The sequence below is a fragment of the Amblyomma mixtum genome, chromosome 4 (assembly GCF_055824585.1).
Source record: "Amblyomma mixtum isolate Tamu chromosome 4, ASM5582458v1, whole genome shotgun sequence".
NCBI classification, from domain to species: Eukaryota; Metazoa; Arthropoda; class Arachnida; order Ixodida; family Ixodidae; genus Amblyomma; species Amblyomma mixtum.
Genome location: NC_143015.1, coordinates 101,765,992 through 101,837,616, shown reverse-complemented (window position 1 = coordinate 101,837,616; position 71,625 = coordinate 101,765,992). Strand labels below are relative to the sequence as shown.

Below are 71,625 nucleotides of genomic sequence, written 5' to 3'. Positions count from 1 at the left end.
ACTCTGTAACCTTCATATGAAATTCCACAGCATCACCAAAAATTGTATTTTGTTTCATTCCTGCTATTTCTAATTCCCTTAATTTATTTAAAAATTTCCATAATATATTTTTCTAGTTTCAGCCATTCTACCATTCTATTCAGTTTTTTATCGCACATATATTTCCTTCGCATTCACCACCATACCTTGGCTGATCCCCCGCGTGGGTATGTGCCATGTTTGCTGAGGAGAAGAAGAAGAGTAGACTGGGTATATGCCATTTTATTTGAGGCCAACCAACCAACCAGCCAATTGTGGCACTGCAGCTGGCCGGCCTTGTTTCTGGGACACGGCTGTTAGCAAGTTCCTTGCTGTAAGCTCACGTGGCCACGGTCTGTCCCGTAAAGTGCAATACAGCTGACCTGGGTTCCAGGCGAACGCTGAGACCGGACGTCAGCTGCATTTTCCGAGGGTCTCCGGGAAAAGGATAAGACGCACGTTTATAGGTATTTTTTCTCCCGTGATTGGACCCGCGCAAGCGACTTTTACTGCCAATATGACGGTGCGATTGCACCCGTATGCACCCGTGCGCCATTCTGCGATGTGAACAACAACAACAACGCAACGCCTAGGCCACGAAGGGTAGTCGGTTCAGCCGTGTTAGAAGATTGGTTTATTGGTTTATTGGGGTTCAACGCCCCTCGGCGACACAGGCTATGAGCGACGCCGTAGTGAAGGGCTCCGGAAATTTCGACCACCTGAGGTTCTTTAACGTGCCCTGACATCGCACAGCTCACGGGCCTCTAGAATTTCGCCTTCATCGATATTCAGCCGCCGCGGCCGGGGTCGAACCCGCGTCTTTCCGTCAGCAGCCAAACGCCGTAACCTCTGAGCCACCGCGGCGGGGCGAAGAGGACCTGATAAATGCGTTGTGGTGTGTTTACTTACTGACGTGTGTTTGGCACCTGTACTGGTCTTATAGTATTAAAAACAAATATGAACATGCTAAATATTCGTCAGAAATTGTGCGGAATGAAAAGGCGGTGTCATGGTGCTTCTTAGTACGGAAACAAGTTCTGTGAATGAGTGTGTAGTGATGTAGTATGTCGTGCCGTGTAACTTAGATAGTGACTAGTTATTGGTAATGGATAATTATGTTTGGCGATTGATAATCGGTAGTGCCATCGATAATTTTCATTGTAATCGATGACCGTGATCGGCTTTGTGCTAGTGGTTTGCGAAACGGTGGCCGGCGATTGTAGATGGATAATTGTAGAAGATATTTATGATTGTTATATGAAAATTAAACGGCTTTATATTTGGTAATACTTTTGATTTCGGAAAGTCTGTAAATGTTGATTGGCAACCGACAATTGTAAATTCGGAAAGTGTCGACCTCGCGCTGGCCACCGGGGATGGTAGGCAGACAAAGGCGGCATACATGAAAAGTTTTCATCGCGCGTGAGCCCCACTAAGGGCCCCAGAGCGAGCGCTGGACGTAGAGTAGCCGGACCCGCGGGAAAGAGGAGGATAAACTTTGTTTGCGCCGACAAAAGTAGCGGCTGGTGTGGGACTATAGCCCCATCAAGTGGCCACGAGCCCGTGGCGTTCGCCGACTTCTAGGGCTCTTGTCACAATCCGGATCCGAGTGTCCAGGCCGGAACTGAGCAATGCGGCCTCCCACTGGTCTGGATTCGAGAGCTGCAAACCTCGAAGAGGGGAGTCCCGAGGGTAAGCCCAGAGTATGTGGAATAGAATGGTATGATGGCCACATAGCTGACAGGAAGGGGGACACTTGTGATGGAGTCGGTGGCGCCATCTCGAGCGTTAGGTTCTTCCGAGTCTGTGCCTTCCCTTGGAGGTGGGGGTGAACTACGAAGAAGGCCGTCCAAGGCACAAGCGGAGAAGGCGGGCACCAAGGCTCGGTATGCTTTAAACCATGCGACTTCATCTGCGTGAGAACGCCAAAAAAATGCGAATAATGCGTAAGAGAAGCGGCGAAAGCGTGTGAAGGATGCCCCGACGCTAGCTAGGGAAGCCCAGAGTGAAAAAAAAAATAGCTGCTGCTCAACTACTGCTGAACCTCGTTGGAGAGCGAAAGCTATGGCGTATCGAGCAACTATACGCGGCATGGCGTCTGTACAATGTTGAGTGCATTCCGGACACTGGATAGGCAGCGCGCCCACCCTACCACCCTGGCAGGTGGCAGTTACTGGTTGATGGCAAGTGTTTGCTCTCCTAATGGATGCTGCGGACTATTGCTGCAGTGGCGCGTCTCTGCCACAACGTTGCCACCACTAACGCATGCAGCCCACATCTCTCTCTTCTCTCTCACCACCCCACGTTCCTGAGAGCGCGATTGAGACCTTCACTGACCCAAGTAGGCAGTTATGCGCTTTTGCTTTGCTTTCGAAGCTGCCGAGAACCTCAAGGTCATTTGAAGATGAAATTTGGGCCACCGGAAACCTGGCTTTACCTAGCGTTGGAAAGGTTTCGCTTCAAAAGGCGCCGGTGTGCTGCGTGATGTGATTGCAGGTTAAAAATCGCAGTTGGTCGAAATCATTCCGGAGCCCTCTACTACGGTTCTTCTTTTTCTCTTTCTTCTTTTACTCCCACCTTCTTCGTTTCGCTCACAGTGAGGTTGAGCGGGTTGAGTTGGTGGTGGGGGTAAAAACGTTTATTTACTCTGAAAAGAGGGAGTTACATGGAGGTTGCGCTGGAGTCAGGCTTAGTCCCCTTCCCCTCACAAACACTAGGTGGAGTCCCTAGTACGGGACAACGTTACTAGAGTAGGTTCTAGTAACGTTGGTACGGGACCCCAGTGGTTTCCGCTGCCGCCATAGCTCGTTCGACCTTCCCCTTTTGGGCTTTCAGGTTGAGGTGTCCGCCTAGAAGTTACAGTGCGGTAAGTTGGTAAATTGGTTTTGAGGAAAAGAAATGGCGCAGTATCTTTCTCACATAACTCGGTGGACACCTGAACCGCGCCGTAAGGGAAGGGAGGGCGGTAGGAGTGAAAGCAGAAAGAGAGAAAGAGGTGCCGCAGTGGAGGTCTCCGGAATAATTTCGACCACTTGGAGATCTTTAACGTGCGCTGACATCGCACAGCACACGGGTGCCTATTGCGTGGAGTCTTTCATTTCGGGACAACGAATGATTTTTTTTCGCTCAGTTACGCCGAGGCCGGCGCCGAGGCACGCGCCCCCGACCGCAGCACAGGAGCCTGTTCTAAAAGAATGACAAAAAGATGAAGAGGCGATATGACATACAGGGTCAATCACACTTAGCGGGAACAACGCTCCGCATGGCCGCGTACTTGAGGCGTGCCATTGTATCTAATCCGATCATGAATAAATGCAGAGTGGCGCACGTGTACAGGGACCTTGACATGGCGCTTCGTGTCATCTGCTCCTTTGCCCTTTCCACGGGATTGCCACCGGCTTTGTCGCAATATTCCCCGCGTCTGCGCAGCCACATAAAACCATGTTCCCCCTAAGTCTGAGCGACCCTGTACTAGCAAGGCGCATGGAGCTTAGTTATTTCTTTTGTGATGGAGTGGCGCAGGATGACGGGACAGGACAGAATACAAGTGCGCGCATGCGACACAGTTTATTGCGAAGAAACACGTCTTCTTACCCCATCTCTACAACCACATGCGTCCCACCCGTATAACTCATGCGCTCGTAAATGTCGCAGGAAGTTTTGTAATCATGGAGATCAATCAGTGAAATAAACTGAGTTGTAAGTCAGCGTCTGTCTGCTGTCTTGTCCCGTCGTTCTGCGCTGTTCCATCACAACTGAATAACCAACTTGCCCGAGCTGCTCTCCTGACAAATTTTATTTGTTTCTTGTGGTATCATTTTATTATACCTTAGGTCTTGAGGAAGCGAAAAAGATATTCGCATGACACCGGAGTGATCACGTACAGAGAGGGTGGTCGCCACGTCTAATTACGCAGGGGAGCGGGAGCGTGGCCGTCCACAGGTTGCAGTAGCCATAGGGGGACGTCTACGCAAGCGCGGCAGACTTCATCCGGCCAGATCTACCGCCTGTTCCGTATTTATCTGTGCGTGTTAGAAAAAATTCTCCTGCGCAAACTACTGAACTATATGGGATCAAACGCCGACTACAAGGTAGCTTATGATGGTCTTCGTCTTTCGATAAATAATTTAACATCTAAACCTGCCAGCATATTCAGGAATCGGCGAAAAACTGCACTCGGTTGCGGCAGCACTTTTCGTCCAGGCGAGCAAAGAAGCCATTTTGACAGGGTGCGCCATCTGGCGAGCGGTGAGGCAACCGATGTCACGGCTTGGGGCGGGAATGGTTTCGAAGGTGGTGTCGCCACTTGTGGTGCGTGTTGTGCCTGTTGGTGCCTCACATCGGTTGCCTCACCGCTCGCCAGATGGCTCCGCCAGTAAAACTGGCTTTGTTCGCCTGGACGAAACGTGCTGCCGCAGCCGAATGCAGTTTTTCGCCGATTCCTGAAAATGCAGGGAAGTTTACATGTTAAATTCATATCGAAAGACGGAGACCATCATAAGCTACCTTGTAGTCGGCGTTTGAGCCCATATAGTCAGGTAGTTTGCGCAGGAGAATTTTTTATAACACGGACAGATAAATACGGAACACGCTGTATAACGGCGGTAAGGGAAGCACACGCAGGTGATGAACGCGCCGGCTGAGCTGAGTGACGACGACGAATAGACGACGAAATAAGAAGCGGCTATATAGCCGCGATGTGAAAGGAGGCAGTGGTTAAGGCACCTGGGCCACCTCTGACGTATGCAGCCAGCCAACTAAACGAGGAGCGTGTTATGCGCTGAGAGAATTAAATCCGGCAGGCCGCTTTAAAATCGCGACGCAGGATTGCACCACAGTACATGCAGCGAGTTCTACCACTATGAGCGAGGCAGATGCAGCCGCTAAACGCGCTGGTAAGCGCGCAGCGATGTGCTGTGGCAGGCATCTCATTACCCCAAGGAGGCACTGCGCCCGAAGCGTGCCAACCCCAACAGCAGTGACCACCTTTTGTTTTGAAAAAAAAAAAAATTGCCTAGTTGGCGATTGTATGAATGGAGTTCCCGCGTAGAAGGAAAAGTTTAAACTTTTTAATGTAATGTGAAAGGGGGCAAAATGCGAAGTTTAATTTTTTCAATATTTCACTGCATTGTTCTCTCTTGTGACTTTATAGATTAACTCATACAAGAATTTCCCGCTTTTGACTTATTTAACAAAGACCGCAGAAATGTGTCGTTTTAAGAATATTTTTGCGTAAACGTCATTAACATTTCTGCTACGCTATTTTTCTCCCCTTTCACCAGTTCCTCTAGTTTATCATAAAAGTAATTTCAAATTATTGAAGAGCGTATTTTTCAAAATCTTCCAGAGCCCACAGAAGTGACTTTTTTCTGAGATTTAAACTTAAGAATCATGCCTCTCTAGCTAAAAATACGTGAAATTGTTGATCCATTTTAAGGGCCTGTCTGGTAGGGGGGTCCCAAAAACGCATTTCCCAAATTATTGAGATGTCATTCCAAACACATCTCGCAGGTGAAATGGCAAGCAGCGAAAATAACACGGCGAACACATCGTCATCTGATTCCGCCCCACCACCGGAACGAGGTGCACCTTCTTTAGGAAATATACAGGGCCCGACAGATTTTTACACGGAAGAACCTACGCATTACATCGTGCCCTTCACGGCTACCACGAATCGAGCATGCTACATTAGTCGCCACCTGTCCACGTGGAACAAGGTGCTTTTGGAGGCCCAGGTGGAACTACAGGAAATATCGCGACAACCGGCAGAGTTAACCTTAAAGAGCAGACACTTCCCATGCGTCAAGGAACACGAGCAGGGGACGGGGGACACGGTGGCCTCGCTTCTGCATTTCTTAATCAAGGAGTATCATTGCATAACAAACCTGGACATTAAGATCGGCAGGCTGAACTCCTACTACGACATCCTGTGCGACGCGCTCAGTGGCAACGAGCACATCAAGAGTCTTCGATTTTCCTTCAAGAGCGGCCTTGCATCGTATAACCTTTTCTCTGTAATCTCGTCTATGAAAAACCTAGAAAATATTGAGTGCACGCCCAAAGACGGACACGAAGAGCAGCTTCTGGAAGCACTGTCTTCACTTCTGCACACAACAAAGACGCTCCGGTATTTCTGTATTCCCAATATCCGTTTTTCACACACGGATTCAACAGGGCTGTTGAAGTCGATTACTGAATGTCCTTCTTTAACAAACCTCTCTATACACTGGACGGTCTTACTTTAGGCTTCTCGTGAATGCTGCAACAAATTTAGTCATTATGTCAGGAACAGCCGCACGCTGACGTCACTAAAGGTTTCAGGGGGCTGTCGTTATGCTGATTCTTCCAAAGTCATCCTGCGAGGGTTATACGGAAACACAAGCATCCATGAATTTGAAATGGAAGAAATGGAAGCCGATAGAGAAGTATGCGAACTCGTTGCGAGCATTTTAGCCCAGAACAGTACCCTCCGTTCCTTTCCTCCTTGCAGAAGTTTCTTCACCCCCTCACCGGAAGTTGATTGCACTGACTGGATTCGAGCTCTAAGAGAGAACGAAACATTAGAACGATTGTCTCTGAGATTCAACATTTGGAGCCTTGAGCAGTGGAGGCAGGTCTTCAGCATCCTTTCAAAAAAGCGCTGCCTAATAAACGTCACCATTAAATGGCTTGGAGTAGGGAGTGCCCTTCACGACCTCTGCAAGGCCCTGCGGGAGACTGGAGCCGAAGAGAAGGTCACCTTCATACCACCTTTCCATCCATTCATAGGTGGAGACAACTTAAGCCTGGTCCAGTGCAGAAGCTTCCGGGACATTCTGTATTGCCGCTCTTATCCGGAAACCGGTGTTTCCCAGCTTCAGATGTTGGTGCGCCAGCTCTCCGTGTTGAATCACGTGACATCGCTCGTGCTTATGATCTCAGACGAGTGCAATATGGATGTGTCCTCTGCCATCGCCGACTACATTTTGAATACGACAACGCTGAGGAAACTGCGAATCAAATTTCTCGACAGTCTTAGCTGGAAGGCCACATTCGAGGCACTGTCACGAAACCGAAGCATCACAGAACTGGACATTGAGGCGCAGGTCATGCAGACCGAAGAGTGTGAATGTCTGGGCGAAGTTATCAGCTGCAGCGAGAACATCAGGAGGGTGTCCCTTTGGGTGTCAGATGTGGCGTTCCTCCAAAACATCCTAATGCGTATGTCGAGACGCATTCAGAACAACTACGCTTTGGTCAGTGCTGAGTTCCGCGCGTGCGCCGGCCCTGAAGCGTTCGCTGTCGTGGACACGGCGAGGCGGAACTCCAGCCTGGTTGCACGTGCTTCGAACTTCCGGAAAGGAGCCCCATTCGACAGGTGCGTATGAGCGATGCAAAAAGCTGCAATGGTTATACGAAGGGAAGCCACAGCCTACAGTCGGGGACAAAAGTCTCTGGACCACGTGTTCCTCAAACGAAGCCCATAGCACCACTAATAGCCTGCGGCTGGAGCCAAACTTGTGGAGGTGAAAGTAATTATTCTGTTCTGTCATCTCCAGGAGTTTGGTTTCCAGCCGCCCTCTAATAGAAGAGCTATGGCCTTCGTTTGAGGAACACGTGGTCGAGAGACTTTTGTCCCCGACTGTACATTGCCAGTAATTCTAGATAAAAGCATTTATGAGCAGCAAACTGATTATGAACGCCATTTTTTTTCATATAATATTTCACTATAACGATCAATATATCCGCCGATCACCCGGCGGCAGTCTTGTATTTTTTTTTTGCTATTAACGTTTTGAAGCGAAGAGGTTCACTAGGCTAGTCTTTAGATCTGCGCCTCGCGCCACTGCGCATGTGCGCCGGCGCTGCTTCTCCTCGCCACAGTTTGACCTTTCGCCGCAGCTGTGCGCATGTGAAAGGAGGGGCATATAAGGCGCGCTTACCCATAGAACAGGCACAGACACTCGCCATGGAAGGAGAAGAAGAAGCAACAGGCGTAGAAACACCGATCCATAAGTGGTAGCTGGGGAGTTGGCTGAAAAGCAGCGAGAGCTTTTCGCTTATCCAGGCTTAACCTTACTAAGCCACAGCCAATTTCTTTTTACTATCGTCAAAAGCTTTTCCCATTGGTTTTCTATTGCAGTCATAACTTTTCGATGCGATCGTTGGGAACACTCTAAAAGAAAAATTTTGCTGCACATCAGTAGAATGGATGATTACCTTCAACAATTTCAGAACAGTGCCCCGCAACTTGCTAATTTTTGAAAATCTTTGTGCAAGAACGATGGACGTGCTAAAAAACAGGGAGTTTCAAATTATTCAATACAGATTCTTATTCTAAAAATCCGTGAAAAATGCGACGGAGCCATGAGTTCTGGTGAATTCTATAGCATGGCTGACATTACAACCTGGTACAGCGTTACAACTGTACAATTAACTCAATTAAACTAATCAACTAAACGATTCGGTATTTTAGGGACCATTATTACATGTTGAAATTGAATGTCGGTAAGCTTGAAGTTTAGCTCAGTTTTCAAATTTTCTTGGTTGGCAATGTGGTTCGAAATATTGAAGATCAAAAATATACGTTTTAAAGCTCGTTCAGTTAGCTTTCACGCATTAAATATTTTTACAATGTGGTCGCTGCTCGTAGTCTTGTCGCGGAAATCACTTTAACCATTTTTACTTCATAAAATACAGCGCCTTTCCTATTTGCGGCATCTGAAATGCGAGCGAAGACAATTTAAAAAATATTTAATCCGTTAAAGCCAACTCAACGAGGTTTTAAGTCTGGATTCTTAACTCAGCTTACCTTCAATCGTGCCGGACCTGAATTTCTCAATATGATATGCTTGGTTGATCAATTAAATTTAGTTAATTCATCGTTTGATTATCGAGCGTTATCAGGTACATAATATTTATCTGGCTGTAGGATGCAGCTGGATGAACCGCATTGTCGTAATTCTTGCACCTTTTCAAGGAAAAATCTGTATTGAATAATTTGGAACACACATGCATGCATACAAATTCTTATCATTGCGGCCTTGCACGTAATTTGTAGTAATTTCCTCACATTTCCTCCCAGCAGGATGCATGAATACAGCACTCTCACATCCAGCAGGATGCATCTTGTCCACAATGCAGTGAGCTAGCGTCATATTTGCTTGCAGGCAAAGCAACCTCTGCAGTGCTCATAGACCGTCGAAATAGCCAAAATTTGTTATACAATTCAGCGCTGAGGATAAAAAGCGATTTACAAATTCTAAATAACTAATATGGATATTACTTATCGTGAGCTACATGCCTTTCAATAATTTAGGAACCTAAAAGTAATAGCTAAAAATTCAGCTATTCTCTACTGCTTATATAGCCTGCTAGTTAGCACGTCTTAGCTGTATTATGGTTCACTACATCGTTGACAATGCTTTGCCGTAAAGAGCGCTCTCTAAACTCAAAAACCCTATTCTTGAAATTTGTCGGAAGTCTTATATGAAACACGCTCTATGTACACAAAATCACATCGTTACGGCCATGTACTTGATTTGTAATAATTTCCTCTTATCGTTTTTAAGCAGCACACAGCACTTGAATGCAGCACTTTCAATTCACGGTACAAGAATGCATTTCTCCTTTGTGCGCAGTGAAGTTAGATTGCGTCATATTTGTTTAACGCTGAATACTAGAAATTTTAGGAGACCACAATGCTGGCGCAGCCGTGCTCTGCGAATAGGGCATTCTTTTATTGCAGTTGATTTCGACTAAATTTCGGGTATTACCAGCAGCAGCAGAATAATTTCAAAATTGAAAATTTTCGACCACAGCAATCAATCGTCCACATCCGGTAGGCAGTAAACTATGCAGCAGCCCATGAAACAACGAAGACAGGGCATGACGTAGGCGTTCTGACAGTGCTTCCAATAACGCCCCTAGGTACTATCGTGCTCAAAGGTAACTGACCCCCAGCTCCGAGTTCCTACCCGTAGCACTGTGCATGGGGGCTCCACCTGATAAGGCACTTCTGGATTCGAGAAGAACCGAGTACTCTGGTGTCGACACCACAAGTGCTTTGTCAGTACTGGCGCCACTACGTATAGTGGCACGGGTCGGAACTTGGAGGATGGGTCTATTACTTTTGTCCAGGGTTGCCAGATGGCTCCGACCTCAGGTAGCCAAATTGGCCTCCGTAGTAGCCCAAACGTAGCCAACAGCGAAATTTTTGCGTAGCCCAAAAGTAGCCAAAAAAATTTGCTTTTTTGGCGACATTTCTTAAGCATATTGAATTAATTTTCGGCAAGAATATTTACATATTAGATTTCTTTCCCGCAGATGATGTCTGAGGGGGTGCGCACGGCGTGTTCTTTCCGTTGTTACGTATCGCATCCGTCATGCGCGCTAACCAGTGCGGCTAACAGGTGCGCTAACCAGGTCCTAAAGATGGGGCCGCAGTTCCACTTTGCAGGCGCGGCAGTAGGCCATATCACCTGAGGCGGGTGACGCCAGCCAGTCTGCACGCGGAAAAGAACGGCGGCGCTATATCTAGTTTAGGAATATTTCACCTTTTAAATGTTCGCGCGCAGATTAGACACGTCGACAGTGAAAATACCTTACTGTATACATACGCAGCCTCACTTTCAATTGCATGCTTTAAGAGGAAGGTTCTCACTGAGAGCGTCACCTCATAGCATCGAGCATGCGTCTTCTGGAAGCTACATTCTACGATATGCATGAGCTCAGAATAAATCAAGGATATATGCCATTAGATGATAATCTATGTCGATTTTATCTTCAGTCTAACAGCACCTTCGCAATAATGAGAAAAACAATTACCCTTGAATTCCGGCTCCTTTTTCCATTTCTTTTTGTAGTTTCGGATGTACATCGCCCACTTGCCCATTCTGAAAGTTCTCGTAGCGACGGATCTAATGCCATGTCATGCCACTAACTTCCGCCGCCTTCGTTAGTTACAGTGCGTTCCGCGCCGCGCCGAAGGATGGCTCCACGGCTGCGCATGAGTGCACGCAGATTACGCAACGGACACGGCGCTCTCGCGTCGCTTGCAATGAATCTCGAGGGCTGCACGTGTGCCGCTTGAGGCTGCAAAAAAAGCGTAGGCTCTTGCGAGTGGCGCGCTTGCCGTGTCCAGCACGAGAATAGGGAGAAACAGAAAAATACCTTATTAATGCGTAAGCATTACTTGCCTCATGCGCGAATCTTGAGCAGAATGTGTCCGCAGAACTAGAATGAACAATATAAGAAAAGAACATGCCTGGCGGTGGGTTTCCAAACAGCCACCTACCGCAGCCGAAGCGGACGCCCAAACCACTAGGCCACGTCTACGGTTAACGGGTAACACGTGAGGATCACGAAACCAGGCAACAGAAGCGAAATAGTAGCATTTAATGCTTACGCATTCGCACCGCGTAGGGAGCGCCGCGGTGGCTCAGTGGTTATGGTGCTCGCCTGCTGACCCGAAAGACGTGGGTTCGATCCCGGTCGCGGCGGTTGAATTTCTTTGGAGGAGAAATTCTAGAGGCCCGTGTACTGTGCGATGTCAGTGCACGTTAAAGAACCCCAGGCGGTCGAAATTTCCAGAGCCCTCTACCACGGCGTCTCTCATAGCCTTAGTGGCTTTGGGACGTTAAACCCCATAAACAAAACAAAAAACCACGTAGGGAGACTTCAGTTCTCTTAATGTTTTCTCTCTCTTCTGGTACCATGGTTGTCATGGCCACCCGAGGTGCACCGTCAATGGGAGAACGCTCACATGTGCAGACGGCAACAGTCTATATTCAATGGCGCGCGCGCGCGCGGGTGGCGTGGATTAAGTGGAATCTATAGGCCGTGAAGTGTTTCCGCGGGGGCAACTTCCACGTAGTGTCAACTCTTTATAAAAGAAATCGAAAGGCCATGATCCTTGACCGCCTGAAATACAAGTTTTCTCGAACACAGCGTTTACAAATTGTCATTTTGTAGCAGACGCGCTCAATTTCTTTAACCTTCTATAGTGTGCATTTTGATTCCAGCATGCCTTTTATTTCTGTCACTGTATAATTGTAACAGAGCACATTATAGCTACTTTAACTTTTTTTTTCACCCATGAAAAAGATGTAGCCCAAAAGTAGCCACATAGCCAAAACGAAATTTCTGACGCCAACTCGGACAAGAAGTAGCCCAATTTGGCTATTAATAGCCCAATCTGGCAACCCTGCTTTTGTCCGCGATAGTACTTCGACCTCCTGCCTCAACACAAACTGAGCACATATTCGAGGGAGCACATATAGAATTACATATAATAGCTGCACCTTACACTGGCAAAAAGCTTGGCGGAGATATGAGGAAGGATGACACGGTGAGCAAGGATTACGGCGGACGACATAGAGGCATTGCGTTGGCTACCTGTTCACACATAAGAGCATTTTTATTGTCCTGGAGGTTGACAAACTCTCATTTAGCTAATTAACCGAGATTCAGGCAACAGGCTGACACCGCGAGTAATTAACGCACCCAATACTCGATGAAATCATTCGCACAACGGGCTAAAAATAGACGGCCAATTCTCAATAACACGTCTGAAAAACTAAGCAGGCGGCGCCGCTGTAAAGAAGGGTCACTTGATCTTGTGGCAATGTACGTACCATTCGCCCTTACGTCGGTCTATCCAGCAACCAAATGTAAGCGCTTTGAGAGTTCTGAGTACGCTTTTTTTAATTGCTTCCATTTCATATTTTTCACCACACTAAAGACGCCGTCCTTTCATTGCCTCAATTAACGCTACGCTCGATTAGGTTTCCATGAAAACTACAGCACTTTTTTTGCTCCGTTGCGTGAACTACAACTTCAGTGAGAGTGAAAGGCAGCGGCCAAGGACAACAGTTGGCAATATCATGAGGCGTATATGATAAGACCATCCGTCATCGCGCCTCAAGCCAAGTGTCTCGGCCGCAGGCTCACTGCCGCAGCTCTGGAGCGGATCAGTCGCCATCGAGCGTTGCTGGAAGAGTTCGCCGACGTGGTGTCCATGTCCGTGGAGGAAGCGGCGGCTGCGGTCATGGCTGCACTCAAGACCTTCGAAGACATGCACGCCTTCATGCGAATGGCCGGCGTTGTTCGTTTCAGTGTCGTGTGCCACGCTCGACCAGACGGGTGCGCACACCTTGGAGACCTTAACGAACACTGCTGGCGCGCTTTGAGGCGCTACCTGATGCTGGAAGACGTGGTCATGGAGGCGTGCGATATTTGACGGCTCCAATGAGTGCCGCTTGTTTGTCATGCTTCGGTGTATTCCGACTCTGGGTATTTCGTAAGCACTAAGCATGACGCTGTTTCTTGCGTGAAAAAAAAAACAAGCACATTCCTTTGTACGCAGCCGGATTCGAAGCTGGACCGGCTGCGCTCTCAAGTGACCTTATAGTTGCTAAAGTTTATCAAACACGGTTGCCCTGGTGGCCGCCTTCTCTCGAGTGAAATGCTTTGGAAACTGAGCGTTTAATCCCAGGCAGGAAAGGTAATAGGGCAATATTGGAAATGCATTAGGCCGGTTGTACAAAGGGCCGTAGTGAGACCATCCATTTCCATTACTGGGCCGATTACCTCTTCTCCTAGGAACCTGACCACGAGTGAAACGAAACGTGCTAGTGGCGGAGCTTTTAGTCGTACCTATCATGGCGCCATGAAAGTAATATCCGTATCGGCTTCAATAAAGATTCATCGCGTTTGCATTTTGGCTCTGCATTTTTGTAACATATAGAAACAAGCGCTAACTGAGACTCTGCTTATATTATTAGCATTTGTTGGTGTGTATTGCATGGCCTTCCAGAAGAGATTCGCCCACGGCGCTAAAAGTACGTGACGCCTGTTTCCAAGCGAAGTTGGTCTATGGGTTTGATTTCGACACACTTGCCCAAGGAAGCCTTTTTTCGTGGAGTAACGCTAAAGAAAATAAAGCGGCTTGCCAGTTGAGAAGTAATGCTGCTATAGAGAGGCACGATTTTGCATTCGATGCAGAACAACAAATTGCCGCGAAAGTGCTGTGACGAATGTGCCAGGCCGCCGGCGGAGTCAGCTGTGCACCAACAAATTCCTGTGCTGAGCACCAATTTGTGTTCGCGTAAAATTGGCTTGAGATCTCAGGGAACAGAAGTATACCGCATAGTTGATTTTGTAGAGAATCGCTTCTTGCGAGGTCTAATTTGCGAAGGGCCGGCCGCTGTGTACTCTTCTTTTTTGTGTATTTTTCCTTCCTCCAACAAATTTCTAAGCCCCACTGGCACACTTTATGAAATAAAGGAGATAGTTATAAGGTGTTTTACAATTGAATGAAGCCTAGGAGATGTGCGGTTCCTGCAGCCAAGTATCGTAGTATGCATATATCTCCAGCGAAAAATCCGCTGCGCCAGGCGCCGGAAGTGAGTTTCATCCAGTAGAGTGGCGTCCCCGATATAGGTCGCGTGAAATATGCAGGCCTGCTGCCAGTTGAAATCATTAGTACAGCGGATGAAAAGAGTGAGCAAACTGCCGAAAAGAGGCATTGAACACTAAGCAGGCTGCCATATGCGAAGACCCAGAGCAGGTAGCGAATTTGGCTTACACTTTCTGGGATAGTCATACTGGACACATGGAGTAGGTAATCAAACCTGGGGTGCAGTACATCAAACGGCCTGTGTAAGGGGAGCTATGATCGGATCCTGCCGTTGTAAAAATTGTCTATAGACAGTCTGTAGACTTCTTATAGTCTGTTGCCTTCCTATAGATATTTATTTGTGTATTATAGCCTATAGACAAGTCTACTAAAGGTGTATGGCCAGAAATATATAGATAGTCTATAGACTGTCTATAGCATTTGTATTGGCTATAGACACTCTCGCCTTCCTATCGATATTTATTTTTGTATTATATTCTATAGACAAGTCTACTAAAAGTGTATGGCCAGAAATGTGAAGATTGTCTATAGACTCTCTATCGACTATCTATAGATTGTCTATACTCTATTTCTTATTGCCTTATAGACTGTTGCCTTCCTATAGATATTTCTTTGTCTATTATAGTCGATAGACAAGTCTGCTAAAAGTGTATGGCCAGAAATGCATAGATTGTCTACAGACTGTCTATACCATTAGTATAGTCTGTTGTCGAAGATTTGTCTATAGAGAGTCTATCGACTATATAGACAGAAGTGGATGGACAGTCTATAGACAGTCTAAACAATTTTTGGACGGGTTCGAAATGCAACGTTGTCAGTAACTAGTGAAACCATAGAAAAGAGTCTTCGCACGCGGAGGGAATCGAACACATATGCGACGTCGGATTTACACCATCCATAATAAGGGTGACGAAATCCGAACTGAGCTGTCCAGATTTTGACGAGTGAAGGCAGACAAGGTGGGTCGCTCAATCTCCGTGGCTTTCCGAGGTCATGTGGAACCGACTGCGTACAGTGGAGAGCAACAGTGGTGTAAATCTCAAGCGCATCGGTTAGACATGACTGCCAAGCCAATTACCAGCGGCGCCTACGATCCAGACAGGAGGAGTTGTCCATTTTCGCTCAAGGGTATGTCATTTTCCTTGTTTCCATTGGTGGCTCTTGAGCTTGGCGTAAACGGCGAAAGGCGCCGCTGAAGCAATGAGCCTGGTGATCAAAACTAAGCACAACAAATTTCTTAAAATTCTGCGCTGAGCGGTACGTGTAAATCATTTCTGCACATTAGCAGTACGGCCAGAACATTAAAATTTCGTGATATTCCCGTCACGCACCAAGTTCACAGACATGGTTATGAACATTTGGCAGAGCCACTAACTTGAATGTTTATATTGTAAACATTGAGTTGAAACCATTTCCATACTACTTCATTAGGCAGAATTTTTCTGGAGTAAGCATGTTCTGAGACATTCAACCCCGAAGTGTCCGCTGATTTTGCTTAATTACTCATGCAAGGCGGTGGCAGTCGACGCGACCACCAATAGTGCGCCGAAGCTGCCACGTGGGTTGGTTTTGGTCTTGGCCGATCCCCTTGGAGAGAATACTTCATAACACGTGCGCGCATATATTAACAGCAAAAATGAACATTCGACAAAGGAAATAAATAAAATGTAAAATACAACGTGTACGCGCTCCTGATCTCGCAAATATCTTTTCTCTGGAAACAATGACCGCGTGGAATGTCCCTCTTAACACAGGCCTTAAGGACACTGTTACGTGACACTAAATTATTGCTCAGTACGGAAGGTGTTCATAGAGAAACGTCTCGTCTGTTCCGCCAGTGAGCCTATGATTACGGAATGTCCCAAAGTAACGGAGACGACGTCCTTTCACCGGCAGCTCCACCACACACTGAGCATGTGCATGATATTATAAATCCTCCATAGCTGCAGCCACATAGCTTCAATTAGCGCTCGCTGCGGTCTTTTTCGCCGTGTTAGCTTGCGAAGAAAAGCGATTTGTGCACAAGCCCCTCGAAACCTAACCTGTAGAGAAAAAATGGCTGAGCTTAGCTAAGGTAAAGCCTAGTCAGATGCGAAGCATATTGATGGCTAGGCTTGGTAAAGTTCCTCGCTTTGTTCTTCAGTTGTTGTAGAACGTTGTCGCCGAGCCGCATATTGAGCACGCCGCTTAGCCAGACGTTCATCCCGCTCTTCATCGGTCTCTGTGGCACGCTGAAGCTTTCGCTTATCATTTAAATCAGCCCTGCTTCTAGGCGGCATCCCAACACCTGGCCGCCTCGTAAGTGCCCGGAGAGCGAGGCAAGCTCAGCTTTATACCGCTGCTGTAGCGTCACGTGGTAAGCTGCAGCGCCTCTGATGTGGAGCCTCCACCGCCGCGGCCGACCGCGCGAGCCGGCAGCCCACCTCTCCTCTGCTGTGACGTCATGTTGTCTCGTGGTCAGCCGCCGCGCCTCTGATGTGGAGCCTCCACCGCCGCGGCCGACCGCGCGAGCCGGCAGCCCCTCTCCCCTCTGCTGTGACGTCATATTGTCACGTGGTGTCACGTGGTCACGCTAAAGGTCAATGGCAGCTCCACCGCCGCGCTCGACGGGCTGTGGTGTAGCTCTAGTAATATGCTTCGCATAAAAAACTTATGGGGGCACTTTGGCAGTCTAAAGTGCGCTAGGCGAAAGCTTTTGTCGCGCTTCTTCGACGAACCATTTGGCGCGGAATCGCTGCATCGCATGGGAGCCTTTGCTGACGCAATCACTATAGTAAGCGACTCGAAGTAAGGGATCAGCAAATTCCTTAGGGGTAAGGTCCCGCCGCGCAAATAGTTACACAAAAAAACAGAACCTCGTCTCTAGAGAGATATTGAACTCATATGGAGTCCAGCTCGAGCGGGGAATCCAGGAATTGAGGCTGCTCACCAACACGCTCGATAATTATCAGACCGAGCGGTGGCGCAAATTCAGGAACCAGAACCTTTCGGTGAGCTATTATATCATACCCTGAGCCATAAGAACCCTCCCACCACCCTGTGAAACACTGACCATGCAACAACAGGTCACGTGGAGACAACTACAGCCGGGGACCCTCCCAGCCCAAACTACATATATAAATTCATATATAAGCATATCAGTCCCTCCTGCCGCTTTTATGGTGAGAAAGAAAAACTTCGACCACATGATCTCGGTCTCCAAAGTCCGTAAGCCTCCCTCAGAACTCTTGCCTGATCCCTCTAATTGGATTGGATTGGAGCAAACTTTATTTGTGCCTGCAGTTGGGCGCTCGCGCGCCCCGACGAGGGCCTACGTCGTCTACGAGGCTGCCGTTACTCGGCGCGGGTCTCCGCTCGCCGTTGCCGGCTCGCTGGGTCCCTGCCTTTCGAGCGCCCCGAGGACCTGCTGGACGGCCCATAGCTGTTAGCCATGGTCGTTGCTCTTCGCGGCTGCCTCCAGCGGCAGCGGGATTGTTCCTGATCTTGCTTCCTCTGGATTTCTGATGCAGTCCCACAAGATGTGCGTGTGATCTGCCGGCTCCCTCCGGCAGACTCTAAAGAAGCATGGAATAAGCTAAGCTCTAGTGATGACCCCGACATTCAATCCAAAACCGTCGAATGGGCCGCTGTCGCCAAAGGTCTCCACGAATTGGGGAACGCAAGCTAATTTGCCTTAATCCCCTACGCTTATGCGCTGCAAAGTTTTGTCAGCCTCAGCAGCCCAACTCTGTGCTTAGCAATGTTAAATCGGAATGCTCGATATACTGTTCAAACACGCTGCACTGGAAAAACAGTCTCTTCCACATTCAATCTTGCAATAACGTTTCGCTGAAAACTTTCTTGGCTCCTTGGCGACGTACTATTACTCCACTGTCTAGTGCATAACGTTACGGGAAAATTAAGCTAGCCCAATAAACTCTACGTAGACAAAATACTTATTTAGGAAGAGGACAGTACTACGTTATAGTGGCGTGCATTCTTAAAAATAAACCTGCAAAATGAGTAATAATCATCACGAAGGTAGGAAAGGATATACGCTTCTGTGTACCGGATAACCAGCAACTGTGGACAGGTGCATTTTTCAATGGGAAGTTGGTCATAATGGAACATTTGTATATCACTGTAACAGTCAATGCTTCGGCAGATCTCTCCTCACCAGGCTTGCATTTCGTTGCTATTAACGCTTTTGCCATCGACAAAAATATTCCCCATTTTGTTTTCTATGTCACTCTTAACAGCTCGATGTTAGCCATGGCAAAATGTTCGGTAGAGCGGACTATTACCTTCATTGTCTCTATAACAATATATTACAATATTCCACAGTTACCTCACGATTAAAATTGCTGTCCAAGAATCCTGGACTTACACTCTGAATTTCTTCCGGCATTGCCGGCGTATATTTCTTCCATACCCTGAATACTTCGTACGCACCTTTCAGGCGCCGTTCCTTTCTGGTGTTTAGAAGCTCGTGCTACCAGGCTGTAATTTCGGCGCGCTGTATCCAATAAGGCGAAAGCTTCTGAGTCGATGCACATCGGAAACTCAGCGTCAACAAGGACGTAGTTTCTGGCAATGCCTCTGGACAGATGTGCCAGAAAGCGATCTTTCTCGTATAGAAGGTAAACACCCTGCTAATGTCTTCGCTGCATCGGATGACTTTACCGAGACATTCCGCCACTTCTGTCTTGATTAATCCCGCATCCAACAAAACTTCTGCGATGCTTTGGTTTCTTGGCAATGATTCGATGACGCCTTTCCAGCCTATGTTTGCATCGTCTGCAGAGAGAGCATAATCAGAAAACCCGAGATGCAGCTTCTTCAGCGTGGTCGTTGTACCGACGTATTTCGCTATGGCAGAACACACATCCGTGAAGATAACGTCTTCGATGTAAAGTACTACGCCATGTCGCATGATTATATACGGGGAGCATGCCCACTAGTCTGTGAAGCTGCTCAGAACCGGTTCTTTGCAATGAAAAACAGCTAATGTCCGCGAAGCACCTGCACTGCAGTAGGCTTAATTCGACTCTATAAAAGAATGGCTCTAAGCTGGGCCTGAACGTAACGTTTTCCTCTGTTCCAGTTTCACGCAAGAGCGCTCAGAATTGGTGGATTCCTTCGAGCATGCCATGCCAACTTGCGGTTATCTTTTTTAGGAGACGCATCGTCGGAAGAGCAGCGAGGAACGGCCTCCACTGCTGGAAATTCAATACATCAAAATGCAGAGATACTTCTTCCATTGCCTTGTTACCTATCAGACTCGGAATTAAGCTATCACACCTACCTTCCTCTCTAGATGTGAAAAAGAGCCAGCCGGGTGAAAAAGAATGTAGCATGGTGTCTTCGGCAAAAATGTGGGCTACCAGTTCGATGGCCCCTCTATCAGCCGTCACTATATTTCTAGTTCGCAAATACATGTTTCCGAAGACGCGGGTTCGATCCCCGCCGCGACGCTTGAATTTCTTTGGAGGAGAAATTCTAGAGGCCCGTGGACTGTGCGAAGACAGTGCACATTAAAGAACCCCAGGTGGTCTCATGGCCTTAGTCGCTTTGGGACGTTAAACCCCATAAACCAACCAACCAACCAACCTTAATGTTTGGGGATCACTCGGAAAAATCAGGAAGGGTTATACGGCAGCCAGGAAACCTGTGAAAGGCAACCGGTGTGCAATACTCGAAGGCAAGGCTGATCTGTGTTGGCATTTTTTGTAGCATAATGAAAGGTAGAATACTGTTCCTCTTCCAGACCCAGAAATCTCAGAAAAGATGGTTCAGAACCCAACCAACCTTTTCGCATATCGCAAGATATGCGAAAAGACGCTTAAATTTCAGCAGTTAAAAATACTAAAAAAATGTTTCTTGCAAAGGCTTTACCCGATATATTGGTAGATAATCCTAAAAAGTTCTGGAAAGTTATCAATCCTACAGACCGGTCTAAAATTATTTTAACAAGCGCTAATTACGAACCTGTTCCTGATGATGAATGCTCCACTGTATTAAATGATGTCTTCTCCAGCTACTTCACGCAATCGCTGTCAAACGACTTACTTTATTGTTGCGCCCATAATTATCTGCCAATGTATCCTGTCGTAGTCAACCCGGATGGATTCGCCAAAATCACTGACGGCCTTAAACCATTTTCAGCCGCCGGCATCGACTGCATTAACTAAAAATTTCTGAAAAGCACTAAGATATATTCCTCCATTATTCTTTCTAAATTATTTAAGCAGTCTCTAGAAAATAGCGCGATGCCGGCAGAGTGGAAGATAGGGAAGGTGATTCCAGTACATAAATCTGGAAACAAGCACTCACCTTACAACTACCGGCATATTTCAATCACCAGCATCCCCTGTAAGATCCTAGAACACGTTCTTTTTTCACATATAGCAAATTTCTTAGAGTCAAACTCGTTTTTTCATCATGCGCAACACGGTTTTCGTAAGTCATATTCATGTGAAACGCAACTTGTTCTCTTTACTCATAAATTACATGCAATTCTTGATCATCGTTCCACTGCAGATGGCATATTCTTAGATTTCGCCAAGGCTTTTGATAAAGTTTGTCACCGGCTTTTGCTGCTAAAACTGCGCATGATAGGGCTCGATACTGACGTACTAAAATGGCTAGAGTGCTTTTTAACAGACCGTCAGCAGTTTGTAGCAACTAATGGAACTAACTCACATGAGAATAAAATACTCAGTAAATGCACATAATACAACAAAAATACAAAATCTGTTACTGCATGGTTTGCTTAACGAATGCTGAAACGATTGTAAATTAGTCTCAGTACATATGTGTGATGTCAGGTTATTCCAGTCTATTATGGTGTGAGGAATGGATGATACGCAGTCTATTCATGGCAGCACTCAAGCGAAGTGCTTTGCAGAACGCTGAAGTTCAAAGAAAGGTTTCTCAACGAAGGACACTCGGTTAGCACATTCAAGAGTTCTGTTGAGTCCATGTTCGGCGTCCGGAGTTTGGTAACATAGAAGGCCTCGAGCGGCTTTGACGTCCGCAGAGAAGAGGCTTATTGAACTCAGCAGTCGAGCATTCGATGTAACTCAAGTCCTTCATGGATGGAATTGCGGATAAAAAGCTGTGAGGTTCAATCTGGTGCCAGATATTAAATCGGAGACTCTTGATGCGCTAATTGCCATTGAGAGCATCGGACAGGATGCCGTGGCAGGAGTTCAGTATGCCGTTGATAACGTCCATGTTTGTGATATGATGACGCTCATTGATGAAGTATAGGTGCTTGGCCACTCTTTGCAATGTTACCAGGCTGTGGCCTATAAGACAGGGAGAATGTCTGCTTGCTAAGGTGAACTGCCCGGGTCTTAGAGGTATTTCCCTCACTTCCATCTGGACCTAGTAGAGAACCTCATTCCATGTGGACAGGAGATGAATGATCTTGCATGATCGATTCGTGGCAGCGGTGCGGCGCACAGTGCTGTGAGTTAGTCCTTCCCTGCAGATGCTGGGCGCGCCCACATGGCTTGGCAAGAGACATTGCACTGGCGCAGCTGACTACGTCGTCCTCGCGGCTTTCGCTTCGTCTTGCTACACCTGCGAGGAATGAGTCATCACATTTCACAACTGCGGCAGGAGGGTTCTTGCGAGTCGTTACAGTATAGACTAACATGTTTACAACAACCGGTGTTCAGGGAGCAAACAATCAAGGGAGTCGGTATTTCTATCTTGCGATATGATTCGTGCTGGCTTCACCAGCAGCTCAGCTAATTGTGCCAACACTGGAAACGCCGGTACTACAAACCACCAGAGTAAAACCATAAATTTCCAATATTGGTCTGATTTCCTGTGCTGCTTGGGTTTAATTTTCACACGATTGAAGAAATTTCAGCAGAGCACTAGAAGCGAGTTCCGGTGAAAACCTCTGGTAGTTCAGTTTCTGTTGAGATTATACCGTTATACCGTTATGATTATAATGAGGTCCTGGTCCGTGTCGACTTCATTGTCATCACTGACGTTGCTTCTCGCTCTCTTTCCGAAACTATTGCGCTCTGCTGATCCATACCAATAGACCATTACTGTGCGACGTCACTGCACGTTAAAGAACCCCATCATCATCATCATCACTATCATCATCTGACTACGCCCACTGCAGAGCAAAGGCTTCTCCCATGTCTCTCTAGTAACCCTGTCCCTTCGCCAGTTGGGGCCACCGTATTCCCGCAAATTTCTTAATCTCACCCGTCCATCTAACTTTCTGCCCCAACAGCTACGCTTGCCTTCTCTTGGAATCCACTCCGTTACCCTCGAGGTGGTCGAAATTTCGGATCCCTTCACTATGGCGTCCTTCATAGCCTGAGTGGCTTTGGCACGTTCAAGCCCCATAAACCAAACCTAACTATTATACCTTATTCATAAGTTGCATTGACGAATAAACCACTTTGCCGTTCCTTGAACCTCAGCAATAATCCCGTTGTCTGAAACTCTTCCCTCCAACAGCGTTTTCAGAGCAGCGTCCGGGTATCAGGTTACCTGGGCGATCTACACGTGTAGCTGACAGGACACCCCGCAGTGACACGATGAAAATTCAACAGCGCAATTCAACCCTGCCGACTGCTCACTACTGCAGGAACCTGAATCAGAAATAGGCCGACTTCAGTTCACCATGCGCGATCCACACTTACCACAACGCAACCAGCACACGTCGCGCACCGACTCCAGAAGTTCAGGACGGAGATGTTGACGATGCAGGGAAGCTGCACATTCCACATCCAAAGCACCGGCGGCTGCCTGCGAAGGCAAAGCGCGAAACCGTATACCTTCTGGCGCACCGCGGTACAACCATATGTCCAGTTTTCTGTAACGGTCATAGCGCCATTGGACACATCTTAGTTAGCCAGAAGCACGGGAGTATCCTGAGGAACGAACGTCGGCGCTTAATTAAACCTCAAGCCGTCGGGGAGAGTCACCTTGAATCAAACGCTTGTTTATCTAAAGACGGTTTACTGTGGTTTAACGTCCCAAAGCGATTCAGGCTATGGGGACGCCGTAGTGAAGGGCTGCAGAAATTTCGACCACCTGGGGTTCTTGCACTGACATCGCACAGTACATGGGCCTATAGAATTTCACCTCCTTTGACATTTGAGTGCTTTGGTCGGGATCGAACCCACGTCTTTCCGGACAGCAGCCGGACGCCATAACCACTTAGCCACTGCAGCGGTTAAACTTTTGTCTGCGTGATACGCAGCTACTTGCATTCACAAATCACTGACACGTTAAAGCGAATGAATACCGCATGAATCATACCTTTCCAAATTGTTTTGTTTTTTCCCGTGCTCTGTAATGGCACTTCTAAAAAAAAATAGGAGCCCAGAACTTGAAAAGGGGAGACGGTGAGATGCGTGATTGCAATGCTGATTTCGAAAACGAGATATTTCTTAACACTCTGCCAAAAAATTATAATCGCCGCTAATTTTATTCCCCCCCCCCCCCCCCGGTGGGTCTGGTGTAAGGGAGTGTTCTTCGGCTCTAAAGCCTTAACTTGCGTTACTAATGCGCAATATAGCACTGTATCAAATATCCTTATAACCTGGAAAATTTCCGATGCAATCGGTAAAAATGATCACACCCTTGAATTCAAAAGTGGCCTTGATGTGACGTATATACGTTTCTCTATGCTGTTCGTTGTTAATTACTCGGCTAACTGAAGGGCAGGTCAGTCACGTCCACGCATAAACGTCGCCCAGTTAATTCAACTTCCTTTCAACACCAACTATGAGCCATTTATGTTGAACGATGAATAACGATGCAATATTTAAAATTTCATAGGCATGTAATTTAGTTGCGCATTTTCTTCTAGCGAATGAGGCGTTAGTCATTCGAACACATGGATCAAATCGTGGTATTCGCTTATGATCTCGCAATAACTTATGATTGAATTCCTTCTCTCAAGTTTCGGTTTCATCAACCAAACGACGGCTGTGACAACAGTTGAACTCTATGTCACGTGGGGCACGGAAAAATTGCAATATAAACGTTTATACGTAGATTTAACTCCCTATAACATTTTGGTTTGGTTTGGTTTGGTTTATGGGGTTTAACGTCCCAAAGCGACTAAGGCTATGAGAGACGCCGTAGTGAAGGGCTCCGGAAATTTCGACCACCTGGGGTTCTTTAACGTGCACTGACATCGCACAGTACACGGGCCTCTAGAATTTCTCCTCCAAAGAAATTCCAGCCGCCGCGGCCGGGATCGAACCCGCGTCTTTTGGGTCAGCAGCCGAGCACCATAACCACTGAGCCACCGCGGCGGCCCTATAACATTTTAACCAGCCTGCTGCAAGGGCTAGAATTACAAGTGCCGTGACCTAAAGTTTAACCACACGTCACAGTCATCGTTCGTTTGATGAAACAGAAATCAAAACATCGCCAAGACGAAATCCAATTATACATCATTATCGGTACTAGGTGAATGCTACGGTATTCTCCGTGTATATCAATGTCTAACACATCATTTCAAAGAAGAAAACAAGCAAGCATTTGGTGTCAGTGGTCCTTTAAATGAAATTCCACGAATCGTGTCCGCAAACTAGCATATCACACACAGCAGCACACTCGTTCATTCGTTCCATACAGGTACATCACGGCTGAAGTACTCTTCAAATCTGGCCTTGTTCTGTTGCTCGCTTCGATGAACTGACGCAACCTCTGCACGTACGACAGTCACAGAAGGAATAGCCAAACACCCCACCGGCTCTTTACCAAAATGCCAACCAAGTATTCAAATGATTCACTGTCTTCCTTCCATACACCGGATGAAGGAAAGGACAGAATTGACCGGAATAATGGTCCTCACATGAGCCGATTCAGTGCTCTGCGAAAACTACCGAAAAAATGCAGTGCGTTAACCCTATTTTCAGAATTAATTTGCTGACGGTAGCTACCTCTGCAGTCATGGACATAATATGAACCCCGGCATAACGGAAATAAGAGCGTTAGTGGACTTCACGTGCTGGTGCAAAACTATCTCTTGCAGATGCCTCAAACTCTGCACTGCTTTTCGTTATGTGGCAAGTCAAGTAATGCGTTAAAAAACTGAGCGTCGAAGCGGGGTTCATACTGGTTAGTCCGCGAGCACACGCCTAGTTTTCACTGGTTCCGCAGGCCCTATATGTAAAGGTAGTTAGTTCCTCTGGTACACTGCAGCAAACCTGAAATCTCAAGTCTGCATCTAGGTCTACGCAGCTCAAGGTACCTAAGGTAAGGTACTTACTGTGCTAATCTGAACTTCGGCGAAAAAGCGGCACCGCTCACCACGACACCGACTTCCTCAGCCGTTCTTGATTTCACGAGTATTTGAACCTATTTGCATCTGGGATCGCAAGTGACACAATGTCCGTGAGGGACTATAGCGTCAGATGCCAACAGCTAGTAGCACATACTTTCTGTGCGCTAAATTCAGATACACAAACTTTTAACTAAGCGCCAGCGTGTCGATCAGCAATGAAGGGCTTTCATCGACAAGCTCATCTTCTATTTTTGTGACTTCGTTAAACATCTGTCGCTCACTGATATGGAATGCCGGGACATGAATGTGCCTGGGTATTTCATGTCCGCTGAAATAGGAGATATTGCGGTTTAACTTAGAGAACGTCAAATGGCTTTGGGGGGCGTAGTAGTGGAGGGCACCGGATTCATTTAGACCACCTGGGATTATATAAAGTGGCCGTTGAGGAAACCCAGGTAGTTAGTTTAATGCCGAGCTGTCCCCACGGTTTCCCTCATAAGTTAGGTGCGACTACCAAGCGTTAAATACCGCAATTTAGTTCACGACAATTTATTTCACGGCAATTTATGAAACGCGGGCGCCGCGTCTGGCACTGACCTCGGCTACTCTGGTCCTAATGACTGAGCCACACTCAGGAGCCACCCGGCAGGTCCGAACGAAGTGAGGCATGGCAGGTAAGCAACCGATGGAAATGTAGCGATCAGTTAACTCGTTGCGCCGCCGCGGTGGCTCAGTTGTTATGGTGTTCGGCTGCTGACCTGAAAGACGTGGCTTCGATCCCGTCGAATTTCTATGGAAACGAAATTCCAGAGGCCCGTGTACTGCGCGATGCCAGTGCACCCAAGGCGGTCGATATTTCCGGAGCCCTTCACTACGGCGCTCTCATAGCCTGAGTCCGTTTGGGACGTTAAACCCCATAAACCATAAACTAAACCAATTAACTCGTAGGATTATGATTTAAAGGGTTTATCGTCCCAAAGCGGCTCACGCTGTGACAGACGCCAAAAAATAAAGGACTCCGGGTTTATCGGGGAGGAGGAATAACCGCGAACTTGACAGGACTGAAGTCGGGGTTTAACGTCCCAAAGCGACTCAGGCTATAAGGGACGCCGTACAGAAGGGCTCCGGTACTCCGACCACCTGAAGTTCTTAACGTTCAAGGACATCGCGCAGTACACGGTCCTCTAGAATTTTGCCTCCATCGAAATTCGACCGCCGCGGTCGGGATCGGACCCGGGTCTTTTGGGTCAGCAGCTGAGCGCCATAACCGCTCAGCCACAGTGGCGGCGGTCATAATGCAGGACTGCGGATAATTTCGACTACCCGAGGCTCTTTAACATGCGGTGAGATTGCATACTGCAAGGAACTGTAGCATTTTGCCTCCTTCGAAATGCGACCGCCGCGGCCTGAATCAAACCCACGTCTTTCGGGCCAAGAGTCGAGCACCAAACCACTGAGCCACCGTGGCAGCTTGCAGCAAACTGATCAGTGAAATACCTGTAGGGTTTTTAAGTCGCCACTTTATAAACAGGAAGAAAAATTTGTATTCATGCTTCCGAAATGACAACTTCCAGATCCCTTAATTCAAATTTCATGACAGGTAGGATGGTACACTCATAGCATAGCCTGATGTCAAGAGAGACCATTGATATAAAGTCTTGCACCATTCACTTCAAGCCCCAAGCGTCGAGGGTGTCGGTCCTACCCTCGCTGGCATACAGGCTGCTCGCAGAGCGCGGACGCTAAGGCCGGCAGAGGTGCTCCTGCAGGCAGTGGTCATCTCGGGTCGTCTTCTGTCCGAAGAGCCTCCTGCAAAAGCCGCACTGGAAATGACCGACCGTGCGGTGGAGGCGCTTGTGGGCTATGGCAGAGGTGGCGTTGGCGAACACAGCGCCACACTTGAAGCACCGATTCTCGAAATGTTTTTTTTTTCAAGTGCAGGGCCATAATGATCTCGTTACGGCACTTCCGGTAGCAGACGGGACATGGCACTTTGGTGCTCAGGGGCTCGCCGCGAAAGTCATGTTTGTAGATCTGGTGGGTTAATGAATGTGTGGGAAGATCGAAGTTGAATTTGCAGAGCCACCACATGTGGAGGGTGTCCTCTTCTGCCGGCAGAATGTGCTGCAGGGAGAAGAAAGCGGGTCGGTCACTTAGCGCACCCTTGTTCGCACCCTTGAGCGTACTGAAGCTTGCGGAAATGTTCAACAACAGCACCTGAACTAAACATTGTGGAATAGAATGAACTGGCAGAACCGAAAGTGAAACTATTCACTTCTTTGAATATAGCCAGTTATTATAAAGCTCAAAAGATAAAAAAAGAAACAGGTAGGCAACACCTACAGAATATAAATATAGGTTTAAAAAGTATTAAGATTAATCTTTTATTTAAAAACTTCGATCAGCATTTTGGCCTTGAACGCAGGGACAGTTCAGCCGCTAAATTGCAATCTAGCCACATGAGCACTCATGAATGGCCGGTTTTGTTGTTATTGGGGTTTAACGTCGCGAAGCGACCCAGCCTATGAGGGACGCCGTAGTGGAGGGCTCCGGAAATTTCGACCACCTGTGGTTCTTTAACGTTGTACATACATTTAATGACATATTAATAACAAGCAAGGATAATACATGCACCCTGATGATTTCATAATTGTGGCTTCATTAATAAAAATCTATTTCTGATACTCCCTTCACCCACTCCCCCTCAAGCATTGGGACGCACCTTTGTTCTGCCACACTGCTTAATGAGCAACCACGGAGTTTTCTCGAGTTGGCGCAACTGACGGAAACCTTCTTTCCACAAAACCTGTGTATGCCCTAATATTAGTGCCTAGTTTCACAGAAAGCTTATCAGCGCAAATGAAATGAGTTGCCTTTTCCACCTCAGACAGAACAATTTCCAAGAGCCACATGTTTGAGATGGCACCAAGAACGAGCCCGTTGATTGCTCAACCATAGCGAGGAAGAGAGGCATTAATGAACATGGTAGACCTCTCGTGTATTCCTTTAAAGTCTCTCCTCTTTGTTGTAGCAAAATTTGCATGGTCTGTATTTTTTTAAGATATGTTATAATTTGGTTTTTCAGTTGCAGTCCCAGCAAGCAGTAAGTGATGAACACAACCATGTGAATATCTGCGAAAGGGTCTGCCAGGAGACCCCCAAGCTACCGTAGATACCCTTTAACGCTATCGCGCCGAACTGCTAAGGTTAACTTAAGTGTCCATTTTTTTGCTTTGCAGTTCGTCTGGATCGAAATGGAACCGCGAGACACAAGGGTCCAACTCCTCCAGCAATGTCCGGCATCTACCGAGGATGACACGGGTGCGCGCTCTATCAGGTCACCACTACGATCTTTGATTAAAATATACAAGTGAATGATTTACTCTAATATGTCTACGTTCCTTCGCAATCAGACGGAAGATAGCGCTGATCTATTCGCCTTGTCAACTCGTAACCGCCCCGTAATTTTAGAAAAGTTTTTTTTTGGCGTTACCATTAAACTCCTAGTAGCAGAAAGTGTTACCTAGCGACAGCTTGTGAATCCTCACGGAAGAAAAGGATCTGGTTTATTTTATGGAGTTTAACGTCCTAAGGCGACTCGGAAGATGAGGGACGCCTTAGTGGAGGGCTCCTGATATGTAATTCCAGTCACCTGGGGTCCATTAACGGGCACTGGCATCGCACAGTACACGGGCTTCCAGCATTTCACTTTCATCGAAATGCGACCGCCAGAGCTTGGATCGAACCCGCGCCTTATAGCACAGCAGCCAATCATCGTAACTACTGACCTACCGCAGTGGCTGATACTCGCTCACTTCTGTCCGCAGTAACGGTTCCCTTTTTCATGTGATGTAGCTCATGCCACAGCTACGTAACCTTTCACTGAATTGCTAGGACTTTTTCCTGATCTCTTTATTCGTTTTACAGTTTATGGTGAAGCATATTCACTATAAACACTAATCCTATTGAGTGGACTGAAGGTTTATCGTTCATGGCTTAGGGGGATTTAACGTCCCAAAGCGACTAAGGCTATGAGGGACGCCGTAGTAAAGGACTCCGGAAATTACGGCCACCTGGGGTTCTGAAGGATTCCGCGATTACGCATACGCATTCAATATGCTAGTCTACACCGATGACGTACTTACCGAACGCAGTTTCCGCAGCTGGCGTAGCTCCGCCCAAATAGTCCAGCTGGACATGTTGTTCGAACTGGGCTCCTCAAGACGTCACCGCTAGGACCACACGTTCGCTCGGCGCCAGGGTGCGTCCTAGCGTGACCGGTACAGCACGAAACAGCTGGGCAGCAATGGTATGCCACCATGACAACGAAGCACCCGCGTCTCCCTGTGGTGCGCCGCATATTGTGGAACGTATTATAATGCAGGTTGAAAGTCCGCAAATGAGACGCGTCGCACAGATGAGATACACGCAAGAAAGTCACTAGCAGCAGTGGTGTGCGTACGGCTGCAGCACTGGAGCGTTTCATTTGTCGACCTTATTTGTCTTTTAGATGTCTCATTTTACCCAAAGCCTATAGAACTGTTGAACACCGATGAGCCAGAACATGTATCCCCGTGGGCTGGAAATCCGTTCCAACACGTCTAAGCTTTGTAATAGAAAACAAAACAACATCGTTCGGACAAGTTTGTCGTTCACTAATGAAGCAATTAAGATGGGAAAAGATCTGCCGGAAGCATGCTGCAGTTCTATTTATGAGCCGCTGTGTTTCTCTATTGTGTCGTGCGTTCGGCCCTTATTTCTTTGGCAGCAGCTCAAGGTTCTGATATCCGAATTCTTGCGCTCTTCCTGGAGACCTGGGACACCCCTTATGAGGGAAGAGGTTGAAAATGCCACCCCCCATCCCCCCAAAATAGTTTCTAAGGCAGGCAGGAAGATAAACATCAATACCCCTGACGGGCACTGCCATCGTAGAGTGTAAGCTCTCTTGTGCCTGCAAATGTCAATGCCCCATTTCAAATGTAGAAGAGCGCAGAGCACGCCTCCACGACCAAGCAGCGCTTCTTGTCATCGCCAGAACGTTGAAAGAACCCTCCAGAGACCAGGACTGAGGGCCATCAACAAGCGTCACACCGCCACTGTCTTTTATACACGTTTACCAATCAAATAAACAAGGGTGTATTGGAAAACCCCGCTCAGAGAGTTGCTGGGTTGCTACCTCCACTGTGCACGTGGTAGCTCCCGAGGTTCAAGACAGAAAAGTCGGCTGCAAACCCGACAGTGATAGCCCAAGCCAGGGGTCTCCATACGAAACTCTGAAGGCAGCCTCAGACTTTTGTCGTGACTTTGCCGTTAATCACCTAGCATGCGGCAATCCCCCTGGAATGCTACACAATGAGGTGAAAAGAGGTGGGCCGAGACATCATGACAACATGCACACGCCATTGGTGGCCGAGCTTACTGTGAGGGCACTTGCCATTTAGTTTTTGAGCTGTATCCTATACAGTGAAGTCTGAAAGAGCTGGTCTGTACTGCATCGCCACAGGCAAAAGGTGAAAGCGTTTGACTCTAACAGCGTTCACTGACATGCTTAGACGGTAGTGAACTTCCTTGAGGTAACGTTGCAGACAGGGTTCAAAGGGTACGTGGCTTAGAGACAACGTTTAGACCCGTACGAAACCGAGAAATCGAGAAACCAGAAACACGAGAAAGGCCGAAAATCAATTTCTTAGCGTGGATGCTTCTCTAATTAGAACTCTACCTATCTTATACTGCATTCGAAAAAATGGCATCCAGGCCGCCCTCTGCAGTGTAGAAGATATCGCTCCAACATTAATTTAGCGGACACCCAACCCGCGCGCTGTTCCAGCGGACTAAGACACTTGAATGTGCTCTACGGGTGCACATCTGAACCATGACTTAACGGCAGGGATGAAAAACGGCGTGATAAGTCACACAAAAACGATGCAGGCACTTTCCATCCATAACTCACTGCCTGCATAACTCCAGTGTAATTATGCGGACTACTGTAGTTACCTCACTACCGCCACAGTGCACGCACTTGTATGAAAATGTACACAGCTGCCAAACAGCAGCAAGCAAGGTCGCCCAGCATCAGTAACATGCTACACGTGTTCGATTCCAAGAGAAGGCAAGCGTGGCGCGGGGCCGGCTGAAAGTTAGGTGGGCGGAGGAGACTAAGAAGATTGGGGGGACACGGTGGACGAAGCTGGCAAAGGACACGGTTAATTGGAGAGACACGGGAGAGGCCTTTGCCCTGCAGTCGGTTTAGTGATTCTGAGGATGCTCATGATCATACAGGTAGATTCGAGGCTTCCTTGAGTTGCAAGTCAGCGCCCGTCCGTGTGTCTTCCTTCAGTCTTCGTCCAAGTTAGCGCTGTTATTAAGGAAAATATCGTACCAACTAGCCCAAGCATCCGCTTCAACGACCAATTAATATTGCACTCAATGGGATCCCAAGTCAATACAGCGAGGAAAGCATACGATGGCGCATAATTTCTTAAGCTGATTTGTTCGCGATATCACCGTTCAAAGACAGCAGAATGCAGTTTCGTGTAAACACGGGAAGCAAGCCACGCGTTTTTTTTTCTCAGATGTGCACATTTGAAGCTGTGCGGCGCAGAACTGAGAAACCGAAATTTTCATGCATTCGATCACGTCGCCGGGCTACAAAATCATCAACTTACCCTTGAAAGAAATTCGGGTGGGGGCGTTGAAAACCAGGACGCCAAGGGGCTGACGGCGAGGTACCACATCTAAAGAAACGCAATCCCTGCAGAAAGGAAAAGAACGATTCGAGATAATATAGTAAATAAAGTGCAGATAAATTGCATTGATCACCACTCAAATTTCAGTTGAATGTTTTTTTTATATTTTACCAACAGCCTAAGCATGCCATGATTACTAGAAACGGTGGTCCCAAAATGGCTCCCTGAGCACTGCCTCAGCGCGCATGTAGATATGCGTAGCCGCTTCCGAGATAAGTTATCCAATGCAATTCTACACCAATTGAATGGTTTACAGATAAGTAAGCCTTCTTGGCATCTTAGGGATTCTCTCGAGTCGCCGTGCCAAGGGTTGGCACAATGTTCATTCCCCTACAGGATGTCAAAAATTCAGTTCTCACGATTTTTTTTAACACAATGCGCGGTACTTAAAAGCAGCTTTGCACAGGACCAAGCCAACAGAATAGGTTTCACAGCCTTCTGCTGAACTAATGTTAAGTAGTGCATTTTAGCTGCTGCAGCTGGCGTGCGTGTTGACATCGAATATTAAATGTGGTTGAGAAGCAAGCGCTCATGTGTTGCACAAGAGAGGCATGGCTACTATTTCCCGCCATCCGGACTACTACTTTTCTTATCCGTTCTCCTGCGGGGGCCTCTAACCTCCGTATAATTCCTCTTTCCTGCAATATGTCACCAGTCCTGCGTGCTGGCCACCGGCATGCTGTTGCCTCCCATCATAGTCTCCCGTTTAATACTCATGGGGTGGCATACACGAATGCCTCTCACGTGGCTGCTCCCAGCTCCGGTAGCCAAGTCATCCTTTATCCTCTTCTGTCTACACCTATCACTCACATTAGCGGCTAGCTCCTACAGGCCCCTTATATTCATTCTCTCACTCTAGGTACTCTCAATAATTCACGCCAATCAACATTTTCATTCGCTCCCAGCTGTGCCCGGTTATACCATCTTCTTGAGAGGACATAGTGGTACCGCTAAAAAAACAGGGACGAGGGACGCCTGTGTTGTCTACGTCTACCCTCGTCCCTGTTTCTTTAGCGCTACCGCTATGTCCTCTCAATCCGAACACCAACTAGCCCAGCTTTCTGCCTTAAATAGCATCTACACTGACTCCCAGGCAGCCATTCGAGCCATTCACTCAAAAACACTCCGACCAGATCTCTTCACGCAACTCGGGGCCACACTTGCGTCGCTACAGCCTTGCCCCGTCTTCTTCCCATAGATTCCTGGACACTCACCGATTTCCGGCAATGCGTTGGCTAACCAGCTCGCCTCTAAAACTTGTATGCGCGCACTGTTCATCCCCTGGCCAAGGCCATCGAAGGGCGGGTCGGTACAGCCCCTTCGTGCTGTTGTCAAAGAGTATTACAATCCTTCCCTCCTTAATCACAAGCTCTGCCCGACCGTCATCCTAGTGTTTCTGTGCGGGATGCTCATATACTTCGACGGCTTTATCTCTACAAATTCCGTCGCGATCCTTCATGCCCCAACTGCCTTGGCCCTAATGCCAACCTCTCCCACTGTTTATTCTCCTTCCCCGTCCTTCCGTAATCATATCCCCCCCCCCCCCCCTCCACCTTCGGGACCTTGATGGACTGGCTTGGAGCTGAAGGTGAACAACAGCACCTGCTCGTGCAGCACGGAACGGACGTTTTAGGTGCCTAATTTTTGCGCATGAACAAAGTGTTGTACTACTACTACTTCTACTGCTACTACTACCGCTACTACTACTACTCTAGCAACTTCCGGCATCTCCCGAGCACGACGCGGATGCGCGCTTTACCAGGCCGCCACTACGATGTTTGATTAACGCATCCAATCTAATCCTTCACTACGGCGTCCCCATAGCTTCAGCCGCTTTGGGACGTTAAATCCCCATAAACCTTAAAATCTTCTATGGACATGCATCAGTATGACAGTCATATTTGAATGCACAGGCATTCAGATATGATTGTCTACAGTGATCGACGTACTTACCGAAGGCTGCTTCTGTAGCTTGCAGAGCTCCACACAAATAGTACAGCTGGGCACAGACCGCTAGGACCCCACGCTCCCTCAGCGCTAAGGTTCGTCCTAGCGAGTCCGGAACTGCAGGACACAGTAGTGCAGCCAAGACATCCTGTCCAGGGTCTGTTGTCACCATGACAACGAAGAACCGGTGTCTCTCTGTGGGGCGCCACATAATGTGAAGCATGTTACGAACAGGTGTAAAGTGCGCAAATGAGACGCGAGACGCGTCGGACAGACGAGATAGACGCAAGAAAGGCGATAGCAGCAGCGCTGTGCATACGGTTGTAGTACAGGAGCCTTTCATTTGCCGAGGGCGCCATATATTGTGAAACATGCTACTTAACAGGTTTAAAGTGCGCCAATGAGACGCGTCGGACAGACGAGGAAGGCGCAAGACAGGCGAAACCAGCGGTGCTGTGCATACGGTTCTAGCACAGGAGCCTTTCATTTGCCGCGCTTATTCGTCCTTCCGTTGTCTCTTTTTGACTACAGCCTAGAACTATTGAACACCGATGAGCCAGAACTTGTACCCTCGTGGGCTGGAATTCCGTTCCTCCGCATTGAAGTTTGTTACTAAAAAATAAAACATCCTTCGGCCAAGTTTGTCGCTCTCTAACGAAAAAATTAAGCGTGTTAAAAAGTTCTGCCGAAAGCACGCTGCAGTTCTTTTATGAGCCGCCGTGTTTTTCTGTTGTGTCATTGAATCGTTTCACTCTAACAGCGTTGACTGACATGCTTAGCCAGTAATCCACTTCCTTGAAGTAATGTTGCAGAGACTCTTCTAAGCTGTACATCGCTAAGAGACAACGTTTAGTCTCTTGCAAGCAGCCATAAATACGGGAAAGGGCTAAATTAAATTTTATAGCGCGGATGTTTCCTTAATTCGAAATTTATCAATTTTTTAGCGCGGATGTTTCCTTAATTCGATCTTTACCAATTTAATACAGCTTTGGAAAATATAACACCTAGGCCGCCTCTCCAACTGTTCAAAATATGGCTGCGTAATCAATTTGTTGTTTCTTAGCGGACACATAACTCACACGTGGTTTCAGCTCACGAAGAACACTTGAATGGCGGAAGAGTGAGGGAAGAAAAGAGAGGATAACTCTCGCATTCTGGGTGCACATTTAGACCACGACGGGATGATAAGGATAAAGAATTCCGCGAAGAACTCACCATCGCCAGAACTGTGCACGCACTTGTATCAAAAGGTGCACAGCTGGTAAACATCAGTACAAGCGAGTAGGGAAGGTCACCCAGTACTGATAACCGACATGTTCCACGTGTTCGATTGCAATCCCATTCTTTTACGCAACGCAAAACAATCAGGATGGGAAGTGGTGATCACAGATTCGCGATTCCCTCTAGTGACCATTAATGTTGCGCTCAGTGGTATCCTAAGTCAAAGCAGCGAGGAAAGCATACGATGTCGCCTATTTTCTTAAGCTTTTTTGTTCAAGACGCCTGCGGTCCGAGACGGTACAGTGCAGCTTGGTGTAAACAAGGCAACAAACCGCGTCAATTATTCCTCAGATTTGTGCAATAGAAGCTGTGCGGCGCAGAATTGAAAATCTGAAATTTCTATGCATTCGGCATTGTCACCAAGCAGTATAACCATAAACTCACCCTTGAAATAGATTCGGGCGGCGCTGTTGAAAACCGGGACGCCAGAGGGGCTGATGGCGAGGTACCACATCTATAGAAAAGCCATGCCTGCAGGAACGACAAGAAGGATTCGAACTAATGTAGTAAAGAAAACGCAGATAAATTGCATTGATCACCTCTCAAAGTTGTGTGGTATGTTCTCCCATTTAATCACAGCCTTAGCATAGCAGGGTTACTGGAAACGGGGATTCGAGCTGTGACTCACTGAGCACTCCCTCGGCGGACAAGCAGCACTGCGTAGCCGCGCCTGAGATAAGCTTTCCAACCCATTTCTACGCTGATTGAATGATTTTCAGATAAGTAGACTTCTTGGCCTCTTTGTTAGTCCACTTGAGTCGCCGTGCCAAGGGTCGGCACAATTTTTATGCATATACAGGATATTAAAAAGGGAGTTTGAGGATCTTTTAAAAACAGACAGTGTGCGGTACTTGAAAGCTGCTTTTGCACATAGTTAGTGTGACCCGGCCCTTTAAGTTTCACCGTCTGTGTCCTAATGAACTCTGGTTAATTAGTGCACCTTTAGCCACTGCAGCTTGCGTGCATGTTGACACTGAATATTAAAAGTGGTTGCGAAGCAACCGCCCATGAGCTGTACTGGAGAGAAGATGATACTATTCTATTCATCCAGACGGCCCCACTTTCCTATTTTCTACCCACCGGGGGCATGTATCCTCCGTATACTTTCTTTTCCCTTCAATATGTCGCCAGTCAGACAGAATGATGATGCTTAGCTTTCTTTCCTTTTATCTCTCCTTTCTTTGCCTTTGCTTGGGTATGACCGTCGGACACTTGTATCCTCCCCCTCGCTTATGTAATGTCCCCACGGAACCCTTAACGGTTAATAAATGATGATGATGATTACGAGTCCGGCATGCCCCTACTTACATTCCGCTGCCTTTCATATTATTTACCCTTTAATACTCATGGAGGGTCATACACGAATACCTATAACGTGGCTGCGCGTGGCTCCGGTAGCAAGGTCCTTTTTATTGTTTTCTACACCTGTCACTCACACTTGCGGCCCGCTCTTACATCCCCCTGAAATTCTCTCGCTCGAGGTCCTCTCCATCATTCACGCCAGTCAACGTTTTCATTCGCTCCCACTTGCGCCTGGTTGTAACATCTACCCTGATTCCCAGGCAGCCAATCGTGCCATTCACTCAAAAACACTCAACAGATCTGTCCATGGAACTCGAGGCCACATTAGCGTCGCTACGCCCTTGCCCAGTCTTCTTCCAATAGATTCCGGTACAATCAGGGATTGACGGCAATGCGTTATCTAACCAGCTCGCCCCTGAAACTCATATTCGGGCACTGTTGATCCCCTGGCAATCAGAGGGCGGGTCGAGATTATCCCTTCGTCCTACTGTCACAGTATTACAACGCTTCCTGCCTTGATCGCGACCTCTGCCCCGACCCTCATACTATAGTTTCTGTAGAGAGGCGAGAGGCTCACATCCTTCGACGGCTTTATCTGTATGGCATGATAGCCTAGACAACGTATGAGAAAAAGTATCTGGGAGAGTTGTTGGAGAGAACGGTCCAGTTGTTGCCACGCATAGTCGCCAACAGCGGTCATGCCTTATTCAGAACTCGGCGAAGGCCGTTTGTGGGCCACTATTTATCACCAGTCTAGAGGAATCGGCTTCAAAAAAATTTGCGCAAGAATTGGGCTTCAGCGGTTTGATCTATCGTCTTCATCGGGTCGGCGAAAGAGGAACTAGAAACGCTGTTCAATGTAGGCCCCTTAAACAAAGGTGGGTATTTTGTACGCACCTTTGTGCGTACAAGGATGTGCACAATCGAAGCCATGAGGAGCAGAACTGAAAACTTGAAATTTCCCCGCATTCGACCAAGACACCGCGCAACACAGCCGTGTACTCACCCATGAAATTCAAAATTCAGACGTTGGAAACCAGGGCGTCGCGGGGCTGGTGGTGAAGTGCCACTTCTCAAGAAGCGCCATCCCTGCTGAAGTGAAAAGACAGATTCAAGGTGACATCCTAAAAGAAGCGCTGAAAAATTATTTTGACCACCGCTCCAACTTCAGTATATGTGCGAAATAACTAATAGAGGAAAGAGGACCATTCTCGTGTGATGCTGATTTTTTTTTGTTATTTTCTTCGCACTTAGTTACTTCACGGTAGGAGGAATAGAACATACGGCACAAGTCAAAGCTTCAATGGTGGGGAACGGATGTCAGCGACAGAGCAGGTGGAAAGAAGCCACATCACCGAAAATCACCTGATATGTCAATGCAGGCAATCCCACTCCTATACTAGTATAGATATTATACATCTAAACTCGATACTCTTATAAAGCGTGGTGTGTTACGTTCAGTTTTCCATAAGCAATTGTGCAACTAACTGCATAAGCAACTAGGGTTACCACACGCCGGACATAGAAGCAATAGAGCATTTTCACTTTATTTTGCTCATCTCGAAGAACATCTTGCCACGAAACATGCCAGGGTGGAAATGAATTTTTCAGTCTTGAAATTCTTTGAAGCTCTCTTTTCTCAGCTTTTTTTTTAGCGGGGGGGGGGGGGAGAGGTTTGGTTTGGTTTATGGGGTTTAACGTCCCAAAACGACTCAGGCTATCAGAGACGCCGTAGTCGAGGGCTCCGGAAATTTCGACCACCTGGGGTTCTTTAACGTGCACTGACATCGCACAATACACGGACCTCTAGAATTTCTCCTCCAAAGAAATTCAACCGCCGCTGCCGGGATCCAACCCACATCTTTCGGGTCAGCAGCCGAGCACCATAACCGCTGAGCCACCGCGGCGGCTGGGGGAAGGAAGGATATATGCATATATATTTATATGGCCCGCTGCGGCAAAAACCCGACTTACTTATATGGCGAGTGGGATGTTTCGTAAGTGTTTAATTACATTGAACGGCGCTACGCCTAATGAAAGGACGGCTGGAATGTCTTCGAAAAACAACGACGCAAGCATTACCACCTAAGCATTGGCCACCTAACCACGTGACGAAAGAGTTAAACATCACTTGTTTGCTCACCATGGGCTGGTGGCCCGGCTGTCTCCAAGGAGGCGGGATACCCACATGACGAATGCACTCCAGACGTGCACGTCGGGCTCTGAGCGTTGACCACGGCCAGCGTTGTAGCAACGCAGTGTGGTCTGTGCAAGGTAATAATTAGGGATCCACCATCAAGACACGCACCGCATGAACGCAGCGTAAGGCGATTTAAAAACGCGCCGTTTAAACAATAACCTCCTTCAAATAAAGTGCCCGATTTATTCTTCCAAGAAGGCGAAACCAAATAATTTTTGTATGGACTTTGACTGTCTAAAGTGCGTAGAGGCGAAAGCGCTTTCCGCACCACTTTCGCTGCTTCTGTGGCACTGGTGACGTCACTACCGGATGTCGTCACACATGATTGAGTACTAATTACTAAGTTGTGACAAATTACTAATCAATCACTGATTTAGGATTAATGTGTAAGTACTAAGTGACCGCTAAATAATCACGCTTAAGCTTCGTTTTTAGGAGTAAGCTGTCGCGTTGGCAGAGGGCCCACCGAACGCCACCTTCCGTTCGGCGCGATGCCTTGCCCTTTGAACGCAACGCTTTTTGAGGAAAGGAAATGGCGCTGTAATACTCGGTCATCTCGGTGGACACCCGAACCGCACCGAAAAGGAAGGGAGGAAGTCGGGAGTGAAAGAAGAAAGAGGCGCCCTAATGAAGAAAATTAAAATTGTATTTGAGGAAAGAAAATCACATATCGCGGTGGACACCCGTCTTCCAGATGCTGTATGTAACACCGGACGGACAGGACATTGAGCCATTAAAGGCTTTCGCCTTAATACATGAACTTTGGTAGCTGCTCGGATCACTGAAGTGCCATCAAAGCGATAACTTTCATTCCCGTTGAACCAAAGCGAATGCCACAAGCTTCAAACCTTTGCAGACTCCACTCTAGAACTGAACTGCTTGCGCATAACTCATTAACCTGCTCGTGCGAAGTGGTCATGATGGCAGCACTACATATAAGCAAAAGCCTTCAAAACCCCACAGGATAAAAAAACGAAGTGCTCTCTGTACTGCAGGCAAAGAAAAAACAACTCGACCCTACAAAAGCGCGCCGACAAACATTAACGCTACGCAACTAACCGACTACTGGCTCCAGATGCCACGACTCGTTGTCAGCAGCGGTTCAGGGTATCGATCATACTAGCTTTAGCTAAGCACAATGAATTTTTGCACGCATTTAACCTTAGGCCACTTTATTGACCTTTTGGCGTCAGCCTGTACTGCATCACCATCATAATAATGTAATAAAATGTAGGCAGTTAAGAGACAAATAATCTCAGTTGAAAAACTACACCAAATATTTCAGCATAATATTCACCGTTTGCTAGCCGGAGACTTCAGTGAGTGCACGTTAGTTGAGTAACCATCAAGCGCTAAGTACCGACCGAAATGCATTTTTTTCTTTTACAATCGCGACAGTCGAAGAGTGCGCTCCGCCAGTGAATAGGATTTCCAAGTGCTTCAGGATGCTGGACTAACGAGTCTACCTCTACTCTTTTGCGTTATTAAGGCGAAAGATTTTAATGCCTCATACTGTCGTTAGCTGCCGGGTCAGCAGCTGTGTCGGCAGATGTGTGCGTGTTTTGACGGGCGTCCACCGAGATATGTGAGATAGTTACTGCGTATTTTCCTTTCCTCGAATACAATTTTCGGTTTCTTCATTACAGCCCATCGTTCTCTTTCTTCTTTTACTCCCACTGCCTCACTTCCTATATGGTGTGGTTCAGGATTGGATTGGATTGGAAAACGTTTATTGTCAGCACTGAGCCCTAGTGGGTATTATACTAGGTGGCTTCGAGCCCATGGCTCTTGGCGACCTTGTGAGCCCACTCAGTGGCCCGGACTTGCGTCAACGGGTCTGAGCTGGCCAGTATAGCCTCCCACCGCTCTAGAGAAGGGACTGGTAGTAGGTCCGCCGGTGGCGGCGCCTTTTTGCAGCTCCATAAAATGTGGTCATATCCGGCTATCTCGCCGCATTGTTTGCAAGTAGCGTTGTATTGTGTTGGATACATGTGTGCTAGTCTCGACGGGCTAAAGAAGGCTCGCGTCTGGAGCCGACGCCACGTTACCTCCTGGCTTTTGTCGAGCTTTTTGTCTGGTGGCGGATAGATCCTCCTTTCCAGTTTAAACTGATTGGTGTATTCGTGAAATGATATGAATGCATCTCTCGTGAAATTTGGGGACTCGACCCGGCTCACTGCTCGGCTGACATAACCTCGAGCTATACTGTGAGCCAACTCGTTTCCCCTGTTCCCCGAGTGTGCCGGCACCCATATTAGTTGTGTGGTTCAGGTGTCCACCGAGATGACAGAGAATGCCATTTCCTTTCCTCAAAAAGCGTTGCATTCAAAGGGCAAGGCACCGCGCAGAACGGTCGTGGTGTTCCGTGGACTCCCTGGCAGAGCTTGAACACGCTGTCGCGTTCCACTTCTAAAGGCGAAGCTTAAACGCCATTAATTAGCCGTTAGTTAGTATTAATCAGTAATTAGTCATTAATTAGCGATTTGTCATGAGTTATGTGTGACGTCATCAAGTCGTGACGTCACCAGTGCCACGTACTCTAAGTGGTGCGGAAAACGTTTTCGCCCCTATGCACATTAAACAAGTGCCCCCAGAATTTTTTGCCACCTAAGACGGTATATCTTTATTTCTTTTTTATTTCTTTATTTTTTAACCTTGTCGGTATTCAATTTTAGCCGTTGCTGCCTGTGAAGTTAGGACAGACAACAAGCCGGGAATGTACAAACTGTTGTGTACGGGTAACACGACAGTACCGGTTCCTAAAAAAAAAAAAAGCAAAACTCTGGGGCAGCGTATGAGCATCGAGCATTCGCAATATCGAACGAATTCAGAGTCATTAGCCACCTTCGTTATAACCGGTACAAATTTTTCGTTATAACCGCATATCTACTCTTTAATGCCAAAGTAAACAGCAAAAGACGACGAACTGTTTCACACCACTTCGAATGTTCTACGTCCATTGTTTGGCCGTAAGGGACGTTTGACGTTTCAGAAAATTGGTTTGGGGAACCAAAAGTCATTGCTGCGACTCCCTGTGATAAGCTACACTGTGATTCGACTAGCAATCTTATGCTCCGTAATGCGTTGAATATTTTGATACTACTCCGAACATTCTACACCAGTTAGGTCGTCCACAATCTGTGTATCGATGGTACCACACACTAGTCCCACTTGAATGACCTTATGTTTCATACTAACGCTACCTTGAGTAATAGTAGCAGTATTAAAGCTAACGCTCTAAAATTCTGAGTTCCAAAAAAAAGGAAAAGGTTCTTACTCGATGGCCATCACCACGCGGCGCCAGGAACTGCCCATAGTCCAGGCGCACACAGCAGATCCAGATTTTGAACGCATCGCTGAAAAGAAAAAAAAACTATTCCAGCGTCTCTTCGCGCTTTGCTGCGTGTCATGGTGCATAAGCAGCAAATTCTGTGCGCGCATGCTGGTTTGGTTTGGTTTACTGGAGTTTAACGTCCCAAAACGACTCAGGCTATGGGGACGCCGTAGAGAAGGGCTCCGGAAATTCGGACCACCTGGGGTTCTTTGCATACGTGCGTGTATTGGGTTCCATGCTACAAAAGCAACCAAGGATACCACGAGTCAAACTCATGATTGGAAATCAAAGCTGAGCTCATGGATTGCTACTTTTATTGCGAAAGCAATACTACGCTCATGAATGGCCTTTCGCGTAGCGGCGCCCGGTAGCCACGTTTGACCTTTAGAATGACCTCTGACGTCATACCAGGGTGAAAGATGGGCTACCAAGTCGAGTCGTCGCGCAGCAGTGGCCGGTAGCCACGTGTGACATTTCGAATCACCTATGACGTCATGTCATGCCTAGTGACGTCATTGCGTGATGTCATACAAGGGTGCGAGATGGTCTACAATGTCTAGTCGCGCAGCGGCGGCCGGTAGCCACGCGTGATCTTTAAACACGGCGCGCCGCGTTCCTTCCGTTAGAGGCGCTGCGCTCGCTTTCGCTACCTACCAGGCTTAACCGAAGCTAAGCCCCGCCAATTTTTAAATATTTTGCTTGTTGTTTCGTGTAAATTTTTCGTGTTTTACGAGTTTTTTTCATTGGTTTATGGTGGTCTTACGGTCCAAACTGACTCAACTGCCATGCGAGAGGCCGTATTGAAGGGCTCCGGAAATTTCAACCACCTGGGGTGAGTTCTTTAACGTGCCCTGATATCGCGCAGTACGCGCGCCTCTAGAATTTCACCTCCACCGATATTCGACCACCGCGGCCGGGATCGAACCAGCGTCTTGGCAATAAAATACAGCTTACTCTGACCACTTCGCCCCGCAGCACACAAAGCGGCTTTCCTTGTTTTACATGTGCGAAGTTATACGTAAGATCCGTGTGTCCGATGCGAAGGCAGCATAAGTTATCCTCAACTATGGATTCTTGGTCACGACACACTCATATTATCCGAGAATCGACATCCCCATGTAACCTTTTTGTTGATTTTGTGGTGTCTAGACGCGGCCCCACATTTATTGCAGACCGCTTCAGACCCCATGAGCGGCGACGTCCAACAAACAACACGTCCGCTCTGCCGCTTCAATGTTTCGTCCGGCGCGTGCGTGGCACCTCATCTTCCTTTCCAAAGCGCCAGTTCATGTGGTGGCGCTACACTTTCATTATATGATGTGCGTGAAATCTTTTTTTGGTTTATTCGCTACCATCATCATCAGCCTGACTACGCCCACGGCAACACAAAAGCCTCTCTCATATCTCTCCATTAACCCTGTCCTTTGACAGCTGCGGCCACTGTATTCCCGTAGACTTCTTAATCTCATCCACCCACCTAACTTTCTGCAACACCCTGCTAGCTTGCCTTCTCTTGGAATTCACACCATTACCCTTCCCAACCAGCACTTATCTTGCCTTCGCATTAGATGCCTTGCCTGCCCAAGCGCTTGTTCCTTCACCCACTCTGCCTGCTTCCGGTCTCTCAACGTTGCACCCGCCATTTTTCTTTCCAGAGCTGGTTGCGTTAGCCTCAACTTAAGCTGAACCCTCTTTGTTAGCCTCCACGTTCCTGCCCCGTAGCTGAGTCCCGATACGATACAGCTGTTGTATAATTTTCTGTTCAGGAATATTGGTGAACTACCCTTCATGATCTTCGAGCTCTGGTATACAGCACACTCTGGTATACTTAGTCGACGTGGCTCGCGGTCCAGCCTAATGAAATGCTTAGTAGACGTTGCACCTTGTTTGGTTGTATGTAACTGCATGGAGCAGTTACCTGACACCGATGTTCACTCTCGCATTGCATCTCACCTAGCTTCGTTGGCGCACTTGCAATCACAAAACCGCTATAAAGGACACAGCCTCCTGCGTTGCGCATCATTTCGACGCAGAGAGAAATATATATATATATATATATATATATATATATATATATATATATATATCTGCGAGATAGCCAACACCCGAAACCGTAGCGTGCTAGGTCACGCGGACCACGCTGACCACGCATACAGAGGTCCACTTCTAAGGGACCAGTCGAGTGGGGACCAAGGTTTGTTCGCAGAAAGCGTAAGTTAAATCGCCCGTTCATAGACAGAAAAGGCAGTGGTTGGTTCTCGTCGGATAGACCTCAAACAAAAAGACAAGCTAAGCCTATATTCATGACTGGCACACACTGTTTCTTAGCGACAAACTGTCCAACATTAAATCTTTCATCGTTACCCAAGCAAAAAGCTTGCCATAAGATCAAACGATCACTGGAAGGGCTTGAATTCCATTAACTTGCTTCTGACAAAAAAAGGTTAGGATCTTGATCTCGCTCAATGTAGGATCATAAAAGCGGGCGCTCAAACGTTGACGAGACAGAAAAATTCACATAAAATTGAGATCATAGGGCACTCGAACAGAAAAGTCGTCTCTCACTGTTCAGAGTAAAACCGCAACAATCATGTGCAAGCCAACGCCAGGCGCGTAAGTACCACTTTCTCGCAAGAATAAATCTGTTGGAAGTAAGCGCCCTCTGTGTCTTCCGATCACTTTTATGATCCTGTATTTTAAAACCGACTAGCTCAAACACTGATTCGTTTGAACAGTAATTCAGCGCGCTGCAAGAAACGAGCTTCTGGTGACAAATGCGGCTTTTTTTCATCCTTTAACAGTCATCGTCCCCCGAGCGAAGCCACGCAATCTTCAGCAAATTTGTGGGCTGAGGTAGTCCCCCAGATGGAAAAAATTATGGCAGGCACTCGAAGCGAAGTGAATTAGCCTAGCCAAGTTATCGATAAAAATATAACGCTAAACTCACCCAAGAATTTCAGAATCAGAAGTATTAAAATCCGTGCCGGTAGCGAGGTACTACATCCGAGGGAGCACCATCCCTGCGAAAAAGATAACATTTCGAGGTTGCCCACAAAAGAAGCAAATGAAAAATTTTTTTATCGTCCCCCATACTTTGGTGATTTTTTTTCAAACCAAATTGATACGCTCGTTTTGGAAACGCCGACAATAACCAGCTTCCCGCAAGCAATTAAGCAGTCCGACGACACTATGAAATACAGCAGCAGCACGACATGCTTAGTTAGGTACGGAGTCGCAACCAACACAAAGGTCCCTGCAATCATTTGTACAGGCTTTCGCTTCACTGAGATCATGGCATGATTGGCAGGTTCCACGAACAGCGCATCCAAAAAATAAGGTTAACAGCGACAGACTAACACATACGGAGAGAAAGATGGCAAGAGAGCATAGTCACATGTTATAATTGATCCAGAGAGCAGGAAGGACCCTTCCAGTGGCAGAACAAGTATTGCCTCGGCGTTCTACTGCTTTACTCCCAGGTCAACACGTCTCGCTCCATCAAGCTGCCGCGGTGTCTCAGTGGTAATGGCGCTCAGCGGCTGACCACAAAGGGCAGAGTTCGATCCCGGCCACGGCGGTCGCATTTCGATGGAGGCGAAATGATGGGGGACAGTGTACCATGTGATGTCAGCGCACGTTAAAGAACCATAGGTTGTCGAAATTTCCGGAGACCTTCACTACGGCGTCCGTCCTAGGCTCAGTCACTTTGGGCCATTAAGCCCTCACGAGGTTGTCACAGTCGCGGAAGGCGTTACGAGCGAGAGGAATGGGATGTTCTCCCCCATGAGTGGTAAGGAATTTCTGTTAGGTTGTTATTATGTCTACATTAAAGTCCCCACGCACCCTGCCACCCTGGCAGGTGGCAGTTAATGGCTGATCGCGAGAGTTCGCTCACCGTTGTCAGCGCTAACGCATACGGCTAGCCCACATCTGTCTCACAACTCAACGTACCTATAAGCGCGATTCAGGCGTCCACTGACCCAGGGAGCGAGTTATGCACAATTTCTTTTCTTAAAATTAGCGGAGTGTAAAACGTTCTCGACGCCAACGAACACAATCAACTCCAACGGCTTATGGCTTCAGCGCCGCGTTTCTGGCACAACGTTGCCAAAGCCTGCAGCCCACATCTCTCTCGCATCACCCCACGCACCTATAAGCCCGATTCAGGCGTCCACTGTCACAGGGAGCCAGTTATGCAAATTTCCTTTTCTTAGAATGATCGGAGTGTAAAAGGTTGTCAGTGAAAACGTCAATGAATATAATGAACGCCGACAGCATATGGCTTCAGCGCCGCGTTTCTGGGACAATGTTCTCAATGCCTACAGCCCACATCACTCTCTAATCACCCTAAGTACCTATAAGCGCGATTCAAGCGTCCACTGGTAAAAAATTGGTAAATTGGTTTTTTGAAGAAAGGAAATGGCGCAGTATCTGTCTCACATATATCGGCGGACACCTGAACCGCGCCGTAAGGGAAGGGAGGAAGGTAGGAGTGAAAGAAGAAAGAGAGAAAGATGTGCTGTAGTGGAGGTCTCCGGAATAATTTCGACCACCTGGGGATCTTTAACGTGCACTGACATCGCACAGGTCCAGGGAGCCAGTTATGCACACTTCCCTTCCTTAAAATGGCACAACGTTGTCAATGCTAACGCATGCAGCACACACCTGTCACTACCGCCACGTAGCTTAAAGCACGATTGAGGTGTCTACTGTTCCAAGAGACCAGTTATGCGCCTTTCCTTTGCTTTCCAAGCTTCCGCTTCATCGGTTCTGCAGCTTAAAGCGTGACTAAGGTGTCCACTGCTGGTTACAAGGGACAACGGCGACGCCGTGAAACGCAGAAATGGGCGTCAAAGAGCAGCGCTCTAAAAGAAAGAGGGGTCGTAGTGAAGGGCTCCAGAATAATTTGAATAATTTCGACCACGGAGATCCTCAACGTGCACCCGCATCGCACAGTACACGGGCGCCTTTTGCGTTTCGCCTGCGTTTCGAACCGAGAACTCCGGCTAACACTCGGCCACCGCGGCAGGTTCCCACCTTGTTTTAGTTGTGTGGGTGTTTCACTTCCCATTTAACATTGGTTTTCAGGTAATTTTCGTAATAAATTGCACCACACACTCTCAGTGTGCATTGCAGAGCGTCTTCTCCCATCTGCTCCGTACGGCGGCACACCTGCTCATCGTCTTCTACGTACCACTAATCTATGCTTTCGCAATGATTCGAATGTAGTAAACATTGTGCGTAGTTACCAAAATTCTTCATCATCATCAGCCTGACTACGCCCACTGCAGGGCGAACACCTCTCCTATGGCTGTCCAATTAACCCTGTCCTTCGCCAGTTGCGGCCACCGTATTTCCGCAATTTTCTTAATCTCATCCTCCCACCTAACTTTCTGCCGCCCCTGTCCAATTAACCCTGTCCTTCGCCAGTTGCGGCCACCGTATTCCCGCAATTTTCTTATTCTCATCCTTCCACCTAACTTTCTACCGCCCCTGTCCAATTAACCCTGTCCTTCGCCAGTTGCGGCCACCGTATTCCCGCAATTTTCTTATTCTCATCCTCCCACCTAACTAACTTTCTGCCGCCCCTGTCCAATTAACCCTGTCCTTCGCCAGTTGCGGCCACCGTATTCCCGCAGTTTTCTTAATCTCATCCTCCCACCTAACTTTCTGCCGCCCCTGTCCAATTAACCCTGTCCTTCGCTAGTTGCGGCCACCGTATTTCCGCAGTTTTCTTAATCTCATCCTCCCACCTAACTTTCTGCCGCCCCTGTCCAATTAACCCTGTCCATCGCCAGTTGCGGCCCCCGTATTTCCGCAGTTTTCTTAATCTCATCCTCCCACCTAACTTTCTGCCGCCCCTGTCCAATTAACCCTGTCATTCGCCAGTTGCGGCCTCCGTATTCCCGCAATTTTCTTATTCTCATCCTCCCACCTAACTTTCTGCCGCCCCTGTCCAATTAACCCTGTCCTTCGCCAGTTGCGGCCACCGTATTTCCGCAGTTTTCTTAATCTCATCCTCCCACCTAATTTTCTGCCGCCCCTTGCTACGCTTCCCTTCTCTTTGAATCCACTTCATTACCCTTATGGACCAGTGGTTATCTTGCCTAATACCCGCTAATGCCTCCAACAGCACTTCTAAACTAGCGTCCCTGCATAAGGTTCTTGCGTTAAACGTTCCTAGGTTCAGTTTCCAATGGCGGCCTGTCCGGAGCAAGAGGTTCTTAGCACCCTCTGCTGCGTCATAGGTCTGACCACTGCCTTGGTCAGTTGCTCCGCAGCCGCTGGGGACTGGGGGCCGGGGTTTAATTGGTTGTTCATACAAGGTTGCGGCCAAGTACTTACTACATCAGGTTGGCCAAATCCGGCTCTGGTGAGGAAATGCGCTGTCGGCTCTGGCCACCGAGATCAGGCCGCACCCCAGGCCTGTTCGTACAGTTCCATCGGCACGGAGTGTCCTTTCTAAAAAACCCGGTGGAGAATTGGGAACACCGGGGACCCAAGTGAGGGGGGGGGGGGGGGGTGTCCTTACGCCTTGTTAGGGCTAAGCGTCAGCGCGAGGCCGAGAGACCCAGCGTCGCGAAAAACGCGGCCAAAAAAGGCCAGCGCCCCAGAAAAGGGAGCCAGCGAGGACAGTGACCGCGCGCGGGAGTCTCCGAGCGCCGCAGGCTGGACATACCGAGTGTTTTCCCGGTGAGAGCAGGCGCCGCGGCCAACCACAGCAGGGCAGTGGGTGGACAATTCCAAGCTGAAGAAATGGTCCAAAAACCGCAGACCGGCCGCAGGAACCGCCAGCGGTGGCCGCTGGAACATCCGGGCCCGCCAGCCGCAGCTGCAAAGGACGCCCCGGAGGTCCTCGAGGCCGCAGGACACCTCAAGCAGGCAGAGGAAACTTCCTGTTCCACAAATCCACAAATCTGAAAAATAGTTTTCAGGAAAGGAAATGAGGCGATAACTGTCTCACGTATCGCGGTGGACGCCCGAATCACGCCGTTAGGAAGGGTTATGAAATAGGGAGTGAAAGAAGAAGAAGAAAAAATTGGAGGACGCTTAAACTTCGCCTTTAAGAATGGAACGCTACGGCATCTTCCAGCGCTGGCAAAGTCCACGGAACGCCATCGCCCGTTCGGCGCGACCCCTTGCCCACTGAACAAATCGAAAAAAAAATTTTTTTTTTTAAGGAAAGGAAATGATGCAGTAACAGTCTCCTGCATTGGTGGACACCCGAACCAGGCATAATAATACGCAGCCTCCCCCACCCCCATTATAGGTCACAGGTTCGAATCCCTGCCACGACCTAGGCTTTAACTTAACCAGTACGCTTATGCTGCAGAAAACGCTCAATCGTATGACACCATTCGGAACACATTCTGCAGAAAATGGTTTGCATGGTACAATTTTTTTTCTGACGCGTCGTGCGCACAACTACTACGACGCCGACGGCTTTGCGACCAACGAGCTTCATACGCTGTCTCGTAAAAGGAAGAGGAGCTGTAGTGGAAGCAAATAATTTTTGGTTTTTGAGGAAAGGAAACATGCACAAATGAGAGGAACAGCACACACGCTGCACAGTAGGATTCGGTTGGGTGTACGCGTCTGACACATATCGGTGTACACCTTAGGTCAGCCCCAAGAGTTGCCCAGATTCGCCCCTGTGTATGAGGCATATAGCTCTAGCTTCAGTTAGGAATTTAGATGCCTTATGTCGGTAAATTACGCGTCTACGAAGTCACTCAGAAATAGCGTCTCGCGACCGCACAATTCTGGCACCCATCCGAACGCATGTACTAGCTTGCGGGCACCCTCCAGTTATCAGCCAGCTAACGAAGAGAAATGGAAAAAAAATAATATGCAGTCGACAGAACCCAGCAGGTGCGGAAAGTAATTCAACAATGTTAATATTCCCCGCATCTTAAACAGCCCGAAACTGAAGCACCCGCCGCGGTGGCTCACTGGTTACGGCGCTCGGCTGCTGACCCGAAAGACGCGGGTTCGATCTCGGCCGCGGCGGTCGAATTTCGATGGAGGCAAAATTCTAGGGGCCCGCGTACTGTGTGATGTCATTGCACGTTAAAGAACCCCAGGTGGTCGAACTTTCCAGAGCACTTCACTACGGCGTCCCTCATAGCCTAAGTCGCTTTGGGACGTTAAACCTCAATAAATCAAATCAGATCAAATTAAATCGAAGAGGATAGATTGCGGATCTTGGCTGCATATGGTTTCGTCGTCACAAATAAAGTAGGCGCGTTTCAGACACCACAGTGTTGCTTCGTTAACAATGCTATGAACGCGCTGCTAACCCGTTAGTTACTAAACCGATACATTCCCGTACATCATAAAAAACCTCATCACTAGGCGCAAATTCCCGAGGCAGCGCTGCTCTTATCGCTTCTGGTTGTAGTCAACCGGAGGAGATTGTTGGTTCGCAATTGTAGCGATGTGCTCACCGTGTGATGACGTGTCCTTTCGCCGTGCTGTCCGCCGCCGCTGTGAGAGATGACACTTGATTTTAGCCCTGGGCAACCAGTAAATGATCACGGAGTGTCGCCGGTGCCTTCCTGGAGCCTCTAACCTCACCTTAAGCATTTCGATTAAAGGCCTAGACACCTGTGCTCCTAGCTCCTTCCTGAATGACCTCGGACACGCGTCTGGTTCGGCTGAAGGCCACGTTGGCAAAGCCAGGCAGGCGCATCTACGTTCTAATTTTATGATAAGGATGATGATGATGATGATGTCATCAGGACGGCAGATACCAATGGCGGGGAATTCGTAAGGGTGCATAGCGTATACAAACGCCCTCATGTGCAGGGAGTGCAGTATTTGGTCAATTTTGGGATTTAAAGCTATATTTTTTACAATATAAAAAAATACGGAAAAGAAAAAGTAGTGAGATCACATTCTAGCAGAAGAATCTACCAGATGAAATTACATAATCGTGAATATAATCGCACACTGGTTTCAGGGCATATCTGCGGAGAGCAGCGAATCGCCGGCAGAAGAGGAAGAAGTGATCTATGGACTCAATTTCGCTACCATTATGGTTTGGTTTATTGGGGTTAAAGTCCCGAAGCTACTCAGGCTATGAGGGACGCCGTAGTGAAGTTCTCCGGAAATTTAGACCACCTGGGGTTCTTTAACGTGCACTGACATCGCACAGTACATGGGCCTCTAGAATTTCGCCTCCATCGAAATTCGACCGCTGCGGCCGGAATCGAACCCGCGTCTTTCGGGCCAGCAGCCGAGCGCCGTAACCACTGAGCCACCGCGGCGGGGCTGTGCCATTAAGACTGAAGACATCATCATCATCATTTTGACTCACAAGGTTGGTTATAGATAACCCCAATCGACATAAGTAAAAATTTTGCTGTGGTATTCTGCAGCGCAAAGCGGTCATGGACACCTCACGTTGACTCGGACTGCACATCCGAACACTCCAAGGAAATGCCAGGTGCTGAAAATCCGCTGCAGCAAGGAGAGGCTCATGGCTCAATGAGTGGAGACGCCGAAATCGCTGAAAGCGTGCTATCGTCAAGTAGGCAGCATCTGGGACGAGCAGAACATTAGGAACATCAAGGGCGGACTTTGCTAAAAAATCAGCCCTCTCATTAGAAACAATGCCATAGTGTTCAGACATCCAGTGAAAACGTACTTCTGTAATATGTGGAGTAAAAAAAATTGAAGGGATTTGCTCGATATCCTCGTGTCCTCATGCTCCACCTCACTTCATTATCTTTCCTTCAAGTCGCTACAGAGATGAACAAGATTCTTGAGACGATCCTTCTCCGGAAGTTTATTTTCGGGACAAAACAAGAAACGAAAAAGTAATATAGCTATGCTTACCGGCTTAGCGCATTAACCAGAGGAAGCTGGTTGGAATTAGAAGAGTTTCTAGGGAGGGGGGGGGGGGGGGGGGGGGAGGCAGCGGGGCGGGTAAGCCCGGATCTGGTGCATGCATGTAACGAGGACGGTAGCGTTGTTACAAGCATATTTACAGACATTTTATGCACTCGACAACTGACACACAAACAGCTACTTCGCTGTGCTTTTCTATTAGTATGTCTAGTTACTTGGCTTCGCCTCTTTTTTCGAGCAGGTTTAGCTACTTCATATTGGACTGTTTGCTTCGAGCACGTTTAGGTAGTATTTGGCCAAGCCTCTTTGTTTCCAAATTTTTTGGCCATTGGGCGTCGCCGCTTTGCGAGGCAGCACCACCGCTTGTGGTGAAATACACGCTCAGCTCAGATATCAACATGCTTTCAACATTCCAGTCTGAATGGATAATAACCCCTTCTGCCGGCATTGGAATCTACGAGCATCCTAAGGCACGCCCTTTTCGCGAACATCCGTCTTGGATAGAAACAAAAGATAATGTTCGTTTACTGGGGATATATAAATCCTCAGTGGGCGGGCCCCCTTTCCAAGGCTGCACTGGAAACTGGCAGCCGCTCTGCCCTGTCCGCTAGGTAGACCTGGGCCGCAGGGGTTTCACTGGACAGCATGTCCTTCCATGTCGGTTTGGGTGCGGCGTCTAGTAGTATTGCTTATTGTTTTTGTTGTTGTGACTGAGAGAAGGATGAAAAGGAAATTGCACGGGCCTGCCTGCTGGCTCGAGTCAAGCCACCACCGCTGCCACGTGAAGATAGAGGAGAGTTAAAAGATCAGAGTAAAGAGAAAAGATGCCAAGGCTTAGCTTGGTTAAGCCGAGAATGCGTTGCATATTGCGCGGTATTTTTGCGCGAGGTATTGCTTGGCGGCACTCGATTTTCTCAGCAGCTTTTCCTCCGTGACGTATGGATGGATGGATGGATGGATAGGAGCGCCCCCTTTGAAACGGGGCGGTGGCAACCGCCACCATGCTCAGCCGTCTTTTTTTTTCATTTTTTCTATTTTTTTTGTGGTTTGGTGACGTCACGTCACGTGGTGACGTGACGTCACCAAGCCGCGTGACATCACGTCACGTGGTTTGGTGGCTGCCCGGCCGCGCCCAAGGGCTGAACCAACGTTGGGCTGAACTGAGTGATTGAAATATGCTACGCATAAAAAGGAAAGAAAAGACGCGCGTCGCAGCAACAACTGCTGAAAAAACATAAGCGGCCGAAGCCGCACTCGCCGAAGCGAGAACAGATACTCTTTAGTATTGCGTGTTGTGTTGTTGTTGTGACTGAGAGAAGGATGAAAAGGAAATTGCACGGGCCTGCTACTGGCTCAAGTCAAGCCACCACCGCTGCCACGTGCAGATAGAGGAGAGTTAAAAGATCAGAGGAAGGAGAGAGAGGAAAGGAAAGACGCGCGTCGCAGCAACAACTGCATCCGCCGGAGCGGACGCTGCTCAAAAAACAGATAAGCGGCCGAAGCCGCGCTCGTTTGTCGCACGTCCATTTTATATGTGCTAGGGTGGGTTTAACACCGCGCCACGGACATGTTTGTTTGAAATTGCACGGGTGCACCTTTTCAGTATGTGCAGGTTGGGGTACGTGCTTGTAATCTTCTCCATGTGGTTGAGGTGGTGAGGGCCAGGCTTCTGGGGGGAAGGGTGGGTTCGCCTGTCCGATCTGTATTTACTTGTTATTTAAGAGTAAGTCATGTAAACGGGGGAGGGGGCAGGTCTTCCCACATGAAGGAAAATGCTCGGGCGACCTGGTGCCTGTGCAGGCTGCCCGTGATCCCTTCATGTCCGGGTATCCATATTGTTTGTGGTCGCCGATAATTGCATACGGCACTCTATAATGCTTTCTGCCTGCAGCCGTTTATGATCTTTTACGTTGCTTGCAGATGTCCCCCGTTGATATAGCTTCTACATGCAGTTTTAGAATCCCTATAAATATTGGCAATGGTTTGGACTTGGTGGCTCTCTCTGATTGCGAGATCGATTTCCACTTCCTTTCCCTCCTGGGTCGTGCTTTTAGTGATTGTTAGCGGGTTCCTGATTTTACAGTTCCTCACATTATTGACTGCTGCGGATGTTGTGTATTGGTTTCGGGTTGCATCTTTCTTTCATAGCATTCAGCTCTGGCTCTTCTTCGTCCCTTGATTATGAAGGGATTCACGCATATAGGTATGGGTGGCACGTTGTATAGCCAAGTAGTTCCCTAGGGCTGTCATTTATTTCTTCCTCGTGATTGTCTTCACCCTTGTGATTGTTCTGTATCGCAACGTTTTCAGTAATTTTCGTCAACTTTTAGTTTGGTTTGGTTGGTTTATTATGGTTTAACGTCCCAAAGCAACTCAGGCTGCGAGAAACGCCGTAGTGATGGGCTCCGGAAATTTCGACCACCTGGGGTTCTTTAACGTGCACTGACATCGCACAGTACACGGGCCTCTAGAATTTCGCCTCCGTCGAAGTTCGGCTGCCGCGGCCGGAATAGAACCCGCATCTTTCGGGTCAGCAGCCGAGCGCCGTAACCAATGAGCAACCACGGCGGGGCTCAGGTTTTAGTGGATGTCAGCCTTTTCTCTTGTGAGCACAGAACTGCTTCTTTGATCTAGCAAGTGCTAGTTACTCCAAAAGCCAACCCACCGTGGTGGCTCAGTGGTTAAGGCGCTCGTCTACCGAGCCGGAGTAACGAGGTTCAAACGCGACCGCGGTGGCCGCGTGTCAATGGAGGTGGAACGCAAAAGGCGCCCGTGTGTGCGCGATGTCAGTGGACGTCAAGGATCCCCAGGTGGTCGAAATTATTCCCTAGACCTTCCACTACACCGCTTCTTTTAAGCATGAAATGCTTTTAGCGCCCGTTGTCGGCAATGTGGTGACGTCACGCCGAGACCGAGAGCCAACATCCGGGCACTGAATTCCACTCATCCGGGCACTGAAACGAGAACATCCGGGCGCCGTACGAGATTTAACGAGACTCTCTAAGCCCTCCTACAGGACCGGCATACAAGCGCCGGTAGCTTCGCGCCGAACGGGTGGTGGCGTTCCTCCCTTCCTGTACGGTGCGGTTCGGGTGTCCACCGAGATAGAGAATCGCTGCGCCATTTCCTTTCCTCAAAGAGCGTTGCGTTCAAAGGGAAAGGCATCGCGCCGAGGGTGGTGGCTTTCCTCCCTTCCTGTACGGTGCGGTTCGGGTGTCCACCGTGATGACAGAGAATTACTGCGTAGGTAATTTCCTTTCCTCAAAAAGCGTCGCGTTCGAAGGGCAAGGCATCGCGCCGAACAGGTGGTGGCGTTCCGTGGACTGCCTGGCAGCGCTTCAACACGCTGTCGCGTTCCACTCCTAAAGGCGAAGCTGAAGTGTCACTAATTAGCAGTTAGTGTTTAGTCATTAATCAGTAATTAGTCACTACTTAGTAATTTGTAATTATTCGTCATCAATTATGCGTGACGTAATCCAGTGTCACATCGGCAAAGTGGTGCGGAAAACGCTTTCGCCTCTACGCACTTTAAACAGTCTCGAACGCGCTGCATATACATTCTTGTCAGGCATGCGTCTCGTCATGTCCGCGTACGTTTCTGCATCGTCCTGCATTTCATGCTTACTCTACTCTCGGTTACGGGAGAGGTACAGATGTTTTTCTCTCCCTTCTTTCGCTCCCACCTTTATCCCTCCTTACTGTGCGGTTGAAGTGTCCGCCGAGGTATATGAGACAGTTACTCGATTTTCTTTGCACAAAAAGCAATTAACCAATTTACCATGATATGGTTGGTCTTCGGCAGTCTGAAACCAGTTTTGCAGACGGACCTTGGGGAATCGAATCGGGGAATCGAACCACGATGTCTGAAGTGCGAGACGAGCACGCTAACGACTTCGCCATGCCAGCTTTTTTTTTCTTTATTGCTTGACTTCGGCAAGAACCACAGTACACAAATACACTTACAGAGAACAATGAGCAATAATTAACAACACTATCCGCCTGGTGGGGCGTGGCTTCGTCACGTTAAAACTCTTTAAGTGCCATCAAAAGCTCGACTCTTTCGAGCCAATCGGGAGCTTCAGGAGCAAGTTTCTGAACTTCAATATACTTATGCATGCACTCCCGAAAATAGATCCGTGCTGGCCGTGCATCAGGGTCGCGATGATATCCTGCCATTCTTGAGCGCCAAATACAATGGAGGCCTATTAGCATAATAAGGTCAAATGGTGTCCCATCGTCACTCTCTACAGGCAAGTACCGAATACCATGAGAGTCCAGCGGTAATTCCTTTTTTAAAGTCCTTTGTAAGATGTCCCAGAAGTATACCCCCTCCCAACAGTGATTGTCATGCCAGCTCGCTGGTTTGGAATGAACAAAGGCGCGTCTAGTGAGTACGGTGTCTTCCTTCACTCCCATCTTCCTCCCTTGGGAGACCCTGGAGCAGTCGGGAAGAGCGGACGTGTCTCACGTCGGCTCCGCCGAATTTTATGATCCTTTCCCGAAGCATTTGCCGAAGCGCTGCGACACCATCTGGCTACACTTCCAGAACAACGGGGAGACCACCCACCCTTGTTCAGGTGGGACCGTTTTCTCAAATCCTTCGAGAATTTGAAGACCAAGGGGATCGCGCCAGTTGCTAAGCATAACAGTTAGGCCACGACTCAGCTGCCCGCCGCGGCTCCGCGTGCAAATTCTGCCGCAAACCATGACGACCCTGATGGGATACGACCCGGAGGGGATGCAGATTGTCACCATGCCGCAGGCGAAAACCCCAGTTTTCGATAAGGTTACGGAGGCGATTATCCAACGCAAGATAGAAGAGTGGGAACGCGCATCAGCCCGTGACAACCACTCGGCACGGCAAAAAGGTCGAACGCCAGATGGACGCGTCACCGCGGCAGGGGATACGCCGCTGCAGCAGACGCCCCGCACGCAAGTCAAGCGTTGGAAGCCTCCTCCGCAGCCGCGTCTGGACAAGCAAGATGCAGTGATCATAATCAAACCTAAAGGAACGCTGGATCTCAGCAAATTCAGGGGAAGCAACGCGGTCGGAAACGCCTTGCACATTGCTGCTGGCGTCGACAAGGGCTCAGCCGAGCTCAGCGTTTGGCCCATATGGGAACAGAACATCATCGTCGTCGGGGTGCGAGACGCCCAAATAATCAGAAAGATCCTGGCAATTCACGAAATTCAGCTTGGGGACAAGGCACAGGCAGTGTACTCCTACCTCCGCCCCTCCGACGACACTTGCAAAGGAGTAATACAAGTGGACCCGAGGGTTTCCAACGAAGACATCACGAACGCGCTTCGCTCCCCGGACGCACCAGTGGTGAGCGTGAGAAAATTAGGTTCCTCCAACGTGGCGGCCATCACGTTTGAAGGAAGAAAGGTTCCGTTTCACGTCTTCTACTACGGTGAAGCGGTTCCAGTACGCCTATACAAGAAAACAACGCCAGCCTGCGCACTGTGCGGGAAACTTGGACACCGGGCGGATGTTTGCCCTTGCCCTTCGAAGTCAAGATGTCCGCAGTGCGGTCAGCAAGATGTTCCAGAATCCCACGACTGCCAACCCAAGTGCACGGTCTGCGAAGGTCCACATCCCATGGGGTCGAATCAGTGCAAGTACAAGTACCGAACATCACAAAAAACCAAGCCCAAGACAGGAGAAGTCAACCACCGGTCAAGATCCAGGCTTCGGAACCGGTCCGGCAGCAGAGGTCCATCGAGCAGCGGGGACCGACTGACCCACCAGGACCAGTCCAGCAACAACTCAGCACCACCCGGCTCACGCTCTTCAAGCAATGGACCTGGGACTACCGATAATGTGTCGCACAACAACGGCAGTCGTCCAGCCGAGAAGACAACAGGACCCCATAACAAGGAGCAGCGCAAGGGCAGCAAGGTGAGCTGGGCAGATGTAGCTGCCTCCTCCCCCGAAGCGTTGGCTTACAAACGACTTAAAGCACAGATTGAACAACTAAAATCAGAAAATAGCACATTGAAACAGCAGTTAGTCATCGCAGTCAATCCAAACAACACATTACCTCCATCGACGCAACAGGCATGTCCGATGGAAGAAGATAGGGCAGAGCTACACCCTCCGTCTCCACACCAGTTAGATGCTAGCACCCCCGAGAGGCAAGCAACTACACCAGACGCACCCCACCAGGCACCAACTCCGCAGGCACCACCATCGCAGGCACTAAAGCAGCAATGTACAGAGCACCCCCAAAACCAGGAACGCATCACTCGCTTGGAAAAAACAATTCAAGACCTCATTGAAAATAAATTACAAATTATGATCGAGACGACAATCAAAAGTATGTTCGAATCAGTTATTAAACCCATGATGGAAAACCTCGAACCAGTTTTAATGAGGATGCAATCGCAGGAGATCAGAATTGACCGCAAACTTCAGGAATTATCAGATGTTTCTCACAACAGGGGCACAAAGCTGCAGGGTAAAATGGGAACTCGTCGTCTGCCAAGCACTCAGCCAGATCTACAACCTGAGGGCGCACCACATGATGAGACACAAGTTTCTAGTGTTCAGCATGGCTCCACAACGTAGACATAAACTTACTATCCTACAGTGGAACTGCAGGGGACTAAAACGGAAGAGGGAAACATTACAGCAATACATAGACTCTCATCCCTATACGCCGCAAATAATAACCCTGCAAGAAGTGAATATGGAGGCTAAGATCAGAGGATACTCAACACATCAAACAAATCCCTCGACATGCATCTTGGTCCACAAATCATGCACGGCAATCACTGTAGACCTTAATCTAGACAGCGACATTGAACATACCTTCATAAAAATACTGCCACAGCACAGAAACAGCAAGAGCACCTATATACTCAATATATATAGTCGCCCCAAACAGCACCGCGTAGCCTTCGACGTGATCTTTCTTAAAGCCCTAAGAGAAGCCCAAAAAGCTCCCCTAGCTATAGTTGGCGACTTTAATGCTTCTAGCCCCCTATGGGGATACCCCAGGGAAGACACGAAAGGCAGAAAACTAGCATCCGCCATCGCTGACATGGCCCTGACCCTACTCACGGACCCGCAGCACCCGACGCGAGTCGGCACCAGTGTAACGCGGGATACTTCTCCCGACCTCACGCTCGTCCGCAATGCCCGCAACTCTGAGTGGCTCAATACAGGAGAGACCCTAGGCAGCGATCACTACGTGCTGCAGACCATCTTCGAAAGCAACAAGCACAGCAAACCACGAGGGCAAGCCAGAATTACAGACTGGGAGACATTCAGAAAGGACACCAAACTAACCACATCCGAACAAATAACCAGCTACGAAGATTGGGCGGCTTCCATTCTCGACCTTAAAGAAAAGCTCACAAAGTCTCTTGCCACCACGGAGGACCACCCAGCTGTTGACAACCACCTCCTACACCTTTGGGAAGCAAGACGTAGTCTTATAAAACGGTGGAAAAAACAAAGACACAATCGGAAACTAAGACTTCGAATAGCCAAGCTTACTATTCAAGCAGACCAATACGCATGGGACCTCGCTCGCACCAATTGGCTAACGAAGTGCGAATCCCTCAAAGGCCACCTAGACACCAAGGCTACATGGAACCTTCTGCGATGCCTAATTGACCCTCCGAAAGCGAAGAGTGAACAACACAGAAATTTGCATCGAGCCCTACACAGCTTTCAAGGCACAGATCAAGAACTCGTGGATGAACTGACGCGTCGCTATATCTGCACCGCGCGAGACCCACAACCCTACAATAAGGAGTACCGTGGGGAACCGAACGAAGACCTAGACAGAGATTTCACTTCAGAGGAAATCATTGCAGCACTAGCAGATATGCGCCGAGGCACAGCCCCGGGACAAGACAAAATTACTGTCGGACTTGTGGCCAACCTCGGCACGGAGGCTCTACAGCAACTCACGGATTACATAAACGAATGTTGGCGTACCGGCACCATTCCACAAGCATGGAAAACAGCCAATGTACACTTTATTCCCAAACCCGGCAAGAAAATCAGCATCGAAAACCTGCGCCCCATATCCCTCACGTCGTGCGCAGGCAAACTCATGGAAAAGGCAGTCCACACCCGTCTCTCCAATTATCTTGAGGACAATGAGCTACTGCCACACACGATGTTTGGATTCCGGGCACACTTGTCCACCCATGATGTGCTTCTGCAAATCAAACGTGAAGTCATTGATCCCGTACGCACAAACAGTAACCGAGCGCTTCTAACACTTGACCTCAAGGGAGCGTTTGACAATGTCAAACACTCCACAATCCTCAACAACCTCCACAGCATGAACTGCGGACAGCGAGCCTACTCGTACATCTGCGATTTCCTTACGGACAGAACCGTCAACATCAGCACCGGCTCAAAACACACAACGCAAGTGAAGATGGGCACGAGAGGCACTCCGCAAGGGGCAGTACTATCCCCACTTCTCTTCAACATTGCACTCCTAAATCTCCCACTTCTTCTCAATCAGGTACAGGGCATACGCCACGCCCTGTACGCTGATGATATAACCATCTGGACAACCACGGGAAGTATGGGAATGATTGAAGAACAACTACAAACCGCGGCCACAACAGTTCAAAATTATGCCCGGGCGTGTGGACTAACGTGCTCACCCGAAAAATCCGAACTGATAGTCTTCCGTCAACGCAAGAATCAAGACACCATCAATATCCGCGTAGACAACTCACCCATCAAGGAAGTTCAGACCATGAAGATACTGGGTCTGTACATAAATAACAACGGCAACAACCTTCTTGCCCTACAGAAACTACGGCTCGTGAGCGAGCAAATCGCCAGGATGATCTCCAGAATAACGACGCGCAAATCGGGGATGCGAGAAGACGATACTCTGCGACTGGTGCAGGCTTTCGTTGTAAGCCGCGTCGTCTACGTAGCGCCCTACCTCCGCCTTAAGAAGCGTGACATCAAAAACCTCGACATCATAATCAGAACTGCCTACAAGAAGGCCCTGGGACTCCCTCTTGCGACATCCACGGACCGGCTCTTGCGACTGGGTGTGCACAACACGATCGATGAGCTGATAGAGGCACACCTTACGGCGCAGGTGGTACGGCTCTCCACAACTCGAACTGGCCGACAAGTCCTGAGTGATTTAAACATCAATTGCCCCCGACAGCTAGACACCAAAACCGACATCCCAGCTTCATGGAGAGGACAATTCAAGGCAGCTCCACTACCCAGGAATATGCACCCTGATTTTCACCAGTCAAGACGACAAGCACGAGCCGAAGCCATGAAAAGACACTACGGCGGGCGCGAGGGCGTGTTCTAAGTCGATGCTGCGGGTCCCGAGCAGGGAATGACGGCCGTCGCGGTAGTGCACCAAAATACAACAGTCGACGGACTAGTACTGGCTAGCCAGGACATACTGGCTGCGGAAGAAGTGGCGATTGCTCTAGCTGCAACACACACTAGCTCAATATACATTCTCACAGATTCACAGACAGCGTATCGCAATTACCTCAGGGGCAGGGTCGCACGGCTAGCAGCTAAAATCCTGCAAGATAGCTACATCCGTGGCTACCAACCCACACACAAACACTTAATATGGGTACCAGGTCACCAGGGCATCCCAGGGAACGAGAGCGCACATGCCTCAGCCCGAGCATTTCTCCCCCGGGCACCCAGTGCGGATGCCGTGGAACCTCCTACCCCACTACTAACTTACAATGACATACTTCAGCACTTAAGTTTATCCCGTCGGGTCTACCCTCCGCCGGCTAAGACACTAGATAAAGGGGAGGAACAGCACCTCCGAAAGCTACAGACCAACACTTACAACAACCCTCGAAGACTACATGCCAGAGACCCGGAGTCATTTGACTCACAATGCAAATTCTGCGGGGAGAAGGCGGACCTGTACCATATGGTATGGGCCTGCCAACGAAATCAGGCGATCACTGTTAATAACCAGCCAACGCAGGAGGGGTGGGAGGCAGCTCTGTCCAGCTCGGACGAGAAGAGTCAAAAGCAACTCATCGAAAGAGCCCGGACAGCAGCCTACGCCAATGGGGTTCCGGACTGAGAGCTCCAACCACGGCTACAACCTCGTAAACCATTTCATTAAAAATATTTTCACCACCACTTCCTCCCTTCCCGTTACGGCGAGGTTCAGGTGTTCACCGAGGTATGCGAGACAGATACATTTCCTTTCCTCAAAAACCAAACTACCGACTAGCAAGGCGTAGAGTTGTACCTACTAGCAAGGCGTAGAGTTGAACGGGCGATGGCGTTCTGTGGACTCCCTTGCAGCGTTGCAAGACGCTGCCGCGTTCCACTCGAAGCTTATCTTAACCACACTTCAGTGACACAAGCAGCAACACCTCCCTTAAGGCTTTCGCCTCACCGCACTTTAAGTCAACAAAGTGCCCTCCTGAATTTCTTATATCTACATTGAACTCCCCACCCGCCCTGCCACCCTGGCAGGCGGCAGTTAATGGTTTTGTTCATCGCTGTCAGCGCTAACACATGCAGCACATCTCTCTCATCACCCCACGTAGTACAGCGCGATTCCGGCGTCCACTCACCCAGGGAGCTAGATATGCGTAATTCCTTTCCGTAAAGTGATCGGAGTGTAAAACAAAAAGATGCCGAGGCTTAGCTTGGTTAAGCCAAGAATGCGTTGCATATTGCGCGGTCTTTTTGCGCGAGGTATTTCTTGGCGGCACTCGATTTTCTCAGCAGCTTTTCCTCCGTGACGTATGGATGGATGGATGGATGGATAGGAGCGCCCCCTTTGAAACGGGGCGGTGGCTACCGCCACCTAGCTCAGCCGTTCTTTTTTTTTCTTTTTCTCTTTCTTTTCTTTTTTACGTGGTTTGGTGACGTGACGTCACCAAGCGACGTGACGTGACCACGTGACGTGACGTCACGTGGTTCGGTGACGTCACGTCACGTGGTCACGTCACGTGGCTGCCCGGCCGCGCCCAAGGGCTGAACTGAGTGATTGCAATACGAGGTCTGTTAGAAAAGTATCCGACCTTTGGCCGTAGAAAAAAGGCTTGCATAACTGGGGCGTTCCAAACCTAGTCACCTTCAAAGTAGTCTACTTGGGACTCCACACACTTCTCCCAGCGGTGCGGCCATTTTGGGAAGGATTCCGAAAAGGCCCCTTTCGGAATGGAGTTTAGCTCAGCTGTCGTTGCAGCTATAATGTTCTTCCTTGTCTGGAATTGCGCTCTTTTCAATGGCCTTTGGATTTTGGGAACCAGCCAGAAATCGCTGGGGCCATATCAGGAGAGTAAGGAGTCTGTTGAACTACAGGAGTCTGGTTTTTAGCCAAAAAAGTCTTAATCAAGTGCGAGGCATGTGCAGGAGCATTGTCGTGATGGATGCGCCACTTTCCTGTTGACCTCAACTCCGGTCTCTTGCGCCGCACAGCATCACGTAGGCAACAAAGGACATCCCTGTAGCACTCTTTGGTCATTGTTTGACCCTGTGGAGTGCGTACTCGTAGTGTGCCACACAGAGGGAGTCAAAAAAAGCAGTCAGTATCACTATCACATTGCTGCGCACTTGGCGGGCCTTCTGAAGTCTTGGTGACGTGGAATGCTTCCACTGTGACGACTGGGATCTGGTTTCCGGGTCGTAGCTGTACACGCAAGACTCGTCACCAGTTATTATGATGTTGATGAAGTCGGGGTCACTGTTTGCGGAATCCAGCATGTCCTGTGAGACTTCAACACGAAGCTGCTTTTGCTCCACCGTGAGCAGCTTCGGCACGAATTTCGCCGCAACTCTCTCCATGGCCAAATCTTCGGTGATAATGGAATGTGCGGAAAAATTGCTCATGTCCACCTCTTCCTCAATTTCTCGGATAGTCACGCGACGGTCCCGCATCACCACAGCGTTCAGTTCGGCAATGACCTGGTCATTTCGGCATGTTGATGGCCGATTGGAGCGTGGCTCGCTCTCCACCGATGTGCGGCCATCTTTAAATCAACTGTACCACTGCTTAATCTGTGTGTTGCTCATAGCATCGTCACGGAAAGCCGTCTGAATATTCCGAATTGTTTGCACTTGGCTGTCGCCCAGTTTATGGCAAAATTTGATGCAGTAGCGCTGCTCCTGTCACTCCGCCATTTTCCTTGCAATAAAAAACCGACGAGAGCACTGTACACCGCCTAACTCAAATACTGCGTCCCAGCGACTGACGCTATCGGCAGGCGGGAAAAAATTCGTGCATGCGCACGAAGGTTCAAGGTCACGTGATGCAAGCGCGCTTGTTTCATATCCATCAGGTGTTCGCAAAAAAAATAAAGTCGGATACTTTTCTAACAGACCTCGCATGCTACGCATAAAAAAACGTCAACGCCAACGCCAATGAACACAATGAACGCCGACGGGCCACGGCCTACGGCTTCAGCGCCGCGTTTCTGGAACAGCGTTGTCAACGCCTGCCGCCCACATCTCTCTGTCTCATCACCCCACGTACCTACAAGCGCGATTGAGGCATCCACTGACCCAGGGAGCCAATTATTCGCAATTACTTTCCTTAAAATGAACGGAGTGTAAAACGTTGTCAATGCGAACGCCAATAACACAATGAACGCCGACGGCATATGGCTTCAACGCCGCGTTTCTGACACAAAATGTCAATGCCAACGCATGCAGCGCACATCTGTCACTATCATCACGTACCTTAAAGCACGACTGAGATGTCCACTGTTCCAAGAGGGCAGTTATTCGCATTCCTTTGCTTTCCAAGCTCTCGCTCCATTGGTTTCGCAGCTTAAAGCGAAACTAAGGTGTCCACTGCTGGTTACAACGGACAACGGCGAAGGCGATGCCGCGGAACGCGGAAACGGGCGCCAAATAGCTGCGCTCTAGAATTGAAAATTGGTTACAAGCGTGCACTGCATGCGTTGGCATTGACAACGTTGTGCCAGAAACGTCGCGCTGAAGCCAGAGGCCGTCGGCGTTTGTTGTGTTCATTGGCGTTGGAACTGACCTTGTTTTGCACTCCGATCATTTTAAGGAAAGGAAATGCGGAACGCCTGAATCGTGCTTATAAGCTCGCGAGCACACGAACCGAGCGCTCCAACACGCGGCCCCTGCGGAGTTCTCGCGGGCAGTCGCAGAGTATTCAGAGATATTGAATTATTACAGAGGAATGAGAGCAATGTATCCCCCCCCCCCCAAAAAAAAAAAAACCTTTTAAATCAATAAGAAGCAGTATACTGGCGGCAACTGCAAACGGGAACCTTTGCGAACTTACATATATTAAGCAAAATGCACCCGGATCAATACAGAGACATATGCCCATGGTGTGGGGCCCAACCCACCCTATATGATATCACATGGGAATGCAAAAGAAACGGGGCTTTCCATAGAATACAAAATCTGAGTGCGGAACAGTGGGAGAGTTTGCTCTCCAGCGGCAACCCGGTTCTCCAGAGAGAACTGGTCATTCATGCCCAGCGAGCAGCCAAGCTCAGCGGTGCCCAGGAATAGGGGCGCCGACCTCTGTTGACGGTAATAACTTGTAAAATAGAGCAAATAAAGTTTATCCTATCCTATCCTATCCTGTAGGTACATGGGATGATGTGGGAAGTGAGCTGCAGGCATTGACAAGGTTGTGCCAGAAACGCGGCGCTCAAGCCATAGGACATCGGCGTTCATTGTGTTTATTGGTGTTGGCGTTTAGAACGGTTTACATGCCGATCATTTTGAGGAAAGGAAGATGAGCGAGTGCGGCGAAGCACGAAAGCTGTGCGTGATGTCACTTGCTCCTCGCGCATGCGCGGTATGGTCGAGCAAGAGCACGCGAAACGGCGAGACTGTGGCAATGTGGTTGACACAACAACATATGGCTGCGCGCACATGTTGCTTTCACAATCCTCCAGGTTTAACTAGAGCTAAACCACAGCCAATTTTTAAGGCGAACACCTTTAATGCCTCATTGTTGCCGACAGAAGGCTGTCATCACAAGCTTGTCAGCAGAGGTGTCACGCATTTGACGGGTGTCCACCGAGGTATGTGAGACAGGTACTGCTGATTTCCTTTCCCCGCGGTGGCTCAGTGGTTACGGCGCGTTACGGGACGTTAAACCCCAATAAACCAAACGAAACCTTTCTTCAAATACAATTTTCATTTTCTTCATTGCGGCCTCTCTTTCGCTTTCTTCTTTCACTCCTACTTCCTCCCTTCCTGTAAACACGGATGACGGGTGTCCACTGAGATGTGTGACAGTTCCTGCGTAATTTCCTGTCCTAAAATGCGTTTCATTTTCTTCATTACGGCCCCTCTTTCGCTTTCTTCTTTCACTCCTACTTCCTCCCTTCCTGTAGAAACGGATGACGGGTGTCCACTGAGATGTGTGAGACAGTTCCTGCGCAATTTCCTGTCCTAAAATGCAAGTTTCATTTTCTTCATTGCGGCCTCTCTTTCGCTTTCTTCTTTCACTCCTACTTCCTCCCTTCCTGTAAAAACGGGTGACGGGTGTCCACTGAGATGTGTGAGACAGTTCCTGCGCAATTTCCTGTCCTAAAATGCAAGTTTCATTTTCTTCATTACGGCCCCTCTTTCGCTTTCTTCTTTCACTCCAACTTCCTCCCTTCCTGTAAAAACGGATGACGGGTGTCCACTGAGATGTTTCACTCCTACTTCCTCCCTTCCTGTAAAAACGGATGACGGGTGTCCATTGAGATGTGTGAGACAGTTCCTGCGTAATTTCCTGTCCTAAAATGCAAGTTTCATTTTCTTCATTACGGCCCCTCTTTCGCTTTCTTCTTTCACTCCTACTTCCTCCCTTCCTGTAAAAACGGATGACGGGTGTCCACTGAGATGTGTGAGACAGTTCATGCGTAATTTCCTGTCCTAAAATTCGTTTCATTTTCTTCATTACGACCCTCTTTCGCTTTCTTCTTTCTCTCCCACTTCCTCCCTTCCTGTAAAAATGGATGACGGGTGTCCACTCAGATGTGTGAGACAGTTCCTGCGTAATTTCCTGTCCTAAAATGCGTTTAATTTTCTTCATTGCGGCCCCTCTTTCGCTTTCTTCTTTCACTCCTACTTCCTCCCTTCCTGTAAAAACGGATGACGGGTGTCCACTGAGATGTGTGAGACAGTTCCTGCGTAATTTCCTGTCCTAAAATGCAAGTTTCATTTTCTTCATTACGGCCCCTCTTTCGCTTTCTTCTTTCACTCCCACTTCCTCCCTTCCTGTAAAAACGGATGACGGGTGTCCACTGAGATGTTTCACTCCTACTTCCTCCCTTCCTGTAAAAACGGATGACGGGTGTCCATTGAGATGTGTGAGACAGTTCCTGCGTAATTTCCTGTCCTAAAATGCAAGTTTCATTTTCTTCATTACGGCCCCTCTTTCGCTTTCTTCTTTCACTCCTACTTCCTCCCTTCCTGTAAAAACGGATGACGGGTGTCCACTGAGATGTGTGAGACAGTTCCTGCGTAATTTCCTGTCCTAAAATGCGTTTCATTTTCTTCATTACGACCCTCTTTCGCTTTCTTCTTTCTCTCCCACTTCCTCCCTTCCTGTAAAAACGGATGACGGGTGTCCACTGAGATGTGTGAGACAGTTCCTGCGTAATTTCCTGTCCTAAAATGCGTTTCATTTTCTTCATTACGGCCCCTCTTTCGCTTTCTTCTTTCACTCCCACTTCCTCCCTTCCTGTAAAAACGGATGACGGGTGTCCACTGAGATGTGTGAGACAGTTCCTGCGTAATTTCCTGTCCTAAAATGCGTTTTATTTTCTTCATTACGGTCCCTCTTCCTCTTTCTTCTTTCACTCCGATTTCCTCCCTTTCAGTACAGTGTCCACCGGCATGACAGAGAATTACTGCGCCATTTCCTTTCCTCAAAAAGCGTTGCGTTCAAAGGGCAAGGCATCGCGCCGAACCGGTGGTGGTGTTCCGTGGACGTCCTCGCAATGATACAACACGCTGTTGCGTTCCACTCCTAAAGAAGAAGCTTATACGTCATTCATTAGCCTCGACTTAAGGCGCAACAAGCCTTAGTTGGGCGCGCCTGGGCGGCGGCCACCGCCACTGGGGTCCCAAACTAGGGACCTCCACTTAGTGCTCATAAGAATCGGTCTCTTACGGGCTGATCCGAGCATACCTCCGGTCCTTTCTTAATAAATGTTTTCACCACCACTAACCCATGCAGCGCACATGTGTCACTCGCCAGCCACGTAGCTTAGCGCTTGACTGAGGTGTTCACTATCCTAGGGGGCCAGGTATGCGCCTTTCCTATATGCGCCTTTCTGGAAGGCCGGTGAATTTATGTGGCGTGCATCATCAAAGCAGATCATCTACGTTGACATGTCACAGACACAGGCTTCGATCCTTGTACTAAAATACCGCAATCACACTTTCGCGAGAATGAAACAGCTAGGAAAATAAGAATGTGATGAATTGCATTTGGCGGGCACTCTTTAGCAATGTCCGCAGTAGAGGTTTAGCAATATTCATCGAGAAGAAAGTACATATCAGGTGTATCGTACCAGTATTGACCAATGGGGCCGAAGCGTAGAGGCTAACGAAAGAGCTTCGAATTAAGTTCGAGACAGCACGCGAGCTATAGAGAGAAAATAGCATGTGTAACGTTGAAATGCAGGAAGAGAACAGAGTAATTCAAAGAATAGATGCTGATTGATGAAATCCAAGTCCAAATCCAGAAAAGAAAACGGCAATGAGCACGGCTTGTATGCGAAGGCAAGATAACCGATGGTCCTATAGGATCACGGAATGCATTTCATGAGAGTGCAATGTAGCAGAGGGCATCTGAAAGTGAAGTGGGCAGGTGAGATTACGAAATTTGCGGGGATAAAACAGCCGCATCTGGCAGAAGCCAGGGTTAGTTGGACGAATAGGGGAAAAGCCTTTGTCCTTGTTGTTGTTGTCTTAGTGACATGACACATACAGACGACGAGGGATAGGCCAGAGCTCAGTGAGGAGAGCCAAAAGAGTGTGAACTGGTACCAAGCTAATGGTTTTGCTTTCGGCGAAAAATCAGAAAAATTTTAGAGGAAAATTTGCAACATAAGAATAAAAAATAAACGCGTGAGAAGATTAGAGAATTGAATTCATCAAAATTGCTGAAAGATTTTTTTTTTAAGGCAGAAATTTGGATACCATTAGCAAGGGAATCTGCCGTTAGCTATTATGCAATAGTGGAGGTATTCGCAAAATTTTATGCAATACAAAATCTCTGGAGCTAGCACCGAAGCAGTGTCCTGCCATGGACATAGTTAGGCTGATGATGACGATGGCACTAGAAATGTGACGACGTCACGAGCCTCATCGATATTGCTTGAATAAGAAATATAGTGAAGATTTTGTGAGCACCATAGCTTGAGCCGCACTGTTACTTCAGCACCAATTTCTCTTATGTATTATTTTTAAAAATGTCCTCTCCTCACCGTCTCTATGGGTTGAAGAAAACGAAACCGCAGCTCTTTCCGAAAGGGTGCCATAAAACTTCTTTTTTAGCCACGTCCTTAATCCACCATCCTCAAAACCACGACAAGGCCTTCCAAATTTCGTCCCTTGCGCTATTTCACTTCTGTTGCGTCATGAAAATCGAACATCAACGTCATCAAACTGCTGAACTTCGTTGCACACAAAAATCCAAATTTGGCTGGCCGTAGCCAACAAGGCAGTCTCGCACGCCGATCCCAAGCGCTGTTCCTGCGAGGCTTGCGGACCGCGACAGCTTTTCCATTCCGGGCCATTGAAACAGAGGCATCCTTCATGCACGGATTTCCCAGCACAAGGGACACCCCCGCGGAGGCGCCCTACTCCACGCTTGAAGAGGAAGACCTGACCGACAGCAAGCGTCGCTGGAGACCAGCAGATCTACGCTATCTCATTCTACTTGCCGTGGCTTTCCTTATGGCTGGGGTTCTCATCACTGCAATTGCGTTCCTCATAGCTGACAAGACTAACAAGGCTGAAAGCGCCGAAGAACCCGTCGTCAACTCAGGCCTTCTTGTAGCGGACGACATCTACTTGGAACTGGACCGGAAGCACGACCACTTGCAGGGTGCCGAACACGTGGTCACCATGAGGCGCAACCTCAAGGGGTCTCGTGGCGGTGGCAGGCTGGGTTCTGTGATACAGATGCGAGAACCATCGGGCCAGCCTGGTGGTGACAGTTCGTCAGACGTCGATGAAGACGACATGTACGCTGCTAAAGTACAACCTAGTCGGGGACAATCTGCGGATTCTTTTCGAGATCCAGGAACTGCCACTGGCTTGCCCAAGTATGGAACGAAGTCGACGGGACTTAGGTTGCAGGACGTTCCTACTCCATCTGTGGGTGCTCTTGGTTCAGTACTCAGGGGTCACAGGAATGACGCCCAGAACGCGTCTCAGAGTGACCAAATCCTGAAGAGCATGGAGGTGGGCAACATGAAGCCGAACATTTTGACGATCAATGAAGTAAGTTACCAGAGTCACCTATGCATTGAAACGTAATATAGTGAACGTGAATTATCAGTCCGCGGAGTCAAGAAGGGCAATCCAAACCGACTTATTTGAAAATATTCAGGCAACACCTAAGCTTCGCCTTAAGGATGACGCGATGGCATCAATGGGTCCCTTAGGCGGCCTGGGGTCTTTGCTTACCCCTTCGCAGACACAGACACTCCTCTTTATGTTGTTTCATTTTAATGCTTTCCAATATCTTGCATTTTATCTTCGTTCTCTTCTTTTTTATATTTCGATTTCATTTTATTTTCAATAACCCCAAGATAAACAAGACCTCCCTTTAACGAAATCGACCATATGTTCCTGATGTCGAGCAGTTGCGCGCCCGGCTGATAGCCCAAGTGGCTACGGTTCGAGAGCAGGCTCGATCATTTTTTTTAGCGCACATTTTTCTTTTCATTGATTTTATTTCTTCATGGGCACTGCGTAATGGTGGCTGAATGATCGCAAAACCCTTTTTAACATTGAAGAATTATGTTGTGACATCATCACTGCTGTACCTTATGATCGTTGTGGGGTGTTTGAATTAACCGCGCGATATCGTGTGTTGTGGCATCAGCACCATCTTGATCAACTCATTTACTCGCCATAAGAATTAAATGACAGCGCAGAAACACGGGACGAGAAAGAGCACGATGGCGCAACATACTTACTCTACATGCCAAGGTCAGCAACTATGGTGGTTTCTCCGCTGCAAGGGACCCCCAGCGCTATCGCGCTAATGCACCTCATTATACATTTCTTGGCCATTGCTATCACGCTCCGTTTTTTACTGTCACTGCATTGCTCAAGCT

The 71,625-nt window shown here is 48.4% G+C and overlaps 2 protein-coding genes and 1 long non-coding RNA gene across 4 annotated transcripts; all 3 read right to left on the bottom strand.

Annotated features, from left to right (window-relative positions):
* Positions 1 to 21,709: 21,709 nt before the first annotated feature.
* LOC149347624 (uncharacterized) lies at positions 21,710 to 32,425 on the bottom strand. 2 transcript variants are annotated; one of them, XM_089585631.1, is made up of 4 exons: positions 32,339 to 32,425; positions 29,819 to 30,017; positions 23,071 to 23,176; positions 21,710 to 21,982 (listed from the first exon to the last, which is right to left on the bottom strand). In XM_089585631.1, the coding sequence occupies exons 2-4, from the start codon at positions 29,870 to 29,872 to the stop codon at positions 21,798 to 21,800; spliced, it is 345 nt and encodes a 114-aa protein (XP_089441757.1). In that variant the 5' UTR covers positions 29,873 to 30,017; positions 32,339 to 32,425; the 3' UTR covers positions 21,710 to 21,797. The 2 variants fall into 2 exon arrangements, with proteins under 2 accessions (XP_089441757.1, XP_089441756.1); XM_089585630.1 differs by lacking the exon at positions 29,819 to 30,017.
* A 3,604-nt stretch (positions 32,426 to 36,029) lies between these two features.
* On the bottom strand, positions 36,030 to 42,500 carry LOC149347623 (uncharacterized). The gene is made up of 4 exons (XR_016292171.1): positions 42,427 to 42,500; positions 39,093 to 39,214; positions 37,956 to 38,041; positions 36,030 to 36,118 (listed from the first exon to the last, which is right to left on the bottom strand). It is a non-coding gene; the product is annotated as an uncharacterized LOC149347623 (long non-coding RNA).
* A 2,937-nt stretch (positions 42,501 to 45,437) lies between these two features.
* On the bottom strand, positions 45,438 to 51,318 carry LOC149347622 (uncharacterized). Its single transcript, XM_089585629.1, has 3 exons — positions 50,931 to 51,318; positions 49,163 to 49,400; positions 45,438 to 45,503 (listed from the first exon to the last, which is right to left on the bottom strand). The coding sequence occupies exons 1-3, from the start codon at positions 51,283 to 51,285 to the stop codon at positions 45,455 to 45,457; spliced, it is 642 nt and encodes a 213-aa protein (XP_089441755.1). The 5' UTR covers positions 51,286 to 51,318; the 3' UTR covers positions 45,438 to 45,454.
* Positions 51,319 to 71,625: the final 20,307 nt, after the last annotated feature.

Coding starts and splice junctions, on each gene's coding strand:
- LOC149347624 (XM_089585630.1), bottom strand. CDS start 32,407: ATGTGGTACCTCGCCGTCAGCCCCTTGGCGTCCTGGTTTTCAACGCCC. Junction 23,177..32,338: donor CACCCGAATTTCTTTCAAGG/GTAAGTTGATGA, acceptor TTGCCTTCGCAG/GCAGCCGCCGGTGCTTTGGA. Junction 21,983..23,070: donor CGTGTGCTGGTTGCGTTGTG/GTAAGTGTGGAT, acceptor CATTCCTCGCAG/GTGTAGCAAGACGAAGCGAA.
- LOC149347622 (XM_089585629.1), bottom strand. CDS start 51,285: ATGAGGGCGTTTGTATACGCTATGCACCCTTACGAATTCCCCGCCATT. Junction 49,401..50,930: donor AAAGGACACGTCATCACACG/GTGAGCACATCG, acceptor ACTATTTTTCAG/ATTTGTGGATTTGTGGAACA. Junction 45,504..49,162: donor TCTCACCGGGAAAACACTCG/GTATGTCCAGCC, acceptor TCTTTTTCGCAG/GGATGGTGCTCCCTCGGATG.